Genomic DNA, 72,089 nt, shown 5'->3' on the forward strand with positions numbered 1-72,089 from the left:
ACATAGTTATTGAACTTTAAATAAATTTTTCACCTCAGTCTACTTTTTAGATAACCAAATAGGCATATAATACATAACAAACAATTAATGGAGTTTAAATTGCAGCAAAACATACTGAACTTATCTCCTTTTTGATATAGACTCTGTAAGTAAAAATATATATATACAAGTAAATCAAGCCTGTTCTTACAGAAGAAAATTATTTATTTGTATTAAATATAAAACTTAACTTGTTTACTAATGAGAAAACAGGTAGATGAGTTAAATCACAGAAGATATTACCTACATCTTTTTCTTAAAGGATCTTCTGTATCTATTTATATGTTTATGTATATATGCATATGCATATATGCATCTTCTTATGTATGTATATCTATATTTGTATTTACCTCTTTCTTACCTTTGCCTTTTATTCTTTCTTTCTACCTATCTACCTATTTATCTCCATATCTATCCATTCAGCCAAATTGCTTCAACTAAAGGTTTCATAATGCAATTTCTTCAATTTGATAACAAAAAAAATGGTCTAACTAGTACTTACTCTATAAAGTTTAGTAAAATAAGAACATGATCTCTTCTGAATACTTAACTATATTAATCCAAGGTAGGCAAAACTTTCACCATTTTCAATTTTATTTTATTTTTATCACTTTAAAATCAGACAAGAAATAAAGAATTTTATATACACATTTTAACATAAGGTTGACTTGTTCCATTATGTTAGAATTATTTCCTTCCTACTAGTAAATTTTAATTAAGATGAAGGTAAAAGGTAAATTTAAATTTAAATAAAATAGAAAATTTATATGCTGACATTTTAGTTGCATTGAATTTACAAAAAATAAACAAAAATTATTTACACATAAATATGTTCATTCGTTAATTATAACATTTTAATTCACTTGGTTTACACTGGACTAGCCTTTCATGAGTTAAGTAGATTGCATTGTTTCCTCTCTACATGTGAGAATTAGTGTCAATATTATCTAGAAAGATTATAATCAACACAAATTACACACAAGAACAAGTTTCCCAGTGTCGTATTTCCACTATCAATTACTCCAGCAATATTGTTTAGGTGACCTGTGCTTGCTTCTCTTACATATTCTACATTTTACTTCTATTGTTAGAAATTTGACAAAAAATAGAAGTTCTTAAAAATAGTGTCTTCCTTTATCAAGGAAAAGTGTTCTATTCGCTCTTGGTTAGTGCATCCTCTTGCCCTTTGTTCTGAAATTTTTAAGTTGTTCTAATTCTGAACAAGGCAAAACTAGTCTCTGTAAGAATTTTCATTATTTCCAAATGCCTCTGTAACATATAAATGCTAAATGGTGTGACTTTTTCCATTTATGGGCTGTGAGAAATAAACAGCTGGGATAAACAGCAGGCATTTCAAGATATTTTATTTATTTCGCAGCAGAAGTTTAAGCATATGTCATAATGATGGCATTTACATCATAATATATGTTGCTTCTTGCAGCTCTGCAAACCCATCAGAATCTGCACAAATGACTGTGGAATGGAGGAATAAGAAGAGCCTATCAAACAGACTTCCATCTGCTTTGATTCCAAAAATTCAACTTTTATTACAAACTAAGCAACTGAAAATCAAAGTTCTGAATATGTAATCACTCCTCTTAAATCTTAGTCTCGGTTTTACTTTTGCAGTGATCTCATGTGCTGTGACATAGACATATACATAATCTCTTTTTGTTGTTGTTGTTGTTTTCTTTCCTCAAAATCAGATTCCCTTTTGATTTTCTGGAATTACTCAATAAAATTTATTACAAGAGAAAGAACAGAATATCAATAGAACAAGACCCCGCAAATTTCATAATGAGACCAGCTTTTTGGAAATCCTATTGCGTTAGAAAAGGTAAGGAAGAGATGTTTTAATGATTGAATCTCTCCTTGGTATACTTAGGACAAGTCTTGAAGAAGTGATTATATAAAAAACCTCTGTACAGTATTTTCACAATAAAAAAGTAAAAATTAAAATTAAAAAATTAAAATTTAAAAAAAAATCTTATTTTACACCACAGACAAGAGGGAGCAAAAGGTCATGTATAGTTTAAATCACATTGTTTCAATGAAAGAAGAAGTAGAAAATCTAATGTTCCCAGATGATATTTTCACAGATACTTTGTCATTTCTGTATTCTATTTGGACCCCTAAAAAACTATTCAAGATAATTCTGGGATACTGTGCTAACAGAGTATGAAGGACTAGCTGTATTTCTGAGAATCATTTTACCTTTCTGCAGACAGTTCCCACTTGGAACAAACTCAGCTTTCATTTGTTTCGAAGACACATACAGAAAAATAGCATGCATATCTAGCATGCAGGAGCATAGCTTGGTTAGGTGGGGAATTCTGAGCAGTCTGCTTGGCTGTGAACAAAAGGAGAAGAGTAACCAAATATTTAGGATAGATTTGTAACTGTAGAAGAGCCAAAGTAGAATCTAGTTAGTAAAGGAATTATAGTCACGGAATTGTACAATTTAGATACCTTTGTTATTTCATTTATGACTAGATGATGAAAACACCATTTTTATAACAGAAATTAACAACAGCTTTCATTCCTGATCTGCTGTTCAAGAATGAAAGTGACTCCTGAGATAAAACTAACATTTCACCACATTTTTTTGTTGAATATTAAAAATATTTTAATGGATTTCTGAAACACTTCTTGTCTGTATCGAATTTCTGTTGTCTCCCTATATAATTAACTATAATGAGACTATGCAGAATCTTCAAAACTAGGATAGGTAGAGAAAGAATGTTATGAATTTTACTAATAATTAGTAAGTGATCAAACGAAATAACTAGAAGCAAAATCATTCATAAATACAAAAAGTAATGTGAGTGGGAAAAGGCTCATTAAAATGCCACATTAGCCTGATCTTCAAATCACATTGTAACATTCTGAAAATGAATTCTGCAATATGCTGAATAGGAAATAATTTTATTAAGCAGTGTACACTTTTTTCAAAATAATTTATATCTAAATTTGGCAAAGGCATGTAATTAGTGAGCTAATTTTACTGATTAAACTGTGCATTAAAAGGAATTTTTCTTCTCTAAGCAACATCTGAATATGTTTATAAATTACCGTCAAAAATAATCCATACAGTTATCCTAGGTGTTCATAATGATATGGTATGTAATTACTACTGAAGTACAGCCAAGAATGTGTGTTGGTATTGGACTAGACCCAAACATTTTAACCTCCACTATTATTGAAGCTACTTTTTTTTGGTGTGAGTATGTTAGTTTGGACTCAAGATCATGTGGTCTCATGCAGCTTACTTGCTGAAAGTTGGCGCTTTACCATTGAACCACAATTTCAATCTGGCTGCTTGTTGGTTAACTGAAAGTGGAGTCACTCAGACTTTTCTGATTCAGGCTGTCACTGAACTCAGATGTTAGATCTCAGTCTCTTGAGTCACTAGATGCCACTTGAGTCCAGGGTAGACATTACACTTAAATAGTCTATTATTACTCTGAAAACAGAAACTTTCCAATGTATGGATTTCATGGAAGCCCCAATCTACTCTGTTTTCTGATAAAAACTACAAAGAGTTTTCAAAAAGGAATTATTGATATAGTATGTCTTCTGACTGAAACATAAACTGTAATTTCACGTGGAATATTTGAATTAGTTCTTTTATAAATTGGTTTCCTTGAAGAAATCCTGTCCATCTTGGCCATGATATTCATAACTAGCAGAGTAGAAATTAAGTGCTAATATTTATCGACCTTAATCTAGACTTGCTGTTAAGAATTCTGAAATTCAATGTGCATTGCTTTAGCAGAACCACCTAGGTTATTTTCTTGGATATGATGTGCTTTGGGGAAAGATGGCTACATGCCTATGTTTCTACCCCGTGATGTATGGAAGGAGATGTTCTAGCAAGGACTATATTACTTAGCAGCTTATAGAGGTAAAGTCATATGGTTTATTCACTGCCAAATGACTTAGAAAGGAATGTTCATTCTCCATTTTGGTGGAAAAAGTTATTAACATTTTTGCCATTATATATTAAATATATAATTTAATTTAATAGTTATTTAATTTAAACACACACAAACGGACACATGTATACATATATGGACAAAAATTTGTTGTCTTCAGATAGCTCAGTGGTGGTGAAATTACTTTATATACTTGAGGCGTTGGAATTGGTCCTCAACACTGCAAAAATATAGCAAGCAAGATCAACCAAAATTAAGACAACAAAACCCTGAATTTATTAATGAAAATATATTGAAGTCAATAATTACATCATTAAATACTACTTTTATTTAAGCTACTACTTCAGTTCCAATAACTGTTAAGTATGTATTTATTATTATTTTTCCCTGTGGTATCTTAAGACTTAAGGCAGTGTTTTATTATTTTATTTTTTGTCAATATCATCAATAGTTATACAGAAGGGTTTCAATTCAGAATATGAAAGCACAAGTACAATGCATTTGACCAATGTTACTCTTTTCATAATTCTCCTCATCTCCCAAAATCACTCTATCAAATTTTCCAGTTCTATTTTCACATATACGCCTAAATATTATGACTTTGTTCACCCACTGTTCAATTTCAAAAAATGAGTTAATTCCTGGCTACAAAAACCGTATCTATCAATTAAATATGTTTACACACGTGTTTGGAGGTGCTGGGGTTTGAACACTGGCCCTCATGCTTGCTAAACAGGCACTCAGCCACTTGAGCCACTCTATTGACCTTTTAGTATTGGCTAATAAGATGTCTCATTTTATGTCTAGGCCAGCTGGAATTATGATCTTTGTATTTATGCTATTCCAGGTCAGTTGAGAGGGTGATCACTGGATTTTTTCCCCCTCCAAACAACAAATATGACAAATCTGCATTGTGAATATCAGTAAAAATAGAAGTTTTGTGAAAGTGAATAAAGTATGAGTGTGTATTTGTGTTATGTGTGCATATATGGTTTACTTCATTAAAAGCTTGAAATATTCTTCACACTGGACCAGATATGAGTAGAACACTGAAAGCATACAGGAATGTGCCTTTCAAAGCATTCTGTGATTTAAATCATGGATCATGAATTCTCATACCAATCCTGCTGGGAAAATATTCATGTGTGGACCAAATGGCTACTGAGGAATATGTCAGCATCAATGCTATCACTCTGGTACCTTAGAGTAATTCCTTCATCATAGTTTTTTCATCTTAAGTAGTTACTGGACCCTTCTTTGTTTAGTTCACCTTCAATGACACATTAAGAATATGAGAAGCATCCTATAATAGGGTCTAAGAAACCCAGTTTAGACTATCTTTCAGGTAAAAGTTAGGTACTAGAGTATAAGCTCTAGGATGGCTAAAATTTTTGTCCTGTTTCTTCACTGACTATATCTCCCAAGTCTAGAATATTATTAGAATGCAATAGACAATAACTATATTTTCATTGATTGTATAAGCAAAAATATATAGAATGTTAAAAAGATAATCTAAACTACACTGTTTTTTCTTCTCAGATATTTGATTACTTGAATTTAATTTATAAACTGAAAAAATACATTTATGGGGGGGTGTGTGGTGTGTGTGTGTGTGTGTGTGTGTGTGTGTGTGTGTGTGTGTGTGTGTGTGTGTGTAGGGAGAGACTGAGTAAAGACACATATTCTATCACTCTTTTTCAGCACATTTTATTTTATGCTTTAAGTTCAGTACTTGTAGTTTGTATTCTGCATCTTTCCATTGGAGGCACCATGGTAACATTTCATTTGTCTTCAATCAAACCAATATTTAGTCATCGAACTAGTATTCCTCAATTTTTAGTAGATTTCTATCTACTAATTTTATATACAACCTGAAATTTATAGTCTTGGCAAATAAATTAAAGATATTAAAAGATATATAATATTCTACAAAAGCCATAGGAATAATGGTATAAATGCTATGATTACAGAGGAGAAAGAAAACTTCATAAGTCCTTGGAATTCCATGAGTTTTATTTCTGAGTAAATATGTGTGATTGAGTAGCTACTCAATTTTGGTTAAAATATTAGTGCCAGAGTCAAGTATACTTTAAATTTATTCATAAGATTAACTAAATATATACCTGAAGTACTTCATGGCTTGTGGGAAAATAATTTTGACTATCAGTAACATATTTTATGAGCAAGAATATCAAAGTATCAACAAAAAAATCAATGTCCATGGTTGCCAAGATTTTTTATTGCAGTGTGCATCCAAATAGCATCAGAAGAAATTAACTACATGATAGTCTAAAAAAGATTCTTTAGAAATTTAATGTCATGTCATTTAAAAATTGTCAGTAGCATCATTCCTATAAATTCTCATGATAATATTTATATAAACTAATGTTTTTTGCCCACTAAATGGCTGTTGTGGAATCCATATCAACATGGATGCTGATATTTAGGTCATCTTAGAGCTGAAGGTTCGGCATTTGTTTATCTTTAGTCTTGGATTGTGTCACAATATATTTTTTAGGTAAACAAATCTTCCCATAAGAAAGTTACTTTAGACCTATGTGTTATAATTTATTATTAATATCTAAGTGTTTGGTATGTGATGGAACTAAATTTCTCGTGCTACAGTACAAATTCTTTGATAAAACTCAGATTCTCATTAAGTTTATCTGCTGGAAGCTGAGAGCATGAGTGTTTAATATGATTCCAGGTGATAGTGAAGCTTCTTTAGGTACTACACTTTAAGTAGCAAGACATACAACAGTAAACTAAATACTGGTTTACTAGCAGATCTGATAAAAATCTGTTTGACTTCAGAAAGTTCCTAAGCTAAAAGACAATTAGATATAGTAATCCTAATTTCCCTGGACTGCAAAAGGTTACCAACACATTAAGTACAAAAAAAAGTAGAAATATTACCAAGAGTCCTGAGGTTACCTCCAGAATATGCCATGGTTTTTCAATCTTAAAATAATCTGCTGAAGTTTTCTGTTTGTAATTTGTTTAAATAAACTATCTGCTTAAATGTGTAACAAATATAGAAACAAAGTTATCTCTCTATTGAGTAGTGATGGGTAACAGTGGCCTTTTCCAGATAGAACTGGGTTGTACTGAAGAGCCACACTGCCATCTATTTTAATCCACACCACAAATTAAGAATGGTTTTTCCACTCTGGAATGGTTGAAGAATTTCTCTTAAGATCATGAAATTCAGTGTTAGTGAAAGTATGTGGTACGCTGACCTGGTTGGCCCTGCATTGCCTAAGGCTTTTGCTACTGTCTGAATATTTCTGTTTTTTCAAATAGGTTTCTTGAAGCCCATACCACAAAGTGATCACTAACAGTTAGGGCATTGGAGAGATGTTTTGGAAACATAGACACAGCCCTTGTGAAAGGGATTGGCAACATTAGGAAAGAGGCCTATGGGTCCTAGTTTGTTCTTTCTACCAAGAGAGGACACAGGTAAAAGTATCCATCATGAAAAAAGAATCATCGAATCTGCCAGCTGCTAGATCTTGGGTTTTTCAACCTCTAGAACAATGAAAATGCATTGCTGTTGGGGACATGTCACTCAATTCATACATAATGTAGATGTCTGCATGTTAAAAGAGCAAAATTGAATAGTTGTAATAGAGATATCATGACTCACAGCATAAAATTTGTATGTTCTATAAATTTCATGGAAATATAAAAAGCCCCTGATAAAGTATGTTGTACACACATTTTCTAATAGGATAGGGATTTTATAAATAATTTTTGATTTAGCAAAAGAACATAGGACATGAAATTGAGAATTGTCTGTAAGACCAGCAGCCACATCTCTGTTAAATAAGAAGTACATATCACAGAAAATGCATAGTACTTTTGCATTTATAATCTTATATGGCTTTATTTACAGCCTTGCTTTAATATGTCAACTCTAGATGTTTTGCTAAAAGAGAAAAATTGCTACTATTGAACATACTTTACATATGCTTTTCCTTTCCATCAACCTTGAGGTTTTTTCATTATTTTAAGCATTTCATTGTTGTAGTTTTATAATCTCATTTCCTTTACATACTTTGAGACTTCCAATAGATTATTCCTTCAGTCCATTGATCAAAGCTAATAAAGTTTTATAGTCATAATAAAACAATGCATAACATAAGCTCAATTATTAAAAATAAAAACATATCTATATTCAGAAACAAAATCCACAGTGTATCTGGACTTGCATTTTTCCCTAAAGTAAATGCTAAAGATTCATGAAGGATACTTAAATATATGAAGCATTTAAATAGCTAGTTTAGAGACAGAATTACTTATGCTTAAGAACACTTAATTTTCTCCAGGAGAAATAAATTATTTAGCAGTTGTGCTTACTTCATTTGGCATGTAATGTAAAGACAGAAAAGCAATACAGACTCAGTGAACAATGAAAAAGATCCACATGTAAGGAAGAGATCATATATAGCCAGGATTACAATGGAGATTTAATCGATAAACAATTTGTATAATGAAATTCTTCTGTGAGTTGAGTGATTCAGTTTAAAGTTTCTCACTTTCAGAAACTCTGTGTGTGTGTGTGTGTGTGTGTGTGTGTGTGTGTGTGTGTGTGGTTGAACTCAATATTGATTATTTAGTGTCATTGTTATTTATTCTGCTATGTGAATACTGTACATCATTACCAGTTGAAACTTTATTTTCTTTTGGGAGTTGGTGATCCCAGTTCCTGATCCTGTTTCCTTATTAACTGTGGCATTATGACTCATATATAGTCAGCCATGGAGGTTTCAATACTTCCACCATGCAGCTTCTCAATTACAGTCTAAAGGAAATATCATTGTATGTCAATCTTTTCAGAATTCTAGAATAATATGAAAATTAGTCATCTTGTATTATTTGATTTCTAAGATGCCTATAGGTCTCAAATCATAAGCATTTCCTCATACTGTCATCAATAAAAATGAAATTTGAGCAAGAGATATTGTCATAATTTGGGTCTTCAATGTCGCCCAAATTCTTGTCTGAAAAGTTTAATCTCCATATTGGTGCTACTGGGAGATGATAGAAATTTAAAAGGATGGATCATAAGAAATGGTGGTCGCTGGAGTTGGATCACTGAAGTAGATCATGGGGCTGATGATGCTTCATGCTCCTCTTCCTTTGTATTCACTCGCATGGCAGCTGATTATGCTGTGCTTTCCTGAATGGGGTGATAGTGCTGAACCAAAAAACAAAAAAATTCTCATCAATCACAGGCTGGAAAGTTTCAAAATACTTGCCAAAATAAATCTCTCACCATATGCAGTTTACTCATTTCAAGTATGTTGTAATAAAAATAAGACTACCACACAAATTTTGCATTAAAAGCGGGCATAGACTTGAAAAGTGTACTTTTAAAAAACTGTTCTAATAATGATGACCCTCTTTCAAAATAGCTAACAATGTTCTGGTAATTTGGTCTCTCACATGGTCTAGTCCAACTGGGCTTCAATCCAATAGCTGCATCGTCGTTTCTGTAGAAAAAATTGCCTTGAACTTGAAGATGTTTCTTCAGGTCGTCTTCTATGAAGAAAATGGGTCAAAACAGAGGCCTGCATTTGAACAGATTCAATATGTGGATTCCTGGCTTTTTTGTTTGTTTGTTTGGTTGGTTTTTTTTGGGTACGGTCATGGGGCCTGAGCTCTGAGCCTGGGCGCTGTCCCTCAGCTCTTCAGTTCGAGGCTAGCGCTCTACCACTTGAGCCACAGGGCCACTTCCGGCTTTTTCTGCTTATGTGGTGCTGAGGAATCGAACCCAGGGCCTCATGCATGCAAGGCAAGAGCTCTACCACTGAGCCACCTTCCCAGCCCCTTCCTGACTTTTTTTTAAAGACTGAACACTATAACATTTCAAAGGAAAACATGTCAATTCTGAAAATCATGATTTCCTGCACAGTTAATATATGAGTGAATAACATGTTGTTGTGTGATATATGTGGAATCACAATGTTGAGATTTCCTGTATGTAATCATGGGCCATATCTATCATGATATAAAGTTTTCAATGTGTTTTAATTTAATGCATCATCGGCGACATATATGCTGTGTGTACTACTACCGAGCTCTTTCCTTTGATTCTGGAAACAATTATCTGACTCTCTACTTCTGAGTTTCCCTTATTTGCAGTCAGACATCCAAGTGTGTTTGGTCACCCATTCCAAGATTGTCTACTCTTTCTTATCCTCTTGTCTAGAATGATTCATACCTATCTTTCTGATTACCTCAGGGTATACAGATCATCTGATTCCCCAAACAACGTTGGAATCTATCATTAAAATATTTCTATAATGACTAGAATGTAGACTTACCCTTGAACTAATCGCATTGTTTTCAGGTAACTACTTTTTGGTGTATTCCATAATTTCACTTCAAAGTTAGGGTCTTCTTCCATAATTCCGTGATCAAAGAATGTCAATTTATTTGGAAAATAATGTCAATATTTATTGCTTATAATGAACACTTACATTTTGTCTTTGCAAACCCACTACTTGTTTTCATTCTCAAATAAAATGTTCTTTTTAACATGTTAACAATTTGGGGGTGAACTTACAATATAAAATTTTAGTTATTGTAATTAGTATGTCTACAAGTTTTCTAACCCTTAGTATAATTTATTATTGATGTATCTTTAGAAAACATATTAGTAATTATTATTTAATATATAGATGTAATATTTTTCAGCAATTTCATTAATGCATTTTTATAATAATGAGAAATGAATGGCTATGTTTACTTAAACTAAGTATTCATACATATTTTACTTGTTTTATATAATGATTAGGCATAAAGGACTCAATTTTATATTCTACAGGCAATGCCTTAGCAAAGAATATTTTGGGTTTTAAAATCTTTTTCAAGACTTCTCTATTTTTTAAGGTTCGAAATTCTCAGGAGATTAAATTCGTTAAAATGAAGCTCATCTCCAATTAGCAAGAAGAACATATGTATGCTCTTCATTAAAATCCCCAGGTATCACAAGTAACAGTTCATTTTGGGTTTTAAGATAATTAAAGCCTCATACACATATTCTAATATTCCATCTGGCATTAGAGTGTATTCAACTATAGATCACTTGGGTTAGCAATATTTCTAAAAAGCTTAATAAAAAGATACTAATAGTAGGAACATCTCTACTTTTCTGTATGTAGAGTAATTCACCATTTAACTAAATGTCTTAACCCCCCAAAAGAAAATGTCTCCTATCATCTTCAGTAACTTTGCTAGAATAATAATTATAGGTCTGTAGAAAATTTCAATTTAGACAGGTCTTGAATGGCTGCTTATGTGAAAATGGAAGAACATAATAAATCTTATATATTGATATAAAAAGTCCTACTTTCATCCCCTTACCTTGTTAAATGCTCTTATCATGCACATTCTTAGCCAACATCCCCATATGTGTGTATAATAATTTCATTAAATAAAGTCAAGTATCTCTTTGGTGCCTGATTATTTCTTAAAATATTATATAACTTGTCAGGAGCTAGTGGCTCATTCCTGTAATATAGCCACTCAGGAGGTTGAGATCTGAGGACAGTGGTTTGAAGCCAGCTCAGGAAGGAAAACACAAGTGGCTCCTACCTCCAATTAATCACATGAAAATGCCAGAAGTGGAGGTATGACTCAGTGCTAGAGTAATGGCCTTGAGAACAACAGCCCATGGTCAATGCCCAGACCCTGAGTTAAAGCCCCAGGACTAGGATAACAAATTCAAAGGCATTACATGTCTTCTTCTGTCCCCTTAAAATTAAAAGTTATAATTTTGATTTGGTTCATTTTATAATATGCATTATTAAACACATTGTGAAATATCCCATATAATTAAAATCTCTAAATATAGAAGTAATTGTCTTTGAAGCTGAATTGGAAGTCTTTAATAAGTAGATTAACTTAGTGTAGTGTATTGATATATAGTTATCTAACAATGAACATCTATCAAAACATAAACTAATATGTGAAAAATCCTCCAACAAATATTATTACTGTTGGATGAATCATAATAAACCAATGGCTAATGTCTTTTTCTTTAGAGAAACATGAAGACCTCAATAACACAAGCTATTAAGATAAAGCCATAAAGAAAATAATAGGAAAAAAGTAATGCAAGCTGTTCTTAAGTAAATAATCATAATACTGGATAAATTAATGAGCTAATTACAAAAATTTGTTTCCAACATATATTTTAGGAAGAGCAAACTCAAACCATAGCAAATAGTACTGTCAGATCAAATAGGCATATGAAATTTTGTAAGGTTTTTGAATGGGATTAAAAGCAGTACAGGTCTTGTAGTTATTAAAAATAGTTCTACTGTGTTGCCTTTGTTTAAATAGTGTTTTGAATTAAGCATAGTTAGAGTTATAGATATTACTTCCAACTACAATTAAGAGTTGGCATTGGCCAGTTTCAAAAAACATGTTTGAGCTGCAATTTTTTATTACAAAATATGATTCAAAGTATCACAAGTATTCTATTGAATCCATGTGATATTTAGATATCTAGAAGTAAATAGCATCGTAGAGTTGACAGTGTTACATGAAATGTCAGATATATCAAGATAATCTGAACACATATCTTCTTGAGAAAGTAGAAATGAGGGAAGATGGAAAGAATGAATTGATTCTGATCCCCTGTTGTAGGCTAAAGTAATCTCAATGAACCCCAAGTTAAGGATTCAAGTGTTTCTTTTTCTTGCTTGCTATTGTTTCTAACATATTTTATAAGATAATTTCTTTATTGCTTTGCTTTGTATGTCCCTCCCCCACAGTATAACCCCTGCTTTCACTGTATTTGATGTTGGTATAATTTGTGGAGGGGAGGGGAAAAACAAATTATTTAAACAGGGATACAGGTGGACCCATTGCAACAATGAGATGTACAAGACGTTATGTCGAAAATGAACTTTACATCTTTGGCACCATGGAGGGGGTGGTGGGAGATGGGAAAGGATGGGAAGGGGAAACAAAGGAGGACGCAACAATGCTTGATAAGAAATGTACTCATTACTTTGCTCATGTAATTGTAGCTCCTCTGTATGGTATTTTCACAATTATAAAAAAAAAAAAAAAACGACAAACAAACAAGAAAAAGAGACTATTCATTGTTAAGAGTTCAGGAGACTCAATTCAACAGTGATACTCACAAGACAATATGTTGGAAATGATAAGTACACTGTGGAGAGGGGCGCTAAGGGGGAGGGAAAGTGGGAGAAAAATGTGGGAGGGGGTAACCAGTTCAACAAGAAAGATATTCATTACCTTACTTATGTAACTGTAACTCCTCTGTACATCACCTTGACAATATTTTTTTAAGAGTGCAGGAGAGAGCTTATGGTGTGGTTTATTTGATTTTTTTTCTCAAGTATCAAATGAAACTATCCCTGTTAACATAAAGCTATTTTAAATCATAGAGGTAATGCTACACAACTACTTTTTTTTCTTTATTTTTCCTAGAATGTATTTTGGAACCCAAATTTCCTTGTGAGAGTTAAAAATGCTGTGTTTCATTGCAGCTATTACAGAGGAATATTCAATGGAAACTGAAACATATATTCTTGCATGAGCAAAGTTTATATTTTAATGTGAAATAAAATTTATACCTGCATGCATTTGTGCAGGCCTATCAGCACACATGTTCAGGAAGAGTGTGAGTTTGAAGCCACCTGCACAAAGTGAGACACCAGCTCAAATAAATCGGTAAATAAAATAAAATGAAACAAAATTACATGTACAAGCATCACCAAATGAATGAGATACATGAGCATAAGAAGTGAGATCTCAATACTGATTTTTAAAAGGACATTTTAAAAATGCAGGTAATGACATGCATTTGTTTGTACATGCGTGCATGTGTGTGTGTGCGTGCTCATGCCCATGCATATGTGCGCTTTCTTTGTTTCTCCATTGATCACTAGACATTGTCCAAAAATGTATTATCTAAAATGTTCTCCTTTTGGGAATGATGCCAACCATGATTGATATGCTAATATCTATTTTATCAGCTTCATGTTCGCAGGCTTAGTGGGAAATACTTGTTCTTCCCTCTTTCCCATGTCTCTTAAGTCACCAGGTCCCAGCATTGTTATTTACCCTTATCTTTTGCTGCAAACTTCTTGGGATTGGTAAAAAACGAAAAAAAAACAAACTAGTTCCTTAGCTATTGTTATCTGATTGAAAGCATGGTTTCAAAACATATCTAGTTGACATGGCTTTTCATATATCAAGTCCTTCTTCAGGTATTTGGCCAGGGTGATTGCTGTGATTTTTCATTGCAAAGCGACTGGCTTCCTTTAGAGGAAAAGCACTATTTAAAGGCAAAATATTACAATTAATATTAAAATGAGATTCACTTGTTTAAAAAGAGTATTTTTTGAAAAGGACAGGAATTACAGGAGAAAAGTAGCATGTGGCTCTTTGTATTTTATAGATAGACTTTCTCAAAAGGATGACATGGGTTTTCAATATGTGGAGTTTTTGGGAGAGAAACAAAACAACTGCCTAGGCAAACATAAAATATTAAGAATTCTGAGACATCAGAAAGGCATACTGGAGGAAAGACTTTTCATAAGATAGACATTTTTAAATTTAAACCAGTAGAATTTTGACTTTGCTCTATTTTGTACATTTGGTAACTGATCAAGCATGTATTTGAGTGTAACTACTGTTCTCATAGATTGAGGCAGAAAGAAGGGACTCTGTTTCTTAGCTCACTGATGATGGTGACTCAAGCAATAATAAGAATGACAACACCAAGGCAAATGTTGCCTATGGCTCTGTAAAGAGCATTTAATAGCTCTGTAGATAGCTCATTTAATTTTAATCCTGTCTCTCTTCAATATGGAAATAAGTCCAGATTTTATGAGTACAAAAGAAATGTCAGTGCTTATTGGAATAATTCAAAGATTATACAAAGGAAATTACATTTTATTCATTGTCATTCTTAGAAGCTTTGAAATTGGTCAACGATTGCAATAATACAATCTTTTAGAAAACAACATGAATACATAATCACACTACAACATATTTTGCTAACAAAATCATCATTCATGATTTTGTGGTATGAATATTATTAACAATATTAGAATATAAGGCTACTATAGTTTTATTATTCATATCTTTTTTATCTGCTTAAATCTCTTTACCTATGTGAAAATAATGATAATCATTACATGTAGCTAGCTATTCTTTCAAACAAAAAGGCCTCCTGGTTGTTACATTTGAAAATCAATTCTAAGGGCTGGAAAGAGAATGAACATTTCTCTTGTTATGGTATGTTTTGACATGATATTTTAAATGTTTTAATTTAATGAGGCAGGCTAACAGTGAATTAATATTTTTATAAATATTTTATAAAATCTCATTTCAGGAAGGAATGCCATTTTTCCAAGATATTTTATTACGCTGACATACTGTGATATATTTTGAATGTTCAAATGTACAACAGTTTTGGAAGATGATTATTTTTTTTTATTTAACTTTATTTTATTTGAGAACATACTGTACGGAGGGGTTACAGTTACATGGGCAGGATAATGCATACATTTCTTACCAAGCATTGCAGCCTCCTCCTTTGTTTACCCTTCACCTCCCCCCCACCCAATCATACCCCCCTTCCCCCCCCCCCCCACCGACATTGTAAAGCTGGTTTTGACATGACATTTTGTACTTCTCATTGTTGCAACAGGTCCACCTGAATCCTTAAACGACTTGTTTGTCCCCATCTCCTCCACATGTTATACTGACATCAAATATAGTGAAAGCGGGGGTTACACTATGGGGGAGGGACATACAAAGCAACAAAGAAATAATCTTATAAATGAGTTAGAAACACATGCATGAAAGAAACAAAAACATTAAAATACATATTTGAGGGTTCGTTTTCCTAACATCACATTCTCTGACTTTTTCCGCTTGACTCATACCTATACTAGATATTGCAAAAAAGGGAAACCATGGGACCTATGTTTCTTTGGGCCTGGCTTACTTCACTTAATATAATTTTTTCCAAGCCTTTCCATTTCCTAACAAATGGGGAAATGTCATTCTTTCTGATGGAGGCATAGAATTCCATTGTGTATATATACCACATCTTCTTGATCCATTCATCTACTGAGGGGCATCTGGGTTGGTGGAAGATGATTATTACATAAAATAATAATCATCAGAATTGATGCATGAAATGAAAAGCGACAAAGATTCGATGGTAGATTATATTGGTAAGGTCTGCCTCAGACCATGCAGGCAGGTGCAGACACCTCCCTACCGCTTGGCTAAGTTTCCACCCAGTATCTGTGTTACCTAGGTAACTAGCACAGCTGGAAGCTGTCACCTCCCCCTCCTGCTACATCAAGTCCTGGGCCTCCTCTGGTCACACCTCCCATCTGACCATAGGAGGATCCCAGGCCCTGAAGTCAGATCCAGATCCAGTGTGGCCACCACACCTTTGCCCAACCTGGCCAAACCTCTTCCTGTTCCTAGCCTGGATAAGTCCTGGATTGGGTGTGGTTCTCCTCTTTGGGCCATGCCTCTTCACCATGCAAGGTGGAGGGAAAGTGAGCGGGAAACAGTTTGGTAAATAAATTTCTTTTCCTGCCTGAATACATTGTGGTGTTCTCTTCATTGGTTACCTAATGAAAACTACCTACCTAATACACCTTACAATATTCCTCTTCCTGGAATGAATTTAATTTTTTTTGTATTGCTACAAATTACAAATCACCAAAAGATATTCAACAGGAAATTTCAACTTAAAAATATTGCTGCAACATTTTAGAATTGATGGATTTTCTTATCAGATGATGTAACATGATGTTTTACGGTAGTCATCTTAAATATTGTTAATACAAATACCAAGCTCTGAGTGAAATTAAAAAGATTTTAGGCCAGATGCTGGTGGTTCAGCATGCCTGTAACTCTAGTTACTCAGGAAGTTGAGATCTGAGGATCACAGTTTCAAGCCAGGTCAGACAATAAAGACCATGAGACTCTTATCTACAATTAGCTATCAAAAACAAACAAACAAACACCACCACCAACAACAACAAAACCTTTGTGAAGTGGAAGTGGAAGTTCAAGTGGTAAATTACTAGTCTTGAGCAGTAAAGTTCAGAAACAATGTCCATGTCCTGAGTTCAAGCACTGCACAGGCACTTAAAACACAAAGATTTCCATGACCTTTAACAAAAATAGTTATAAATCTGGTTCTCATCAGCCTAGAGATATAAAGTCACAACTTTCGCTTGATGGCCATTATCTTGTCATGAGTTGTACAGCCTTTTCCATTTTCAGTAGTATGTAGTCAGCATTTATATACACTATTTATTATTCATAATTTATGTTAAACTTACCTTTTATTGTTCATTCAAATTCAATACCTCTGTTTCTCAGTCAGTACACAGAAAATGTCTTTTGGCAGGTGCATAAGCTGTAGAATAGCTATCTCACTCATGCATGCATTTTCAGTGTCTATTTGTTCACTAAACAATACACCAAACTTTTGTTCTAGTAGTGTTATTCATGGTGAAGGAAGGAAAATGCAGAAACAGAACAGTATTATATCCTATACAGCTACTAGTATTGATTTCAAATTAACTAGAAAAATAGTTATAAAATAATTAGAAAAGTTTAGCTTATCATTTAAGAAAATTTTAGTCTACTTTACAGAGGACATATAAAAGTACTTAAATGAAGATTTTTAAATGAAGTTTTAAAAATAATAATTTATTTCCTATATGATTATTCCCTTTCTTTAGATTTTCTACTTTACCATAAATTATGTCTGTATTTACCCTTCCTTGTGGATCAATATATTATATCTTTTCTTTCTTTCTTTCCCTTTTGCTTCCTTCCTTTCTTTCTTTCTTTCTTTCCTTCTTTCTTTCCCTCTTTCTTTCCCTCTTTCTTTCTTTCTTTCCCTTTTGCTTCCTTCCTTTCTTTCTTTCTTTCTTTCCCTCTTTCTTTCTTTCTTTCTTTCTTTCTTTCTTTCTTTCTTTCTTTCTTTCTTTCTTTCTTTCTTTCTTTCTTTCTTTCTTTCTTTCTTTCTTCCTTTTCTCTCTCTCTCTCTCTTTCTCTCTCTCTCTCTCTCTCTCTCTCTTTCCTTCTCTTTCTTTCTGGTATCATCTATCTGTCTGTTTATTTACATATACTCACTAATTCTGTTCTCTTGCAGGTCATTCTGTATAAGCTATGGAAAGACATAATTTCAACTAACTCATAAATTTTCCTAAGCAAATAAATACTAAAAAGTTAACAGCGTTTAGTAAATCTAAAACATTGCAGAATGAATATATACTATCACATCAAGATATGGGTAACTGATAATAAATGGAAAAGTTACTTAGCACTGACAAATTCTAAAATAATAGTAACTTCCTTCATCTACTTTAGCATAACTCCAGATATGTGTACCATATATACTTCAAATTGACCCCCATTAATATAATCAGTTTAGTGAACATTAAAAAAAATAGTTCTTGTGTTAAAACAATTATACTTTTCTGGTACTCATTTGGTTACAAATGTTCTGGCAAGCATAAATATTTTCAGACTACACATGTGAATGCTAGAATCTAATATTATTACACAGATTAGTAATGTTTCCTTTAATTGTTTTAGTTGTCTACAGGTAAAATGTCACTATGGTATTTATTTGCTGCTATAAATACATTACAGCAATGTGTCTTCACTTGCCAAAATTCTAACAATTCTTTTCATTAATGGCTACATCTTATGATTAAAATATCAAACACTACATATGCTGTGTTGTCTCACCAGGAACAGGGCTAACACTTTGACTGATTGGAAGTTTTAGCTACAGATGTTGTTCTGGTCACTAAAGACTGTTGAAAAACTCTTGAAAAAAAAGTGATTCATCTTGTTTGTGCAAAACCTAATATTTGTCGTCTTTAATAGGCCTTAGCAAAATTTAAGAAAGCATTTATTTTGGCTTAACCTTGAAAGTATTCCTAAATTATACAATGTCAAGTGCACATTTTGAAATTAAGAACTCCCTGTGAAACATGTTTGTCATAGAATATAGATTATTTCATTTCTTTTGATGGGCAATTATAGTTATCTGAAAAGTATATTATTATTTACCTTTGATGAGAAACTATAATTTTATAAAATCTATGTCTATGTCTTCAGTTTATGTTTTTATTATGAAACCAATCAGATATTACTGCATGGATAATGGAAGATGCCAAAACTGTGAGGGCATGCTTACTTGGAAATAATCTACCTATTTCACCAAAATGCACTAAAGATAATGAGAGAAAAATAGATAGGATAATATGCCTGATTTACCTCTTACAAATATATCTGCATCAATTAGGTTGCTTAGTCAGAGGCAGGAGAAGAGAGAAATAAGACTATGTTAAAATGACTTATTTCTTAGTGTCTTAATCTTCCTTGAGTATCTAGAAAAGAGAAATTATAGAAGACCAGGCACAGTGTCTCAAGACTGTATCCCAGCAGAGTACAAGACAAAAGAGGATGATCACAAGTTTGAAGCCAGTTTAGATTATATAGCCAGATTTCAAAAGCAAAGAAACTAATAATCTCTGTTTATTTAGTATTTTGAGGAACATCCATAGTGCTTTCTAATTATTGAACAATACCTGGAATTCCCACCAACAGTGTAGGAGCATTCCCTTTTGGCCACATCCCCTCCAACATCTGTTGGTATTAGTTTTCCTTATTATGGCCATTCTAACTGAGGAGGAGTCTCAATGCTGTTTTGACTTGAATTTATTTTATGGCCATAGATGTTGAACATTTCTTATTGTGTCTATTAGCCATTCTTATTTCTTCTTTGGAGAATACTTCAGAGAATTATCTCTTTAACTCTTTAATGTAGTCATTATCTTACTTATGTAACTGTACATGTCTGTACATCACTTTTACAGTAAAATTTTAAAAAGAAGAAATTAATAACCTAAGGGAAAATCATTCTAGATTGAAATTTTTCTGTATTGTTGCTAATTTATGGTAGTTTGACTTACCAATTTTATGTTTTTATCATGATACAAAACCTATATATATGTATATATATGGTAAAGATTAATAATTGAAAAATATTCACTTTAATAATATTCTAGTCAAGTAGTGTTTTGAAGAGAAGACTTTGGTCAACCTACAATTCATCAAGAAACTATTGTCCTTTAATTGGGAGGGTAAACGAGCAATCATCCATGGAATACTCTACTTCCAAAAACTGACATTTAGTAGGTATGGGTATTACTGCATTGTCGGTTTAGGAGATGGTCAGCTCAGCTGGGATGTATCAGATCATAACCCTATCCTAAGTTTAGAACCATCCCCTATATTGACAGATCATATGCCATTCTTGATATTTCTTTCAATTGTATGAAGTCTTTCTCCTAAACTTATTTGGCTTATTTAAAAACATCAGTATTACCATTTTCTAGCAGCATCCACAGAGTTAGATGAGATTTTTTTTCTCTAGTCCCACTTAAGAAGATGCATCATATATTTCAGTTACAATATCTTTAGTGTGTCCTATAGAACCACTGACATTGTCATTAAAAGTTACCATGAAATAATCCTTCTAATTGGTCATCATAATATTAGGCATACTTACTTTGTCCACACTATTAGATCAGTGGACAGAGTAGTCTCTTAATAATATTTCAGTGATATATATCAAATAAAATAGAATTTGTGCATATTCCTAAAATTCTTGTGCTTTTTTGGGGGGGAGGGGCGGGGGGAAAGTTGTGAGCTTGAACTCTGGGCTTGGGCGCTGTCCCTCAGCTCTGAACAGGCAGAAAAATGCTCTGCGATCCTCCTCCCAGGTTAGTTCAATGGGAGGAGATGGCTTTTTCCTCGAGTTTGGAGATGCTGTGATGAGGCTAGGTTCTGGGTAGAGTTGAGGCCTTTCAGCAAACAGTAGCTATTCCGGGGGCTGGTTTGTGAGAAACTCACAGAGCCCAGCCTGGAGCCACTCTCAGGGTTTTTGTTTACTGAATTTCAGTTGATTGTCGAGGCTGCTAAAGGGAGGGGCAGCCTCTGGCTCTGATTACCCTGTGAAGAAAGCCAATCCTGGGGCTGGCACCCAAGCTGGGTGACTTTTCCCTGGGTAGAGCTGAGTCTGGCAGGTCAGGTTAGGCTCCTATGACCTGCTAAATGACTCTAGTTTACTTCCAAGGCCTGAGTTGGAGCTAGCAGCTCCTCCGAGCTTTGTCGGTATCCAAGATGGAGATCTCTGGTACTGGGGAGGAGGGGTGGCCTTCCCTCCTCTGCTCCCTGAGGAGTGAGGACGTCAGGCTTCTACTCACACCAAGTCTTGGTTCCTGGGTCGTCTCTGGTCTGCAAACTACAGGATGAAGATGTCCGCTCTTTGTCAATTCTTGCTGGTGTGGAGTGGAATCCGCTCACCTGCGGCATCTGGTTCTTTCGTCCTGAACTCTCTGTGATTCAGGTATGGCGCTTGTGGTCGCCGCCGCCACTGCTGCCGCTGCCGCAGCAGCTGCTGGCAAGTGCTCAGGGCTGTCTCCTTGCCTGTATTTTCTCTCTCTGGCCTAACTCTCTGTCCTGTGAAGGCACACTTGGTGTGATTCTCTGGCTTAGGACTGTTCACTGGACCTCTAAAACTGCTTTCTATGCGAGAGCTTGTTTAGCCTCCAGCTTCTCCTCTGCCATCTTTTCTGTACCCCTGTCCCTCAGCTCTGCAGCTCAAGGCAAGTGCTCTACCACTTGAGCCACAGTGCCACTTCCGGTTTTCTGGTGGTTTATTGGAGATAAGAGTCTCACTGACTTTCCTGCCCAGGCTGGCTTTGAACCATTATCCTCAGATCTCAGCCTCCTGAATAACTAAGATTACAGGCGTGAGCCACCAGCGCCTGGCTTCCTAAAATTCTTAATACTATTTTTATGATAGACAAGTATGTGAATTTCATACAAAATAATAATTCTACCACTTGTAACAAGAGAAAATAAATGTGACAAAGCTAATATAAGGTAAACTAAAATAAGAATGATAAAGCTAAATGTAATATTATTAAGATAATAAGAAAGTGGATATGAAAGAGCAAAAACATTTTAAAAGGGAAGGAGAAAATAACAAAGAGGAAAGGAGACACCCAGAATCCATTTAACAAATAAAAACCACAACTAACTTTAGATGAAAGAAAAGTGAGTAAAAAAAGGAAAATAAAAATAATAACATATTGGAGAAGGTTCTTTCTGAGTCCCTCTTCAATTAAGATTATTCCTGATAACAGAGAACTCAAATTGACTGCAGCAGAGATTTGTTATAATTCCTTCAGCTGTGGCAAAATGTTGTTGACTTGCCTAGGCTGAGCAGTGATCAGCTTTCACACTGAAGCAGTTAAGTATGTATTTCCTGTACCAAAGTTTATGTGCATATAACAAGCTTCTGATATTGACATCTAGAGCTGCCACCACTCCAAGCAAGTTTTGCTGTGTGTAGGACATGCAGGCACTCACTCCACAAATCCTCAAGCTGTACAGACAATGCTCCACATGTCCAAACTGCAATGTCTCCCCACATGAAGCAAACCAGTGAATAAACTCATTGCTCATTTGATGCTGGAACCATGAAAACTGTATGTTGTGCTGGCTGTGATTTTGATGTTCATGAACTCAAGCTTTGCTGTAAACTCTCTCAATACCAGCTTACCTTTCTTAAGCCATATTTCTCGTTTATTTTTCTTCTTAGACTTGTGTTCCTCCACTCCCTTGACTTCCAGAACTGTCTCTCTTGGCCATCTCTCATGCATTCACTGCTCTATGATGTTTCAGTTTGTTCCAAATCTTGTAGAAGAGTATTAAATACAAATGGAACACTGAAAATAAAATTGAAAAAAAAAAAACAACAAACTTTTGAGGACCTAAAAACTTTGATGACTGGTGGCATTGCTATCGTTTAATAAGTGAGATTAGCATCTTGTTGATTTTTCACATAAAGCCTTATGATTCTGAGTGGAGCACTATAATAACACCATAAACCTTAGATTTCACAATTTGGCCATGTGCATTGTATTGCTGCCAAGATTAAGGATCCATTCCTCAACATCAGCCTAAAGGATAGCTGTGTTATCACAATCTTGAGTATGTAACTTGACAGAGAAAAATGGCATTTAAACCTTTTTCTAAAGGACATAAAAGATAATGATAATGACCATAACACTGGTGAATTTGAAAGTTGTGTCCTGACAAGACATAAAATGTTGTGGTCCTTTTTTCCCCTCCTCCTTTGGTTTATTCCCTTTTGTCATTGTTTTTCATTTCTATACCCTTTGTCTTGTATATAAGGTTATCTGATCTAGGGAGAAGAAGGGGAAGCAAAGAAATGTCATGACAAAGGATGAATCGATTCAGCAGTTATACACTAGACACTAAGTTGGAATTGAACTATGCAACTTGTGGGAGAGAGGGTGGAGAGGGAAAAAAACTGGGAGAAAACAAAGGAAGAGGTGACACTGTTCTAAAACAAATGTACTCATTACTGACTTATGTAACTGTGTAATCCCTCTGCACATCACCTTTACAAGGAAAATAACTTTTTTAAATGTTATAATCACTTAATGAGTATTAAGATGACAAACTTCAAGATAAAGATTCCTTGAACTCTTTCATAACCAAATTATAATCAAGAGGTTGATATGTTTAACTAAGTGGGTGACCCTAGTTCATAACTACAAACATAGCTACTCATTTATCTGAAACATAAGTATCCCAGTTCCAAGCCAACACTAGTAGAAAAAAATCTGTGAGACTCCATGTCTAAACACCTGGGCTGGAGGTTTGGCTCAAATGGTAGAATATAGGTGACATTTGAGGTAAGCAAGCAAGCAAATCAAAATCAAGATCACTGACTTCAAGTCCTAGAAAACAAAAGGGGAGAGAGAGAGAGAGACAACGACAGAGACAGAGACAGGAGACAGAGAGACAGACAGAGACAGAGGCAGAGACAGAGACAGAGAGAATAAGCTACAGGGCATTTTGTCATGTATTAATAAGTATGATACTCATTTACTTATTATAGAAACTTTCTTATGAAGAACATAAAAATATATAGACTTCTCCTAACAGCCATTTTTGCTTCTGCACCTTTGCTTGCTAAAAACTCTGCTAAAACCTTGAGGAGTGGAATGAAAGAGGCAGAAAACTGGACTGCCCTCATCAAAGTAGGCAAGCACCCCTTGAATGAATTTATTAAAAGGCATGGAGTAACATTAATGCTTAATGTAATAGAAATTAGAAGTTATGATTACTAACTGCACATTTTTGCTTCTGTACGAATTGCTTTGTGCTAGATGATTTTATGGTTTTTGTATGATTTTAACTGTGACTGGTTTTAGTTACTCAATAGTGGAATGTCAGCCTGGGAGTCTAAAGTTGCTTAGTAAAAGACTTCAAAAGATTTACAGGCCTGACTAAGGACACAAAGTCCTCAGAATAATCCCCATAGCTGCAATGCCCCTCCAGTAGGCAGGGCAGGAAGGCCCTAGGGAAGACTGCTGCAATGCCCCTCCCGGAGGCCAGGGTAGTAAGGCCCTAGGGAAGAAATGTAATGTTTTGAGAAACCTAAGCAACTCCATTTTTGTTTAACACTCTATCTCAGTTCTGTGACTTGACTCGTGATCCACTTTAGCCCCAATGCTAGAAATTTATGACAGAAAGCCATGCACAATTCTTGGAGCCATAGATAGCATTTGCTTAAAGCAGGTGTTAGCCCCCAAGTGGTGTTGCCCCCCAGCCATCTAGGACTAAGAGTTTCTGACCAACCGGTTCTTCAGAGCCCAACGTGAGACATGCCATGCATTCTGTTGGTCTGGGTGTGACTCCTAACCGTTTTCGGTCAAGCTATGGACCAAGGACATTTTTCTGTAAAGGTCAACCAATCATATTTGCCCAGCTTAGCTTGCTTTAAATGTTAACCAATCATGTAATTTCTTATGTAAAAGTTCCTTAAAGTTGTTTGTTCAATACTATAAAAACTGTGCTGATTCTATGCTCAGGGCCTCTTAGTGTCTGTCACCGGTTACTGTGCGCGCAGAGGACCAAACTCGAGCTTGCAATAACCGGCTCTTTGTTGCTTACATTGATCGTGGTCTCTGGTGGTCTTCTGGGGGTCCCCGAATTCCGGTATAACACTTATTCTAGTTTCTAGTGTAAGTTATTAATATTCACACTACCTAAAATCTTAGATTATTAAAATTACTTCTTTCCTCATCATTATATGCTCCCTGGTTTGCGTGTATAAAGTTACAATATGCCTAAGATTTTGCTGGAGAAAACCATCAAACTCAGTTGGATCTGTAAAGATTTTCCTAGGGGAGCTGTTGACTTTCCCTTGATGCAATTTTCTTTTACTAATTAATTGATATCCTGTGTAATTTGGATTAATTCCCAAGTAACATTGTAAAATGGAACATCATAAAAAGTTAGACATTCAGAAATCTAGACTGTAACTATACAAAAGAAATTTTAAATTACTTTCTACTTTCCAAAAGCCTCTTAATTTATTTTTACCAACAGGCTAACCCTGTAGCAAGAGTACTAACAAATCCATCAAAATATATATTATTCCTTTCACAAAAGTCTTATTAAGTCAGGGAATGGTTCTGAATAAGCCACTCAGGTTATAATATGGATTTATCAAGAAGAAATATGTGTTGTTTAAGGACAGAATATTGTAATGAGACCCTTCAGATGTTCAGGATTGTTTATCTTATTTAAAAGAACTAAAGAGTATAAGTATTTACAAATGGAGATACATTGGTTAATAATGTTGTATGTCTCTGTGGACTATTCACATTGGAAATAATGTCAGTTCTCATGCTGAGTTTAGGAAGTCAGCCTTGGCTTTAAATTTTCACTTAGTACTTCCTACATTTCTATGTTCATGTGTGCAATATCCACAACCTTAAATTCCCTGTAACTGCAATCATGTCAAATCACTTTTAAAAATTGACCCTCTGTGTAAAAGAACAGGAAAACTGGACACTTGAGAAGATTGGAACAATTTATAAGAATTTCATACATATGAGCATACCACTTCAAAATAAGTGTAGAAACAGTGTAACCCCCGCTTTCACTATATTTGATGTCAGTATAACATGTGGAGGAGATGGGGACAAACAAGTCGTTTAAGGATTCAGGTGGACCTGTTGCAACAATGAGAAGTACAAAATGTCATGTCAAAACCAGCTTTACAATTTCGGTGTGGGGGGGGGGAGGGGGGGTATGATTGGGTGGGGGGGAGGGGGGAGGCTGGGAAGGGAGGTGAAGGGTAAACAAAGGAGGAGGCTGCAATGCTTGGTAAGAAATGTATGCATTATCCTGCCCATGTAATGTAACCCCTCTGTACAGTATGTTCTCAAATAAAATAAAATAAAATTAAAAAAAATAATAAGTTTAGAAATAGTGAGTACTTCTCCAGAACTTTATGTGCTAGCTTTGAGTTTATGCCATAAAATAATAGCAAAGGTTGATATACTTGGAATCCTATCACTTGTATAGTTTAATGTCCTTATTAACTAATCTTAATATTAGGTTCCTCATATTTACATGATCCTATAATTTTTAGGAAGCTGTAAGATATTTAAATTGTTTCAGAGACTGCAACAGCTGCAACAGCTACTAAAAACAAATGTTTACGTTAGGCTCAATGAGTTTATAAGACTTTTTGCTAAGTCTTGACCCCCAAATCATTGCTCCTTTAAAGACCTCCTATTGAAAGAATCCTCTGTTAAATGGTTCAAAATCAGCATCATACCAGACCCATACAAGTCTTTTTCTTAGATAATTTATTAAGGTCTGTCAAGAATTAGCCCAGGGCAAAGTTTCATGGCTGTAATTATAACTATTAAAAGGGCAGAGAACAAAGAATGGAGACTACATCTGAAAAAATAACTGGCAAAATAGTAATCTTTGAAGTATGGCTTAAGGGGTAGAGCACCACCAGAATAAGCAAGCAATCAAGCATGATTCTCTGTGTTCAAGACTTGAACAAAACCATCACCACCACTACCACCACCACCACCACCATCAGCAACACAACAACAACAAAGTCCCAAATCCATCTCCACAATTGGTGTAAGCATTATATTTCACACTGATTATAATCAAGATTATTCTGCATTTGGCTGACAGTGTTTGATATCTGGAACCCTTCATTTGGAGAAATGAAAAGACATTGCTATCATAGCATTATTTGAACAAGTATGAGGCAAAAATATGTGCATTGAGAAAATAAAGTTTCCTTGTATAGTAGAAAAGTTTACTTGATCAAAACCTGTACAATACTAAAGGAGAAATGCCATTTCAAAGTCAGGCATTCAGAAAATACTGTGCACACATACAAATTCCATACCTTTGCACATACAAATTCATTTATTTTTATATTCAAAATATTTTCATAAGGTTCAAAATACCTAGCTAAAGGAAGTAGAAGTGGAAGGGAAGACTAGATTAAAGTACCTAGGCAAATTGTTGCATTATGTGAATTCATTTCCATCTGTCTTTAAGAGGAAAACATGATGAAGCATTGCATGGCTGCATTAATAAAATAGTTTGAAAGCAAGCATATATTTTTTGCTTCACTTTTATATATTCACAATAAAATCTGCTAAAATAAATGTTCCATTCAAATCAAATGAAATATCATTTACAGTGGTTTCTTTTGCATTATAACTTAAGAAATCGAGACTTGAAAAGACAAATATACCATTTACAAAGCTCTTTAGAAAAATTTGAAATGAAGTACCATATATCTCAAAGAACTTTCAGTAGAAATGTGTAAGAAAATTCAGTGCCTAAATTGCAGAAGGCAGATATTTCGTTTGGCCTTTGGGCTTCCAGCCTACTAAAGATTAAAAGAATTTTTGGAAAAAAAACTTTATTATAAAAGCATATAAAATTAATAAAATTCAGAAAAAAGTGTCATGATATATGTAAATTTTAGAATGTTTCCATGCATATTGCAGCATAGAAAATAAAAATATCAAGTAAAGATTTCCCATCAGTATGAAAAAAGTGAATATTATTTTTTCTTATTTTGCAAATTAACTTGATTTCTTCCACCCTTATGTAAAACTAGAGTCTTCCAGTGAGAATCTTTATCTGATTTATTATGTGCTTCTTTATGTGTCCCCAGCAAGGTGAAAAATCAGGAAAAACAGATGGAAAACAGCAGGTGCTCTGTTCGTGATGTGAGAAACTCATTCGCAATGATGACACTATTACTGTGCAAGATGAAAACAATGAAATTTAATTTAAGGTGAATAAGAAATAGAAATGCAATAAATCAAAGTAAATGAATAGTTGTAGAATCTGAAGGATATATGCAGTGATAGCATATTTCATACACACCTACTGTCTTAAAAGTAAAACGGGATTTCCCCTTCTCAATAATAATTACATGTGTTGCTTCATTCATAGGCATTTATCTATTATTGTCTTTAAAATGCACGCTTATATATAAAGGACTCTACTTGAAAGGAAATAACAACCTTTAAAAGTTTATGGATGATGACTTTGAAAGAGCTACAGATTCATGTTATGTTTAACCCCCAAAATAGTATTGAAACTCAAATACACACAAAAATAATAATTCCGTTTTTCTGGTCTTTTCACCAAGAGTTTCCAATTTTCACTATGTTGCACATGGATATATATATAAATAATATTTATGTCTTTTCAATCTCAGATTATATGACCACCTATGAGGGCCATCCCATCTTATCTTTCCTTAATGGAAATGAAGAGAACATTTTCTCCTGTCTTCATATCGTGCTTCTCAGGTGTCATGACTCCAAATGCAGATATTCATTTTCTTTCACCTTGCTTATTCCATGTGTATTTGTCGTCCTTTAAATGTAGTTGTCATATCTTCTGCAGACCAAATCTCTTCTAATGCAGAACACACAGAATTACATTAAGCTGTAAAATTAGGGTATATCCTTTGATAAGTATGCAGTCTTTGATAAGTACATAGTTTTATTCTCCATTAAATTGACCCTTTCACTTCAAGTTTTTTTTTTTATGTACAATACTATATAGAAGTTCATCCTTCACATTAACAATTAAGATTTTAATACTTTTACTTTTATATTGTAAAGGTGATGTACAGAAGGGTTACATTTAAATAACTATGGTAGGGCTGGGAAGGTGGCTCAGTGGTAGAGCACTTGCCTTGCATGCATGAGGCCCTGGGTTCTATTCCTCAGCACCACATAAGAAAAAAGAAAAAAGCCAGAAGTGGCGCTGTGGCTCAAGTGGTAGAGCGCTAGCCTTGAGCTGAAGAGCTGAGGGACAGTGCCCAGGCCCAGAGTTTTGGCCCCACGACCGGACCTAAAAAACAAAAACAAAAACAAATAAATAACTAAGGTAATGAGTACATTTCTTTTTGAGCAGTGTAAACTCTCCCTCACTTTTTCCCACTTTATCTCCCCTTTTACTCCCCTCCCTGCCACAAGTTGTAAATTCATTTCCAGCATAATGTCTAGTGAGTATGGCTATTCTACTGGATTTCCCTTTGCCCCACCATTTCTGTGATTCCCATTCCCTTCACCAAATCAGATAATCTTATATAGAAGACAAAGAGTACAGGGCTTTAATCTTAACCTGATATGGCAAATATCTCTATTATACCATGCACATCCATGTAAACAGAGTAGCCATGTTGAATGAAATCAAATCTGACCATAGGGAACGAGGAACGTTCCTGGAAAATACTATTAAAATAGAAAGTTTGCTTCCAACAGAGAGCTTGCAAAATGTCTAAAATACAAATGGAGAAGGATTTGACATAGCTTGGTTATGAAATTTTCTTTCTTTTGTGGTATTGGCAAAAAATTAGACAGAACAGCTGTGCAGATATGATCAAAATAGTTCAATAGAAAAAACTTGTTCAGTAGTAGAGCACTAGCCTTGAGCACAGAGAGGCTCAGGGACAGTGCCCAGGCTCTGAGTTCAAGCACAAGGACTGGCCAAAAAAAAAGAAAAAAAGAAAATGTTCCTAATTATAGGTAGAGCACAGAAGAATATTTATATAGTAAGTTGATGTATTTCTTACCATATCTTCCTGGATATTCAAAGTATAGTTTCTGAACTCAAAGTAGTTATTTTTTACTTTTAAAAATTACTCTATTTTTATTATAAAGGCCTTGTACAAAGGTATTAGGATTACATGAGTCAGGTAAAGAGTACATTTCCTTTTTTGCAATGTCTTCTGTTCCCCTCATTTTTACTCAGTCCCTCCCTCCCTCATCCAAGTGACCTTGTATAGTGCACTTTCATGAGTGTCCAGTGAGCGCCATGGCTGTACTTTTTCACCCTTTTTTCCTTCAGTTCTGTACCCTCCCCCAACCCTCCTGAAGATATATATATATATATATATATATATATATATATATATATATATATATGATATATATAAATATACCATATGTAAGTTAAAGAAACAGAATCATAATAAACTAAAAAAAAAAAAACACTTGTTCAAACCAGAATGAACCATAATGTGAAGATATTTTCGTTTTCGTTATTAAAGTTGGCTATGAACCAAAGTCCTGGCAAGGATATCAGTGAAGAAACCCATCTTCCCCCCACCTCCACCCCCCCCACCCCTCCCCAGCTTGGTTGAAGTATGTAATGATAAGTTATCAACATATAATAAGCATAACTACCTGAAGAAATTTCAATCCTTTAAATTATAGAAGCTGTGCAATTAGCCAAATTTTTGAGACCACTAAATTAGATGTTAGCAATTATTTCTCTGCTTATATAGAGATGACATGTGTCTAGGGTTTTCATTTATGAGAAACGATTACAGATCATATTTTTTAAAACTATTTTCTGTGTATTTCAGTATGTTATTTTATCTATATATTATATGATCTATTTTAGCAACACTATGTTGTAACAGCCATGAGATAAAATATAAAAATAAATATTGCAAAAAACACAAACATGCCAGACACTGGTGGCTCATGCCTGTAATCCTAGCTATCAGGGAGGCTGAGATCTGAGGATGCAGTTTAAAACCAGCCTGGGCAGGAGAGTCCATAAAATTCTTACCTCTAATAAACCACCAGAAAGCTGGAAGTCGTGCTCAAGTGGTAGAGTGCTAACCGTGAGCTGAAGATCTGAGGGGCAGTGCCCAGGCCCCAAGATCAAGCCCCACAACTGACAAAAAAAGGAAAGAAAGAAAGAAAAATACAAACAAATAGAATACTTACCAAGTTCTTTTCATAAGTTAAACACCTTGAATATGTGAATGTATTTTAACATAGGTAAAATACAAATTGTAGTTACTTGTAAAGGATGTCTTAGTGAAAACTGATCTAACATTACCTTGTAATAATTTTGTAGCAATGAATTGGACTAGTAGAAACATTTCACTTTTAGATAGAATAATAAATTATATCCAATGCAATAAGTAATTGTTAAGACACATTATCAATTTAATACTGCTATATCAAATGATTTTCCTATCTAATTCAGATAATAAATTTGTTATTTAAAATTTTTAAAAGCTACATTCATATATTCTTAATTCATATGATTATGAAAAATTAAATAGTAGGAAAAAACCTCTTATAATCTGAGGCCTAAAAAGAGACTGAGTATAATATTGTAGGTGTTAAAATGAAGTACAATTTCTCTTGAACAAAGAGCTTATTGTTTTAATCTTACCTAAGAAATTTAAGCAATGTTACTGAAGGTGGCAGTTACTTAACCACGTCCTTACTGAATCAATTTAGTTTGTTGACATTGATCATGTAATGCCAGCTAATATAAGCAAAAAAGAAAATCTGTTTCATGGCACTCAACCATTTTTTAAAGATGTGAAATATTCAAATAGAGTTTACTGATATAAATGTTAAAAGTCCCTAGCAAATTTTTACTTGAAACTCAGATATGTACAAGCAAATTTCTTATCTCCCTATTGTAATCCTACCTGAATAGAAAAGAACAAAAAAAAGAGAGAACAAACCAAATCTTAAGATTATCATGCTCTCAAATAAATGTGTTCATTATTAGAATTAGTTGTTTCTGTAACATGTTTTGATCACATTTTGGTGTTATTCTTTGCTTGTTAAAAGTAGGAAAGTTAATTGAAACCCACACTAATGAGCAGCCTGACACTTACATTTCAAAATGTTTTTTTGTATTTTTTTTCTTAGATTTATCTAAAATAGGCCTGGTGAGGCACTGAGACATTTACTCTAGCCTACCTGGTACAGCAAGCTTGTAGACCTCTTAGCTTTCAAAAGACTCACTACAGGAAAATACAAAAGTATAATAAGCTCTGACAAGTTCTCACAATCCAATTAAAAGAATAACTTCTATTTAGTTCCATAAATCACAAAAACTTTAACAGAAGAAAATTGACAACTTATATAATATCTGCCTGTTATAAAAATGAGTGATGTACAATGTTTACCTTTTACTTTTTAAAAATCATCCATTTGGTTTTAAAAAGATGAAACAGAGACAAATCTTGACTTGAGGTTATATATTAAAATTTCAAGAAATGAAGTTTAGGTAGAAATGTAGGCTGCAAATACAAATGGTTGTATGAAGTTTGAGGCTTAAATTAAAGTGATTTATTTTGGACAAATTGAGTAAATTTTTGAGGAAATAATATTGAGTAAATAATTTCGGTACTGTCTGTATTGTATTAGAGGATGGATTGCATCAGACCTTTATAGCCTGCCATTCTTTTCAACTGTTCAAATTCTTCTGAAGTTGCTCATAGTCAGTTTTCCTCAATATAGATGAGTAGTTAGTGATTTTATTGTTTTATCTGTAATGGCCCCTAAACATGTGTTTATTGAATCATCTAAGAGGAAAAACAATGACTGGTTTACTCAATTGCTGCCACTTTCTCTTACAGAAATAGACCTTCTGATACTTCCTAAATGCTATATAGAAATTCTGCAACTCTTATATGTATTACATTCTGTGTATAGATTAAATTTCATTAACAGATGATCTTTATCCTATTTTTTCTTCTGATGGAAAGACTTGGATGTGTAAAAATAGATCCCAAGAGGATCTCAATTCAGCCTCATATATCCTTTCTTCCAAAGTACCAAGCTATAATACAGTTGTTTTAAATGTACTATGTGACTTTTTTGTTGTTATTTTTTTTCCTTTGTATGTTCTTCCCTCTATGGTATATGTCCTGCTATCACACTTCTTGACTTTGACACCCTGCATCATGTATATACATTTGTCCAATTTGGGGAGGGGAATAACAAAATGCTGAAACAAGGACACAGGATGACCCATTGCAACAATGATACCCACAAGACAGTATATTGGGATTCAACTTTACAACTTTGAGGGGGTGGTGAGGGAGGTGGGGGAGGGAAGGGATAGTGGGAGAACAACAAAGGAAGGGGTGATAGTGCTTAACAAGATAAGTACTCATTCCCTTATTCATGTAACTGTAACCCCTCTGTATGTATTTATTTATTTACAATAAATAAAATTTTAAAAATAAAAGGAGATATAGGACAAAGCAATTTAAAAGTATGTAGTTAGCATTCTAAGGTTCTCTATCTGCTAATTTATAAATCAAATTTATGTCTATAGAGAGCAGAGAACCTATTTAGTATCTTCATTGCAACAGTATAATATGGAAAGGTTGTCACCCCTATAAATATTAAATTGAATGTCTCTGAAGCAGTGATAGCTAAGTAGAGATTTCAGTAAATTTTTGGATAAAAATAAATTATGAATTTCTAACATCCTAATATTTGTAAATTGTTCATGTGTATAATCAAAGATGATAAAGAAAATGAAAATAGAATTTTGTGTAGTAGTAAACTGTTCTAACGTGACACAATTAAACTTTTCTTTAGAAAATATTACTATATACTGTAATCCTAGGTACTCAGGAGCTTGATATCTGAGGATGATGGTTCAAAGTCCATGAGACTCTTACCTCCAATTAGTCACCAGAAAACTGGAAGTGGCACTGTGGCTCAAGTGGTAGAGCACTAGCCTTGAGATGAAGAGCTGAGGGACAGTGCCCAGGCCCAGAGTTCAAGACCTGTGACCAAAAACAAATTATTATAAAATGTGTAAAATTGTATTCATAAGCTAGGAAAAGAGAGGCCTACGTTTCTTTGTTCAGACTCAGGAAAATATAGCACTTTACTAAGTATGCAGAAAATGCTGAAAATCCCTTCTGACTTTTTCACTTGCATGTTGTATTAAAACACCCAATTAACCAGGTATCGTTATGACAAAGGTGGCATACAATATTCTTTTTCTGGCAGTCTTTCTATCCCTGTGTCCTCTGTCAAGCTTTCCTTTCATCCATTATGCAGAGAATAAAAAAAACAGTGGTATGAGTGATAAACATGAACTTTTGTCACAGTTTCTCTTTATTCTTTAATAAATAGTACCTTAGCATGGTTTTTTGCTTGTAAGAAAGAAGAAAAGTAAACCAGGCAGGAGATGGATATGCATTTATACAAGCTCCTGAGTATATACATTCCTTTTCAGAATATAGGGCAACGTTCAAAACCAGTAAGTACTGATTTCATATTTAAAAAGCATTGCTAAAACTTCCTTACTATCTCTGTGCTCAGTAACAATAACAACAAGATAGAAAAGCATGGAGTTATTATACCAACTAGAATTCTTTCAAATTTTTGATCATTTGAAAGCTTATTTTATTTATTTATTTATTTTGCTTTTCTGAAGTAGCTTGATAGAGAAATAAAAGAAAAACCTTTTTTCTGATATAAGTATACTGTTGTAGGACCTCTTTAGTCAGTAATTATGAAAACAATTTGAGAAGTATCTTAAATCATGTAGATTAAACATGGATAGGAATTTCAAAACACAAAAGATGTCAATTGTGAGATTTTTTATCCTTAATTATTTAAGGATAAATTTAATAAGTATTTATATGCTTATATGCAATATGATATTGCATGTTATGTGAGTTAGTTTATATACTGTTGTATAATGTTCTATCTTGTATCCCTGTTGTGACAAAACACCTGGACAAAACAACTTGCAAGAAGAAACATTTATTTTTAATAAATGTTTATTATCTTGAAATAATTGAACAAAGGGATTGCTATTCAACTAAACAATTTATGAATTATAGTGCATCTTGATCAATGTCAGCCCTATCCCTTCAAATCCAACCTCTTCCTTCAGTTTTCTTAACTTTATTGGATCTACATTAAGTTCTGAGTGGTAATGTGAACAAGTGTATTAACCAAAATATGGTAGATTGGGGGAAAATTCAAGTGGTGTAGTTCCTTACACACATTAATTCTCAGTCCAACAAAATAAACACAAGGAAATAGGTATCCTAAGAATAGGATAGGGGTCAAGAATAAGCAGGGGTTGACAAAGGAAACATTTGTCCTGGCTCATAATTTCAGATAGGATTTAGTTTTTGTTTGCTTGGTCTCATGCACTTAGAATGTCATGGCAAAAGGAGTAGGAGACAGAGGTAAGAAGGAGCCATTGGGAAAGGACCTGCCAGTGAATTATGTCCTCTGAGCAAGTCCCACCTCCCACGCTTAACTTCCTCTTAAAGCCATTATATTATGAATCAGTTGAGGAATTCATCTATTGACTGTTAGAAAATGGATCCAGGGAAGATGGCTCAGTGGTAGAGTGCTTGCCTTGCATGCATGAGGCCCTGGGTTCAATTCCTCAGCACCACATAAGCAGAAAAGCTGGAAGTGGTGCTGTGGCACTAATCTTGACCTGAAGAGTTGAGGGACAGCATCCAGGCCCAGAGTTCAGGCCCCACAACTAGCAAAATCTCGGATCCAATTGATTCTCCAAAGTGCATCAACTGGAGAAAGCAAGCCTGGAATACAAGAGTCTATGGAGGACATTTCATGTTAAAAATGCGTAGGGATACAGGTGGACCCATTGCAACAATGAGATGTACAAGTCGTTATGTCGAAAAATGAACTTTACAACTTTGGTGTGGGGGCACGGGGAGGATTGTGTGAGGGGGTTTGGGGGGAGAATGGGAAGGGATGGGAAGGGGAAACGAAGGAGGAGGCTACAATGCTTGATAAAAAATGTACTCATTATCTTGCCCATGTAATTGCAACCCTTCTGCACAGTATTTTCACAATAAAAAAAATAAAATAAAAAGAAAACAATCGACACACAAAAAAATAAAAATAAAAACAGCCTTCTTCTGGTTCACAGTAGGTCATGTCCATATCATATTGAAAAATACATTTTATCCATCTCTAAGGGTCCTCATAGTTTTACTATTTTTACTTTCCCTCTAAAGTCTAACTTCAAGTACCCTCTGGAACTTGACGGGAAACTCTCAGGTATGAATAGTTGTAAAAAACAAAAAAGAATTACGTGTTTCCAACACACACACAATAGGAAAGAATAAACATTTCTATTCCAAAAGTGGTTAGTACACAAAGGAGAACTGGGACCAAACTAAGACCAAATAGAAACAGAGAGAATATTAAATCATATAGCTCCATATTTGATGTCCAGGGCATGTGGTGGCTTCTATAAGCTCCAATGGTTTGGGGTCACACACTTTTATGGATTTCCAGGTGTACTTCTCTATCTGCCTAGGACATTCCTCAGCAGAATTTCATATCTACACTATCTTGTGGTCTGCAACCTGATAGTTCCACACATCATCTTTTCTTGGCAGCATCAGAAAGACTGACCCTGTTGCATAGTACCTTGCTGGCCAGCCATTCTGAAACCTGCATTGAAAGCACTATGGACCTTTAACTCTTGCTTTCTTCATGTCCTCACATCGTTTCCCTCCTGCTGAAATAGTATCCTGGAGGCTGAGCATGTTGAAGAAACCATTTTCTTGGGTCTGTTTGGGAAGAATACCAGGGAATTTCTTTCCTCAAGGGAAAGTCTTTCAGATGTGTGGATCCTTTTATAATCTTGAGCCTGAGTGGAATCAGGCCAATTCCTGTGATGCCTATATTTCTAGGGCAAAAAGTCTGAATTTTCTGGTGGCTCCAATCTCTTTAACACTTTTCTGCTGGGACAGTGGCTCAGTGGTAGAGCGCTTGTCTTGCATGATCGAGGCCCTGGGTTCGATTCCTCAGCACCACATAAGCAAAAAGTAAAAAGTCCGGAAGTGGCTCTGTGGCTCAAGTGGTAGAGCGCTAGCCTTGAGCTGAAGAGCTGAGGGACAGCGCCGAGGCCCAGAGTTCAGGCCCCACGACTTGAACCCCCAACCAAAAAAAGAAAAATTGCAAATGTGAGCAATTGAACACTTTTCTGTGGTTTTTCATCATGCTCTAGAGTAATATTTTTATTAATGAGACTTATCTAATACTTTTTTATTGTTTTCTCTTGGCAGTCCACATATTAGCAGACTGATACTTTGAATAATAGAAAATAAGTTGATATAGAAGAATCTATTTTGAATGGAATTTTGCAATGGCAGATGATAGAATGATGTGTCTGTCTTTTACAATCCAAGAAACTTAGTTTTAGATGTTTTCAGGTTAAGAAAGTTTAACTTGCCAGGCGCTGGCTGTTTGCGCCTGTGGTCCTAGCTACTCAGGAGGCTGAGATCTGAGGATAACAGTTCAAAGCTAGCCGGGGCAGAAAAGTCCATGAGACTCTTATTTCCAATTAACGACTAGAAAACCAGAAGTGGCACTGTGGGCTCAAGTGGTAGAGCACTTGCCTTGAGCTGAAGAGCACAGGGATAGCACCCAAGCTCAGAGTTTAAAAAAAGGAAAAAGAAAAAGAAAGTTTAACTTAAAGCTAGCCTGTGAATGTAGTCTTGATACTTACAAATGGTATCTAAGTACATAAATAAAAATTTATATCAATTCTATGATATTTACCATGCAGGACAAGGAAGAATTTCTCTGTACAAACCCATATACTCAAATCTGAATTTGGTTCCTAAAAGCTCAGTGTGAACTCTGAACTCTCTCCTGGAGGATTTACACAAATAATTCTTACTACAAACTAAATCTGTGCAAAAATTGCATTTGTGAAATTGCTTCTTCATCTTCCAGCAAAAAGCCAAATCAAGGTCATATTTGTCATCTGATCTTTATATCTTGACCAAGGAAACACAATGAAAAAATGTTGTATGAGGTAGTTCTGTGAAATTACAAAGCATGCATTACAAAAAGAATCACAGGCATTGAGTTTAACCTTAAAACCTCTTTGATATTAACTTTTCTGATTATCTCATTTCTTCCCTTTATGTGAGCTCAATTTAAATCAGTGACTTCCAAATATGAATATTGTGTACTTGTATAAAGGCAAAAGGAATATTTCAGTAAATGATATAGTTAATTTCCATGGTGACTTAATTTTTCTAAGCCAACACAATGTGAAACTTTTTCTAAAAAGAATCCTTGTATTTGTGATGCAAAGAAAATTTACTGAATTAATTCAATTTGAATAGTCACAATTTGGCTTAATATTTAAATTTAATAACTTCAACATATACCTTAAGACGTAATAAAATGACATTTAAAAGAAAATTCTATGCCTTTCATCTAATAATTAAATTTATTTGTAATGATATATTCATGGCATGATGAAAATGGTGATGATGATGATGATGATGATGATGATGATGATGATGATGATGAAGGCTCTGCTTCTTCAAGAAGACACTGGGCGCTCTCACACTTCTCAGCCAGCTTGCAGTACAGAAGTGGCAGACACTCTCCAGAACCACATAGGAAAGGGAGATCGAGGAGTAGGGACAGATAAACGGAGAGAGGAAGGTTGAAAATTTCTGTGAAAATAATATTAAGAAACCTGATTGGATGAGTGGGATTGGCAGAGATGTGGAGGAGAGATGAAAGAAGTGACCTTGATCAAGATGCATTCTTCTCAAAAATCGACGTTGTATTTAGACTCCTGTGTACCACGACATAACAGAAATCCAAAACCTACTGAATGTAAGGATTAAAAATTAAGTTTTTGCAATATTTTGCGGATACTAATAACATCGAAATAAAGAAGTCATTTAAAAACAACAAGAAATGGTTGTCCAGAGAGAATAAGGTACACAAAGGATCACAGGGACAAACTGATCCAGGTGGTAGATGGACATTTCCACCTGTGTTGAATAATTCTGAGGAATCTTGGAGGTTATACATGCTACTTTAATTACTGCACTAGCATAGTATGACTGCATACTGGCAGGTGATAAACAAAGAATGCACAGAATACATAAGAAATCACATGGAATTGTCAGAAATTGAAGAGAAAATAGGAGCCAAATACTTGATCCAAGATAGCCTCACACTTCATGTCCTTTTTCCATTATAAGAAGAGTAATTTTCACAAGAAAATACTGCATGTCTATTCTTAAATTACAATTATTTTAGATAATACTTATAATCATCGTAAAATTTTATTAAGCCTAATATCAAATATTTAACGATATTCATCACATTGTGCTTAATAATCATTTTAAATATTATATACCTTTACTCATATAGTATATATGAAGATACACATATATACTTAGTTGTGAGTTAAGTAGATCTGTCTGAGATTTACTCTAAAATTATTCCATTAGGACTTAAGCTATGACACTACATTGGATGGCGCTTCAAAGTTCTACACCTATTGATAATCAGTGTTAAATCCAGGTGGCTCCACACCACAGGCTGACATTCAGTACTTTTTTATTTTTATTCTGCTGTTTTAAAGAGGTGCAAGCACTACATAGAAATCGCTGAGCCAAACCATATCAAGTTCTTCAAAGAACAGATGTTCAGTATCCATGTTTTGCCCAAGAGCAACAAGCACGTCATTTCCTGAGCGCACACACTGAGACAAAAATAAAGATGTAAAAGCTAGGTTTCTCTGCTAGCATTTTCTTTTCCAAAGGGTGGTAGAAATTTGCCATGTCCTTAAGCAGAAAATGTGAACACCTCTTATTTATGTTTGAGTAAAATAACCGATCATGGTTTGTATTATACCGAAGTAAATTTCATAAATGTCCTCAATTCAGCCTCATTATAAGGCTAGTGTATTTTACATCTTCCCAATTCTAAATATTGAACAGCCAGAAAGAATAAGGTAGATGGGGCTGGGAAGGTGGCTCAGTGGTAGAGCATTTGCCTTGCATGCATGATGCCCTGTTTTCGATTCCTCAGCACCACATAAACAAAAATAAAAAAGCCGGAAGTGGAGCTGAGGCTCAAGTGGTTGAGCGCTAGCGCTGAGCTAAAGAGCTGAGGGACAGAGACCAGGCCCAGAGTTTAGGCCCCATGACCAGACGCCCTCCCCCCAAAACAAAGAATAACATAGATCTCAAATGCCATTTTGTCATTCCATGTCTCTCAAGAGTCCTGGTAGGGAGTTCCGGGAAGATGGTGGAGGAGAAGCTGGAGGCTAAACAAGCTCTCACATAGAAAGCAGTTTTAGAGTTCCAGTGAACAGTCCTAAGCCAGAGAATCATACCAAGTGTGCTTCACAGGTCAGAGAGTTAGGCCAGAGAGGGAAAATCCAGGCAAGGAGACAGCTCTGAGCTCTTGCCAGTAGCTGCCACTGCCGCGGCGCCAGCAGTGATGGCGGCGGCTGCAGATGCCATACCTGAATCACAGAGAGTCCGGGACAAAGGAGCCAGACACAGCGGGGTGAGCGGATTCTACTCAACACCAGCAAGAACCGACAAGGAGCAGACATCTTCATCCTGCAGTTCACAGACCAGAGACGACCCAAGAACCAAGACTCAGCGTGAGTAGAAGCCTGACGTCCTAACTCCTTCGCAGGGAGCAGAGGAGGGAAGGCCACCCCTCCCCCCCCCAGTACTGAAGATCTCCATCTTGGATACCGACAAAGCTCGGCGGAGCTGCTAGCTCCAACTCAGGCCTTGGAAGTAAACTAGAGTCATTTAGCAGGTCACAAGAACTTAATGGAATGACCGGCCAGACTCGGCTCTACCCAGGGAAAAGTCACCCAGCTCGGGTGCCAGCCCTAGGAGTGGCTTTCTTTACTGGGTAATCAGAGCCAGAGGCTGTCCCTCCCTTTAGCAGCCTAGACAATCAACTGAAATTCAGTAAACAGAAACCCTGAGAATGGCTCCAGGCTGGACTCTGTGAGTTTCTCACAAACAAGCCTCCGAGAAAAGCTACTGTTTGTTGAAAGGCCTCAACTAAACCCAGAACCAAGCCTCATCACAGCATCTCCCTCTTTTGTGATACTCAAAGCAGATCTGCCTCCCATTGAACTAGCCTGGGAGGAGGATTGCAAAATCCGGGGTAAAGCAGAGCATTTTTCTGCCTGTTCGAACAAACTGACTTAAGAAACGAACCAAGCCACAGGACCACAAGCAGACAAGAGACTCCAAAAAGAGGCTGGTTATGGTCACAAGGGAGATTCAGGATTTTTCCCACCCCTTCCAAAAAAATCAAAGAACTTTTTTTCTTCTTCTTCTTCTTCTTCTTCTTCTTCTTCTTCTTCTTCTTCTTCTTCTTCTTCTTCTTCTTCTTCTTCTTCTTCTTCTTCTTCTTCTTCTTCTTCTTCTTCTTCTTCTTCTTCTTCTTCTTCTTCTTCTTCTTCTTCTTCTTCTTCTTCTTCTTCTTCTTCTTCTTCTTCTTCTTCTTCTTCTTCTTTTCTTCTTCTTCTTCTTCTTCCTCCTCCTCCTCCTCCTCCTCCTCCTCCTCCTCCTCCTCCTCCTCCTCCTCCTCCTCCTCCTCCTCCTCCTCCTCCTCCTCCTCCTCCTCCTCCTCCTCCTTCTTCTTCTTCTTCTTCTTCTTCTTCTTCTTCCTTCTTCTTCTTCGTCTTCTTCGTCTTCTTCGTCTTCGTCTTCTTCGTATTCTTCGTCTTCTTCGTCTTCTTCTTCTTCTTCTTCCCTTTTATAAAAAATTTTTTTTCTTTTCTAAAACTTTTTTTAATCTTTAATTTTTGCTTTTTTTGAAAAAAAAATTGTTTTCCAGTAACTTTTCTTTTCTCTTATAATTTTTATTTTAGGGATACATGTGTGTGTGTGCGTTTTTCATTCTTTTTTGTTTTCTTTCTCTTTATTTTAAATTATCTTTTTGTTTTTTGTTGAGCTCTACTGAACTTCTGATTTTTTTTCTTCCTTTCTTATCCTTTTCACCTTTTCCTCTCTTTCATTCTTCTTTATGTGACTTAATTGTTGTCTTGCACATCCTCAGATAAACGAATAGTTGACTATTAGACCCTATCCCCCATTGTGTACACACTTAATCCACAAATTTATTACCCAATTCAAAACCTCTCAGACTTAAATTCCTTAATAGAAGTACTACCTCTTTATACCTATATAATATTTTAAGCATTTTTATTTTTAAGTTTTTCACATCTCCTTTATATCCCTCTCCTTCTCTCATTATATTCACGTTCTTCTGTACATAGATTGTTTTCGATTCTGCATAATATTATCAATTATTACTTTTCTATTGTTTCTGGTCTCTTTTCTTTTCTTTTCCCTTTCCCTTTTTTTTTTGTCTCTCTCTCTACTTTCATCCTATCCAATCTATTTCCTTCTTTGAGATTAAGACTTAGTTAAGTTAACTCTCCCTGTGCCTTCCCACATCACTCTATTTCTATTTTTTACCCTCATCTATCCCTAACCCCAATAATTTCTGGTTTTCCAAATTCTTCTTTGCAGTTCATAGCCCATTAACATATAGTTGTTTGATGTTGAATAGATGTATCTGTTGAACTAGATTGTATCTGGAGACTATTGACTGTGCAAATTCAGACTTTATTTGATGCTTGCCTTAAGGTAGTGTTCTAACACAAAACTGGTGCTATTTTCATTACAAATGGGCAGAGTAAGGCAGAAAAACACAAGAAAATGGCAAGTCTGGGTTTCTCAACTCCCACTCTTGATAATCAGGGGACAGAGGCATAATGAATAATCCAGAGGAGAGTTCCCAAATAGCTCTACAAACACTGCTGGCAAACATGGTAAATGAAAAGATTGAAAACATACAAAGGACTCTGGATGAGCGTGATAGGGAGAGAGAGGAGGCAAACAAAAGGTTTATGCAGGAATATCATGAGCGTGAGGAAGCTACTCAAAAACTGATAGAGGATTTGTGTGAGCAGCTTGAGAATACTCAAATAGAAAGGCACGAATGAAGTGAACAGGCTGAGAACACTCAAAGAGAACTACAGGAATGGCATGAATGGGAACGGGAGGAAGCCAAGGAAAGAGTAATACAGGAAATGAGAGACCAGGAAGAGAATAGACAAAGATCACTAAAGGCATTCATGGGATCCATTAACAAAGAGCTGAAGGAAGTCAGGGAGACCATAAAGGGAATGCTGAATGGAACCCAACAGAACGAATGGGAGTCCAAGGAAACCATAACCAATCAACTAAGGGATTTGAGAATAAACACTAAACACCAAATTAAGGAAGTAAAAAAGTTCATACAAGATCTAAAACAAAGTTTCAACAAAGAATTTGAAGACATCAAAGCTGACCAATTAGAAAGAAAAGAAATAAAAAACAACGTAGAAAGTCTTGACAGCAGATTAGACCATGCAGAAGATTGACTCTCGAGGATTGAAGACAGCCTAGATATTATAGAGAAAGAACATAAAACCATCCAAGACAAGTCCAAGAAATATGATAGATCCACCCAACACTTGGAAGACACCATCAGAAGGCCTAATCTAAGGATAATGAGTGTAGAGGAGCACCTAGAAACAGAAGTTAATGGTCTAGGAAATTTGTTTAACAGGATCCTAGCAGAGAACTTCCCAAACATACAAAAAGATAGGCCTATAAAGATACCAGAAGCTTTTAGAACTCCAAATAGACCAGACCAGAATAGGACATCCCACCGTCACATTATAATCCACACAGGATCAACTCAGACCAAGGAAAAGATCCTTAAAGCTGTCAAGGAGAAAAGATTAATCACCTATAAAGGGAAACCAATTAGAATCACATCAGATTCCTCAGCAGAGACAATCAAAGCAAGAAGAGCCTGGAATGATGTATGCCATGCCCTAAAAACAAACAACTATCAACCAAGATTACTGTACCCAGCTAAACTCTCCTTCATAACTGAAGGCCAAATAAAAACCTTCCATAGCAAAGAAAAATTGAAACAATACATCTCCACCAAACCAACCCTACAAAAAATTCTTAAAGATGTCCTACACATAGAAAACCAACAAGACCACAATAAAGGCCAAGAAACTGCACCCAAACTGAGAATTCAAGAACCATAGGAAGAACCCAGTTTTCGCAGCCCCCAAGAAGATGGATAACATGGCAGGAACTCCCAAATACCTCTCAGTCCTATCTATCAACATTAACGGAATTAACTCTCCAATTAAGCAACATAGACTGTCTAGTTGGATTAAAAAACAAGATCCTTCTATCTGCTGCCTTCAGGAGTCACACCTTGCCCGTAAAAACAAACACATTTTGAATGTTAAAGGCTGGAGCAAAATCTACCAAGCAAACGGCCCCGATATACAGGCGGGAGTTGCAATCCTAATATCAGATAAAATATACTTCAAATTAAAATTCATGAGAAGAGATAAAGAAGGTCGCTACATACTAATAAAGAGATCTCTCCTTTTGGAGGATATTACAATTCTAAATATCTATTTGCCAAACAATGGGGCACCCAAATTTATCCAAGAAACACTACTTTCCCTCAAATCCCACATAGATCCAAAGACACTAATTGTTGGGGATTTTAAAATACCACTCTCCCCACTAGGTAGATCAACTCGGCAAAAACTCAACAGAGAAACCGCAGATCTCAACAACTGCATAGATCAACTAGATTTAACAGACATCTACCGAATATTTCACCCAGAAGCATCACAATACAGGTTTTTCTCACCAGCACATGGAACATTTTCTAAAATAGAACACATTTTAGGCCACAAAGCAAACTTGTCTAAATTCAGAAACATTGAAGTTATACCTTGCATTCTCTCTGACCAAAAGGGAATAAAATTAGAACTCAACACCAAAAGCCACCAAAGAAAGTCCGGTAACATATGAAGGCTGAACAACACACTGCTGAATCACGAGTGGGTAGTGGTAGAGATTAGAAAGGAAATTCAAACGTTCGTGCTATTCAAAAAAATGAACACACACACACACAAAAAAAATGAACACAGAAATTACCAGCTCCTCTGGGACACAGCAAAGGCAATACTCAGAGGCAAGTTTATAGCTCTGAGCTCCTACATCAACAAATTGGAGAGATCTGAAACCAGCAATTTAATGAAACATCTACACCTCCTTGAAAAAGAGCAGAAAGAAAAACCCCAATCCAGTAGACAGAAAGAAATAATTAAAATTAAATCAGAATTGAATGAATTAGAATCCAAAAAAAAACTATAGAAAGAATCAAAAAACAAAGAGTTGGTTCTTCGAAAAAATTAACAAAATTGACAGACCCTTAGCAAATCTTATCAGAAAAAGAAGAGAACACACCAAAATAAATAAACTCAGAGATGAGAATGGAAACATCACCACGGAAATAACCAAGATTCAGAACATTATAACGGAATACTTCTCAAAACTGTATGCTAATAAGATTGAGAACTTGACAGAAATGGACCTTTTCCTAGCAAATATTGACAAGCCGAAACTAACCCAAGATGAGTTAAACTATCTTAACAGGCCCATATCAAGCATTGAAATAGAAACAGCAATAAGAGACCTCCCAGCTAAGAAACGTCCAGGACCAGACAGTTTTACAGCGGAATTTTACAAAGCCTTCAAAGCAGAGCTCACACCAATACTCCTCCAACTCTTCAATGAAATTGAATGAGAAATTTCACTACCGAACACATTCTATGAAGCCATCATAACCCTCATCCCAAAACCAGGCAGGGACTCATCAAAGAAAGAGAAATATAGACCCATTTCTTTGATGAACATTGATGCAAAACTTCTCAACAAAATTTTGGCTAATCGACTTCAACAATTCATCCAAAAAATCATACACCATGAACAAACAGGATTCATTTCAGGGATGCAAAGCTGGTTCAATATATGCAAATCAATTAACATTATTCATCACATCAACAGGAGCAAGAATAAGAACCGCATGGTTATCTCAATAGATGCAGAAAAAGCATTTGACAAGATCCAACACCCCTTTATGATAAAGGTTTTGGAAAAATTAGGAATCCATGGAACATCCCTCAACACAATAAAGGCTGTATATGACAAACCTACAGCCAGCATTATACTTAATCTTGAAAAACTAAAGCCATTTCCTCTTAACAAAGGAACAAGACAAGGATGTCCACTCTCTCCACTTCTCTTCAATCTAGTATTAGAATGCCTAGCTACAGCAATAAGACAAGATGCAAACATTAAGGGGATCCACATATGGAAAGAAGAAATAAAACTCTCCCTCTTTGCAGATGACATGATCTTGTATTTAAAGAATCCCATAGACTCCACTCTCAAATTACTCAAGCTGATTCAAAACTTTGGCAAAGTAGCAGGGTATAAAATTAACCCCCCAAAATCAATGGCTTTTCTGTATTCCAACAAAGAGAAAAGTGTGGCTGAAGTTAGGAAAGCAACTCCATTTGTAATAGGCCCTCAAAAAATAAAATACCTAGGAATTTACTTAACCAAAGAAATGAAGGACCTCTATGATGAAAACTTTAAAATCTTGAAAAAGGAAATCAAAACAGAACTTAGAAAATGGCAAACCTCCCATGCTCCTGGATTGGAAAGATTAACATCGTGAAAATGGCAATACTTCCCAAGGCTATCTACAAATTCAACGTAATAGCTATCAAAATTCCAACCTCATTATTCAAGGAAATAGAAGAGGCAATCCAAAAGTTCATATGGAACAATAAAAGTCCCAGAATAACAAAAACGCTCCTCAACGGAAAGAAAACTGCTGGAGGAATATCAATACCAAATTTCAAACTCTACTATAAAGCCATAGTAATCAAAACACCTTGGTACTGGCGTAAGAACAGATCTCAGGACCAATGGAATAGAATTGAAAACCCAGAAAAGAACCTACAGACCTAGAGCCATCTAATCTTCGATAAAGGAGCTAAAAAAATAGAATGGAAGACAGACAGCCTCTTCAGTAAATTGTGCTGGCAAAATTGGTTAACTACTTGTAGAAAACTAAAGCTACATCCTTAAATATCACCCTGCACCAGAATCAACTCCAAATGGATCAAACCTCAGAGTCAAAGCAGACACTCTGAAAACATTACAGGATGGAATAGGAGAAACCCTAGGTCTCCTTGGTGCAGGTCGAAATATTCTTAATAGAGACCCAGAAACACAACAAATCAAAGAAAGGTTGGACAAATGGGATTGCATGAAGTTGCAGAGATTCTGCATGGCAAAGGGAATAGCTAGCAAGATTAATAGAAACCCACGGATTGGGAGAAGATCTTCACTAGCCATACAACAGACAAGGGTCTCATATCTAAAATATACTCGGAACTCAAAAAATTAAATCCCCCAACAATAAATCCTCAAAGAAACAACTGCCCAATAAATAAGTGGGCTAAAGACTTAAAGAGAAACTTCTCTGAAGAAGATGGAAGGCCAATAGACACATGAAGAAATGCTCAACCTCCCTAGCCATAAAAGAAATGCAAATCAAAACAACATTCTCACTCCAGTTAGAATGGCTAAAGTCAAGAACTCTAACAACAACAGATGCTGGAGGGTATGTGGACAGAAGGGAACCTTACTTCATTGTTGGTGGGAATGTAAACTTGTTCAACCACTTTGGAAAGCAGTATGGAGGTTCCTCAAAAGACTTCACATAGAGCTCCCCTATGACCCAGCAATCCCACTTTTGGGCATTAACCCAAATGTTTACAAACAAGACCACACTAAAGCTACCAGCACAACTATGTTTATTGCAGCATTATTTACCATAGCTAAGATATGGAACCCACCCAAATGCCCCTCAGTAGATGAATGGATCAAGAAAATATGGTATATATACACAATGGAATTCTATGCCTCCATAGAAGAATGACATTGCCACATTTGTTAGGAAATGGAAAGACTTGGAAAAAATTATATTAAGCGAAGTAAGCTAAGCCCAAATAAACATAGGTCCCATGGTTTCCCTTATTTGCAATATCTACTATATGTATGAGTCAAGCAGAAAAGGTCAGATAATGTGATGTGAGGAAAATGAACCCTTAGATATGTATTTTAATGTTTTTTTTCTTTCGTGCATTTGTTTCTAACGCATTTATAAGATTATTTCTTTGTTGCTTTGTATGTCCCTCCCCCACAGTATAACTCCTGCTTTCACTATAATTGTTATCGGTATAATTTGTGGAGGAGATGGGGGAAAACAAGTCGTTTAAGGATAGAGGTGGACCTCTTGTAACAATGAGAAGTACAAGTTGTCATGTCGAAAAGGAACTTTACAACTTTGGTGGGGGGGGGGAGGATTGGGTGGGATTGCGGGGGGGAGGCTGGGAAGGCATGTGAAGCATCAACAAAGGAGGAGGTTGCAATGCTTGATAAGAAATGTACTCATTATCTTGCCCATGTAATTGTAACCCCTCTGTACAGTGTGTTCAGAAAAAAATCTAAAAAAAATAATTTGTTCCACTCCCCAAATTATACCAACAACGAGTACAGTGAAAACAGGGGTTATACTGTGAGTGAGGGACATACAAAGCAACAAAAATATCATATGGTACCTCATAAATGCGTTAGAAACAGTACCAAGCAAGAAAAAAAGACACTTGTTCCTTATCTTGTGGTTCATTTCATTAAAGTATATAACCATATTTCAGATATTTTCAATGAATAGGTATCCATTTACTACTCTTCTTCTTCTTGCTATTTGTCCCTTATTTGTGCCATTTTAAAACATTACTTTCTGATTACCCAGTTTCTAGAGTTCACTACATGGTCAACCTAAACCTAACACAAAGTTTAATTCCATTTTCATATGCCTTGGGAGAGTAACTTTTAATCCATTTTCTTACTTTGACATAATTTTTGACTAATTTTTGCCATTTATATCTATATCAATGTGGTTAAGACTTTGATTTTTAAGAGCTACCTAATAAAAATTAAAGCACTGCATATTAACACATAATAATATATTCATTTCATGCTGTTAATTGATTTTGAATGTTTTAAATTAACTCAAAAAAAAAGAAATGAAAATACAAGGACTTGGTTATGCTGTAAATCCTGAAAATTTCTCTGCGAATTCTATTATCCAGTTGTCTTACAGGAAGAGGTAATTTTATCTGTGGAGAGAGACGGGGGATGGAGATGGGGATTTTGGTTATTGAAAAAAGAGGGAAAATTTTTTTCCAAGCCTTTCCATTTCCTAACAAATGGGGCAATGTTATTCTTTCTGATGGAGGCACAGAATATATATATATCACATTTTCTTGATCCATTCATCTACTAAGAGGCATCTGGGTTGGTTCCATATCTTAGCTATAGTAAATAGTGCTGCAATAAATATAGTTATGCTGGTAGCTTTAGTGTGGTCTTGTTTGTAAACATTTGGGTTAATGCCCAAAAGTGGGATTGCTGGGTCATAGGGGAGCTCTATGTGGAGTCTTTTGAGGAACCTCCATACTACTTTCCAAAGTGGTTGAACAAGTTTACACTCCCACCAACAATGAAGTAAGGTTCCCTTCTGTCCACATTCCCTCCTGCATCTGTTGTTTTTAGAGTTCTTGATTTTAGCCATTCTAACTGGAGTGAGGTGGTATTTCAATGTTGTTTTGATTTGCATTTCTTTTATGGCTAGGGAGGTTGAGCATTTCTTCATGTGTCTAATGGCCATCCTTATTTCCTCTTCAGAGAAGTTTCTCTTTAAGTCTTTAGCCCACCTATTTATTGGGCAGTTGTTTATTTGAGGATTTGTTGTTGGGGGATTTATTTTTTTGAGTGCCAGGTATATTTTAGATATGAAACCCTTGTCTGTTGTATGTCTAGTGAAGATCTTCTCCCATTCCGTGGGCTTTCTATTGATCTAAGCCAGGCCCAAAGAAGCATAGGTCCCATGGTTTCCCTTATTTGCAATATCTAGTATATGTCTGAGTCAAGCAGAAAAGGTCAGACAAGGTAATGTTAGGGAAATGAACCCTAAGATATGTATTCAAATGTTTTTTTTTTCTTTCATGCGATTGTTTCTAACACATTTATAAGATGATTTCTTTGTTGCTTTGTATGTCCCTCCCCCACAGTATAACCCCTGCTTTCACTATATTTGATGTGAGTATAATTTGTGGAGGGGAAGGGGAAAACAAATCGTTTAAATAGGGATACAGGTGGACCCATTGCAACAATGAGATGCACAAGTCATGTCGAAAAATGAACTTTGCAACTTTGGTGGGGGGGGGTGGTTAGTGGGGAGGATTGTGTGGGGAGGCGGGGGGAGGATGGGAAGGGATGGGAAGGGGAAACACAGGAGGAGGCTACAATGCTTGATAAGAAATGTACTCATTATATTGCCCGTGTAATTGTAACCCCTCTGTACAATATTTTCACAATAAAAATTAAAAAAAGAAAAAAAGAGGGAATAATGAATTAATTATATAACAATTTTTTTCATAGTCCATGAATTGGCTACACATTTCTGAATTTGATGAAGATTTTGGATTTTCTACTCAACCTGTGACAGTACCATGTAAGGACTTTCTATGGAACTCACTGAAACAACTGCTATTGGTGACCATTTATGCCTGGTGCTGGTAGGTTGTGCCTGTAATCCTATCTACCAGGAAGCAGCGATATAAGGATTGTGGTTCAAAGCCAGCCTAGGCAACAAAGATGAGACACTTATCACCAATTAACCAGTTAATGACTGCAAATGAAACTGTGATTCAAAGTGGTAAAGTGGTAGCCTTGAGCTAAAAATGCTTAGGGACTGCCCTCAGGCCCTGAGTTCTAGCCCTACACCAAACCAGAAAAAAAGAAAATTACACTGGAGAGAGAATGGATGAGAGAAAGTAATGGAATGCTGAATAGCATCGAAGTACATTAAGTATATGAAAATTTCATGTTACAGTCCACTAAAATGTACAAACATTAAAACCCAGTTATCTCAATATATTGCTTAAAACAAGTATTTATTCCTTCAGTTGTGGTATAATGATTGTAATATGTCATCAGAATCAAAAAGAAACCTTAGTTTATGTTTCTCATCTCATCCAATGTATGTCTTCCTCTTGCTCCCTAAAAGTCACCAACCATAATCACACATAGGTTTCTTCAAAATTAAATGATTAGGAAGCTGGAGAGCAAATATTCACCTTTTTGACAAGGGTTGAAGGAAATTCGTTTTCATTGTTGAATTGCACCCATTACCTAAAACTAGAAAGATTAATAGTTTTTGTTTGTTTAATCTTTAAACTTCAATAATTTCTCCTTTGAGCAATGCCACTTGTATTTTCTAGTAATTTGTTTCACATTTACAAGGAGATTGAGCCAACCGAACCTCATGAAAAATTGTTAGCACGATTTTGGAAAAGAAGAGGTCAATTCAGAGATGTCTCTCTTTAAATCGTTAGCCCCTTTTTTACGGGGCAGCTGCCGTGTTGAGGATTTGTTTTTGGAGGATTTAATTTTTTGAATTCTAAGTGTATATTAGATATGAGGCCCTTGTCCATTGTATGGCTAGTGAAGATCGTTTCCAAATTTGTGGGATTTCTATTGCTCTTGCTAGCTATGTCCTTTGTGGTGCAGAAGCTCTGCAGTGTCATGCAATCCCATTTGTTGAACCATTCTTTGATTTGTTATGTTTCTGGGTCTTTATTAAGAAAATTTCTGCAAAGGAGGAGGCTGCAATGCTTGATAAGAAATGTACTCATTATCTTGCCCATGTAATTTTAACCCCTCTGTACAGTATGTTCACAATAAATAAAAAAAAGAAAAGAAAATTTCCGCCTGTGCCAAGATGGGTGGGAAGACCTGAGGCTACTTTATAATTATTAATACATAAGTTTTTAATACATATTAATACATAATCTGTACATGTAAGACAGATTACATTTTGTGTGTGTTGTCTTGATCCAGATATTTGGTATATGGCCAAATATGCAAAGGAAGACAAACAATATAATAATATTCAGCTTTGAACATAGAAATTATTCTCACTTTTCCTCTCCCAGGTGTGTCAATCAGATTAAAAACCATCATTACAGAATTAATTCATGAAGCCAGATACTTGTCAGATGATTGTCAGCTCTTTTCCTTCATTCATATCTTCAATAGAGTCTCAAAGGAATCTCTGCAATATATATGGTAAACTCAAAGACAAAGAAAAATCTACATGTGTTGGTTCTATTTTCAAGTGAAGTCATTCATTGAGTATATAATTCAAAAACAATTTTTTTCTTCATGGATCTCAGGAAAACTAATTTTTATGCCATTTTTGTTTATTTTGTTATTGCTTATTTGCAAGCAAAGGCATTTAAACTCAGGGCCTCATAATTGCTTGGCTTGCATACTTGTTGGGCTAGCATCTAGAAACTTATGGAATGAATGGAGATCAAAGTAAAGATGTTGATGTCATGAAAAAGCAAGTGACACCACTAGATATCACTCCCTAGGTAATTTGGACATGAATATAAACCATCTGTACTTGGTTCTTCTTTGGTGTTATGGAGAAGAGTTATTTTTTTGTTTGGTGATATTTAAAGCTTGATGGATCTCATAGCAATGCCATAAACAATATGAAAGTCCAAATTTTCTTTCACATCTGATTTTTAAAATAGTTTCCACTATCACTATTTAGAATGATTTTTCCCTTGACATATCATATTGTGGCCATTTATATTTATAGCTTTCTATTTGCCTGAGGAGTCTGGAAAACTCCTGAGAGGTGTCATCAGAGCCATGTGGCAGAAAAAAAAATGTGTCCTTTTGTTCTATAATTTCTACACTCTTCTGCCTTGAGCTTCATTTGAAATATTAATGTTCAAATAAGGATAAAAATCAGAGGAAAATCTCGGAGAATGTTAGAATCATTTCCTATTATTGTAGCTAAGTATGGAATAAGTGGAAGTTTGAGTTGATACTAAGTTTGCTTGGTTCATTAAGGAAAGGCCTAAGCCAACACATAGGGCTGAGAAGACAATGTTTTTTCCAGCACTGGTAATTTGAGAAATACAGACAACAAGAATGCATATTTTCAATTATAAGTACCTGGAAGTATGAAATACATAGTATGTATCACTCTGACTTTTTTTTCCTTCTTTTTTTGGCATAGTTGGAAGTTGGATTTTCATGAAGAAGTTATACTACAGTGTCTATATTCAAGAAAAATAAACATTGACTGAGGTATAAATATGGAGAAATGTATCAGAAAGAGTCTTTCTAGATGAGATATGTGGAGCAAATAACTTCTACTTCTAAGAGAACATTATAGGTAAAAGAATAATGTATTTAATAGTGTTCTTTCTAGATTGCACATTTAAATTTATTAGGCTCAGATATCCATCATTTCTTTTTTGGTACTGTTGGACTTTGAATAGTGCCCTTACATGTGACAGACAGGTGGATCCTATACCACTTGAGCCTCAGTATTTTTTATTTAGTTATTCTACAATTCATAGCTCAAATTTTTGCTGGAACATATTCTGTCTGAGATCCTTCTAACATTGTTTTTTGTGCTTAGTTGCTCTTAGTTTTGCCTCATTCAGTGTATCTGTTAAAGTGGAGTCTCATCAACAACATCTTTGAACAATTATCCTTAATTATCTACCTATTGAATATATGGAATTATGGGCTAGAGATACCTCATTTGGCCCTTAAGTTGTGAAGAGTCTTTTAGAATTGTACATCAATGCTCTTTTATCTTGCAATTTAATTTTAAAAACTTGGAAGATTATAACAAAAAGATGTTTTAGGAGAAGATAAGACAAAACTTTTGTCTTTATAAGTTGCAATACATGATTCTTTGTAAAAAAAAAAATAGGACTTATAGAGCTAGAAGAATAGACTTTCAAAAGTTGAAACTGGGGATAAAATTAAGTAAAAAAAAATCTTAAAAGCAAAAAAAAAGTGTTTCAGTAAAACACATTGCTGTTTTGCTCAAAATTTCCCAGAAAACATGTCTGGCTCTCAAGAACAGATGGTCATACAAAAGTAGATGTACGTGTTCTGATGAATGAGACCTTGAGTTTACACCTCAGTACTTCCAAGCAAAAAAAAAAAAAAAAAAGGAAATAGATCACCTCAGGGCTAGGAAATATCTCATTTCCTTATCAGGGTCTTCAGTATAATGCTATATAATAACATCTACAGCAGAAACAGCTTATACATTGCACTCTTTGTTGTGGGGCTTGAACTCCGAGTTGTCCCTGTGTCCCTGCACTCTTCAGCTCAAGGCTAGCACTCTACCTACCACTCAAGCAACATCGTCACTTCCAGTATTCTGGTGGTTTATTTGAGGTAACAGTCCCAGCTACTTTCCTGCCTGGGCTGGCTTTGAACTGTGATCCTAAGATTTCAACCTCCTGAGTAGCTAAGATTACAGGTGTGAGCCACAAGCATCTGGTGCACTCTTCTTTATATCTGCTTCTTGTTCTTTATAAATGTATTCTATTTTTCATTCAGGTTCTGACTTAGCAAATACATTTTTTGTGAACCTTTGTTTTAAATTGTATAAAGTGTATCATTTATAGTAAACTTGAAACCAACTCTTTTGCCTCAGAACCTCTTTTTTAAACAAAGGATAAATAATTTAGGTGAAGGTTGTAAAATTTATGAAAAGTCCATATGTCAAAAGCATTAGGCTGATGCTTATTATAATAATGTCTTGACTTTCATTATTTTATGGCAGAGCTATAGAATACCTATAGAGGGCTACACACAAAGTTTACATTAATAATAACTGTGTTTATTAAATCAATCCACACAACAAAATAATGTATTTGTAGTATTAATGATCCTAGACTGTAAGTTGGTATATAAATAAACTTTATTCTTTAAAATCGTGGATGAAACACAGAATCAGTTTAAACAAGAGAACATTCTCAAGTTCTATTTTTCTCAAAACTACAAGTATCTTCATAGAGATAGTTTTGAGGACTATCTCTGAGTAAGACATCTCTTCTTACGGGGCAGAGCCAGCTGAAATTTCCATTGCTACCACTGGGAAAATAAGGCGAAAAATAATGAATCCTACACATGTGCATTTTGATATTCCCTTAGAGAATGAAAATTTAATTATACTGATCTAATTATGACCAGATCTACTTCGTCTGATTTGATTACAACAGAATCTAGATTTTGTGTAAGGTTAGTGCTGAATCGAGACTACTTTAATTTCTGCCAACACTAGTTTGCTTGCTCTTTTCATGACCAAAATTTCCTAGCTTATAGCTACAACAACAACAATAACGCACACACATTTAGATGTCCAGTGTGTTTATGTGTGTAATTCATCTCACAAATAAAACCAGAACATATCATTTAAAAACTTACAAGAATGACTAGAATGAGCAGGAATTGTATTGGTTTTGATAAGGACAAAATAAGGGCTTATAAGTGTTACAAATGGAATAGCTATTAGAAAGGTAACTTAGTTGGGTGCCTGTAACTTATTCCTGTACTGCTAGCTACTCATAAGGTTGATATCTCAGGCTCATATTTCAGTCAGAAAGGGCAGAAAAGTCAATGGGACTTTTATCTCCAATTATCTCCAATTAACCACCTGAAAAGCCAGACATGGAGTTGTGGCTGAAAGTGGTAGGGTACTAGCCTTGTACACAAAAGGGACAGCACCCAGGACTTGGAGAAAGAGAGAGAAAGAGACAGAGACAGAGGGAGACAGAGACAGAGAGACAGTCAGAGGCAGAGATAAAGACAGAGACAGAGAAACAGAAAGACAGAAACACAATTGACTTCTAGTAATATCTGCATAGCCATGTCATTCTTAGTCCAAGAATATTACCCCATTTGGGAAAATGTTATATTGTTATGAGGAACAAGTGTTGGCAGATTGGGAAAGATAAATGCCATGGCTTGCAAGCCAGGCATAATTTTTTCAGATCCTTATACTTTATTGTTAACCTGGGGATATAGCAATTTATGTAGCTGTTCACAACTCGGGATTTCTTGAGGTTGTATCTACTTTCTTATGTGAGAACCAGGAAACACTATCTTCACACTGTAAATTTTCTCTAGGAAACAATTGCTAGATTTATTGTAAAAGGAATGACATAAATCCCTAGCAGATTTAACAGTTGAGGTTTTAGGGAAGGGGCAAAGACAGTCTATAGCACCGAGAGAATATGACTTGTTGGCTCAAATGACTGTAACTTCATATGAGAAACCTAAGGCACTTTCTAGCATAGTGATTTACAAATCACAGGAAGGGAGGATTTTTTTAATGAAGTGTTTTTTAGCTAATCAAAATGTTCTTGCCTAACAGCTATTTGATTAGAACTATGAGATAGTAACTTAGAGCCAACAGATGTTAAAATTATTCTCTGATATTTTAAGAAATTTCTCAAAAATAATAAAAGACAAGAAGCAGACAAAGTTGTCATACAACGTGGTAATGTAGCCACCAATTGTTTAAAATTTGTTAGTGGTACTAGAGGTGCTGGTTATGTTGATTCGGATTCTCGATATTCTCAGCTGTAGGTTTCTACTTGCTCTTTCCACTCAAGTCTTTGTGTATCTATGAGTTTGGACCCAGTGCCAACTCTTTCTATGAGTCAACACAAATGATTGGGGATGACACTTGCTTAGTCAATGGGGAGGGAGAATTTGGAGCTTGGAAATATAAAATAACATTTCCTACTGATCTACTTAGATGAAGTTTGTCTTTAGGTCCTCTCCAGGGATGAGTCCCAGTGAATCAGTTGGGGATTGCTAGAAGCCCTTTTTTCGCCATCTGCTATATATGCTTTATTATAAATTAGCATACATGATTCTTTGTGAAAGAAGGACTTATGGGGCTAGAAGAATAAACTGTCAAAAATTTGAAACTGGGGATAAAATTAAGTAAAAAATTTAAAAAGCAAGATAACATGTTACAAGTATTGACTATTTTATGAAAGTAGAGATACCTGTATTTCAAAGTCGAGTAATTTCAACCAAAAAATTTCACTATGATCTTGCATTGTATGCCAAGAAAATCATTGGCAGTATATAGGACTAAACTGCTATGACCCCAGGAAATAAATATATGACATGTGACATATAATGAATGGTTATTCAGTTTCATGTTGTTGGCCTGTGACATTCACTCATATGCCTATTAGATCTTCCTAGAAGTGAGGATTTAAACATCTCCTTTAGGGAAGAGTGACTAGGACCAGGTGCAGATAACTATGGACAAGTTCAATTTAGCATAGATTATTTCTTACAGAGAAATGCTGAAAAGTCACCCCAAACTATTTTTGTATATATTTTGATGTAAACCTTTGCCTGCAATGCAGAGCTAGATGAAGGGACAGAAGGAAAGAGGAAGAAAAGGAAGGGGAAGGGGAGGGGGACTAAGATGAGGGGAAGGAGGAGGAAAGGAAAAATAAACTCAAGATAATAAAGAAAATATTATATTCATTTCTACTCAAGTCTTCAGATAGGGAAGCCAATTTATGTTAAAGGTATTCTTTTTTTTTTTTTTTTTGGATCCGGTCGTGGGCCTGAACTCTGGACCTGGGCGCTGTCCCTCAGCTCTTCAGCTCAAAGCTAGTGCTCTACCACTTGAGCCACAACGCCACTTCCGGCTTTTTTTCTGCTTATGTGGTGCTGAGGAATCGAACCCAGGGCCTAATGCATGCAAGGCAAGCACTCTACCACTGAGCCACCTTCCCAGCCCCTAAAGGTATTCTTTTTCAAGTCATTCACAATGAAAACTCATTAAGGAGCATTCATAGTGAACATAGAAAGTAGCAGTCTGTTAGAATAAAGGGGCTTATTTTTATGCTATGATTTAAATTTGTCTTAAGTTGAGCTTCATTGTTCCAGTGATATATTTAGATCTAAAATAAATAGAAAATCAAAGGTGGCATTAGATCCATTTTTCTTATATAAAATGCATGAAGTACTATTTATAGGAAAGTAAAACAATAATTTATTTATTTATTGGTCCGGTCGTGGGGCCTGAACTCTGGGCCTGGGCACTGTCCCTCAGCTCTTCAGCTCAGGGCTAGCACTCTACCACTTGAGCCACAGCACCACTTCTGGCTTTTTTCTTATTTGGTGCTGAGGAATCGAACGCAGGGCCTCAGGCATGCAAGGCAAGCGCTCTACCACTGAGCCACCTTCCCAGCCCCAATAATTTACTTTTAATGTTGGGTAAGAAACACACTTCACAAAGGGATTTGGCAGCACAATGTAATGCATCCCTTACATTTGGCCTCTGAGAAGTAGATCTGTCTCATGGTAGATGTCTGGAACAGGAAGCTGGATTGTAAGCCACCTAACTGGACCCCTATGAATTTGTTTGATTCTAAGTTCTCTCTCTTGTAGATATTATGTTTTATGTTAATCATGGTATCTTATTTTCAGTAGTTGTAGATGTCAAGCACACTATTTGAAACTGTGAGTCAAATTGTACCAAGAATATAAAGAATAAAGCTAAAAAAAATTCTAAATGGAAAAAAGAGGAAGTAGACAATATATATTCTCAAACTGAGGTGAATCATGGAGGGATTTATTTTTGTGACACAGAATCATATTCTAATAGTCTGTTCTAAAAATTTCTCTCCTGCTGAAACAATTCAATTTGGAGAGATTTTTACTATTTAGTGTTTGGGGAAGAGCATACACCAGGGAGACAGCTTTGAACAGACTTTCTCTTATGTAAGTAGTAGCAAGAAAGAGCCAGTCTCTTGTTGGTTACAGTATTCTCAGAGTCAGGAGAACCTTGGGGAAATTATACATTGCTTATGCTCAAAGGAGAAATTTCATGTGAACTTTTGAACTGCAATGTAATAAAGTCTTTTTTAATTCATAATTCTAATAGAAATATTTGTAGAGCAAAGACTTTTCAAAGTAAATACCAGTTCTCATGATTTGCTTGCCAGTATAAATTTTCAGGCATATATGTAAATGTGACATTCAAAGATATTTTTTGCCAAAGTAGGAAAATTTTTCTATATAATACAACAAAGAATTATTCACATTTCTTTGCTAGCAGTATTGCATTATATGGTCTCAATTTTTAAAATGCATTGATTCAGTCACAATAAAAAATTAAATTGTTACTTTTTCTTTTTTTATTATTTTATTTTTATTGTTAAGGTGCTGTACAGAGGGATTACAGTTACATAAGTAAGGTAGTGAATATATTTCTTGTCAAAATTGTTTCCCCCACTCTCATTTTCTTCCCACTTTCTGTTATTTTTAACAAATAAAATATCTACTGTTTATGATAGTTGTCTAATACACAAATAATAACTGTAATAATATTTTAGAGGAAAGCAATTGCAAAAATGGGATCTTTAGGAGATTTTTAAGGAAACTCAAATTGAGCAGACATCTGGAAAGAGCTAATTAATTTTCATTCAAAAAACTTTTCCTTTAATATGAAAACCAATTTTCTTTTTTTTTTTTAAATTTTATTTGAGAACATACTGTACAGAGGGGTTACAATTACATGGGCAGTATAATGCAGACATTTCTTACCAAGCATTGCAGCCTCCTCCTTTGTTTACCCTTCTCCTCCCTTCCCAGCCTCCCCCCTCCCCCCCCACCCAATCCTTTCCCCCCTTCCCCCCCACATCGACATTGTAAAGCTCGTTTTTGACATGACATTTTGTACTTCTCATTGTTGCAACAGGTCCACCTGAATCCTTAAATGACTTGTTTGTCCCCATCTCCTCCACAAGTTATACTGACATCAAATATAGTGAAAGCGGGGGTTACACTGTGGGGGAGGGACATACAAAGCAACAAAGAAATAATCTTATAAATGCGTTAGAAACACATGCATGAAAGAAAAAAAAACATTAAAATACATATTTAAGGGATCGTTTTCCTAACATCACATTATCTGACCTTTTCCGCTTGACTCATACATATACTAGATATTGCATATAAGGGAAACCATGGGACCTATGTTTCTTTGGGCCTGGCTTACTTCACTTAATATAATTTTTTCCAAGCCTTTCCATTTCCTAACACATGGGGAAATGTCATTCTTTGATGGAGGCATAGAATTCCAGCTTTCATTGCAGGGATGCAAAGCTGGTTCAATATACGCAAATCAATTAATGTTATTCATCACATCAACAGGAGCAAGAATAAGAACCACATGGTTATCTCAATAGACGCAGAAAAAGCATTCGACAAGATCCAACACCTCTTCATGATGAAGGTTTTGGAAAAATTAGGAATCCATGGAACATTTCTCAATACAATAAAGGCTGTATATGACAAACCTACAGCCAGCATTATACTCAATGGTGAAAAACTAAAGCCATTTCCTCTTAACTCAGGAACAAGACAAGGATGCCCACTCTCTCCACTTCTCTTCAATCTAGTATTAGAATGCCTAGCTACAGCAATAATACAAGATGCAGACATAAAGGGGATCCAAATAGGGAAAGAAGAAATAAAACTCTCCCTCTTTGCAGATGACATGATCTTGTATTTAAAGAATCCCATAGACTCCACTCCCAAATTACTCAAGCTGATTCAAAACTTTGGCAAAGTAGCAGGTTATAAAATTAACCCCCAAAAATCAATGGCTTTTCTGTATGCCAACAATGAGAAAAGTGTGGCTGAAATTAGGAAAGCAACTCCATTTGTAATAGCCCCACAAAAAATAAAATACCTAGGAATTAACTTAACTAAAGAAGTGAAGGACCTCTATGATGAAAACTTTAAAATCTTGAAAAAGGAAATCAACACAGAACTTAAAAAATGGCAAAACCTCCCATGCTCCTGGATTGGAAAGATTAACATTGTGAAAATGGCAATACTTCCCAAGGCTATCTACAAATTCAATGCAATACCTATCAAAATTCCACCCTCATTCTTCAAGGAAATAGAAGAGGCAATCCAAAAATTCATATGGAACAATAAAAGACCCCAAATAGGAAAAACGCTCCTCAACGGAAAGAACACTGCTGGAGGAATATCAATACCAAATTTCAAACTCTACTATAAAGCCATAGTAATCAAAACAGCGTGGTATTGGCATAAGAACAGACCTCAGGACCAATGGAATAGAATTGAAAACCCAGAAATGAACCTACAGACCTATAGCCATCTAATCTTCGATAAGGGAGCTAAAACAATACAATGGAAGAAAGACAGCCTCTTCAGTAAATGGTGCTGGCAAAATCAGTTAACTACATGTAGAAAACTAAAGCTAGATCCTTATATATCACCCTGCACCAGAATCAACTCCAAATGGATCAAAACCTTGAACTCAAAACAGACACTCTGAAAACATTACAGGATGGAATAGGAGAAACCCTAGGTCTCCTTGGCTCAGGCCGAAATTTTTTGAATAGAGACGGGGAAACACAACAAATCAAAGAAAGGTTGGACAAATGGGATTGCATAAAGTTGCAGAGCTTCTGCAGGGCAAATGACATAGCTAGCAAGATCAATAGAAAGCCCACGGATTGGGAGAAGATCTTTACTAGCCATACAACGGACAAGGGTCTCATACCTAAAATATACTTGGAACTCAAAAAATTAAACCCCCCAACAACAAATCCTCAAAGAAACAACTGCCCAATAAATAAGTGGGCAAAAGACTTAAAGAGAAACTTCTCTGAAGAAGAAAGAAGGATGGCCAATAGACACATGAAGAAATGTTCAACATCCCTAGCCATAAAAGAAATGCAAATCAAAACAACATTGAGATATCACCTCACTCCAGTTAGAACGGCAAAAATCAAGAACTCTAACAACAAAAGATGCTGGAGGGGATGTGGACAGAAAGGAACCTTACTTCATTGTTGGTGGGAATGTAAACTTGTTCAACCACTTTGGAAAGTAGTATGGAGGTTCCTCAAAAGACTACACATAGAACTCCCCTATGACCCAGCAATCCCACTTTTGGGCATTTACCCAAATGTTTACAAACAAGACCACACTAAAGCTACCAGCACAACTATGTTTATTGCAGCATTATTTACCATAGCTAAGATATGGAACCAACCCCGATGCCCCTCAGTAGATGAATGGATCAAGAAAATGTGGCATATATACACAATGGAATTCTATGCCTCCATCAGAAAACCAATTTTCTTAAGAACTTTTAATGTTTGAAAACTTAAGCTTCATAACTTATGAATCAGGTGGGGAACTTGATAATTAATATTGTTTGGTTATAATCAGTTGGTAAGAATTCACATAATAATTATTAGATAACTCCTCAAGCTTAGAGGATTTTTGTGACTGCTCTCTTAAGAAAATCCTTTGTTAATAAAGTTTGTATACATAATATTCCCATTGAAGACCTCGATTTTATTGCATGGATGTGAAATTCACATCTGGAGATTAGAAAAGATTATGGGATGATAACTTCAGTATGATACAGGGTGGTTTTTGTTAGTTTGTTTTTTTATTTTTAATTTTATTTACCTGTGAACTCATTTATTCATTTATTTTCAATTTTTGGTGGGCATTTGAAGAGTTTTCTCCTTGAGAAAGCTAAAACATTAAAGAGATTATTCCCATGGAAGAGTAAGAAGAAAATCAAGAAAAATGATCTTATAATCTGCACCTTTATCATATTTTCATTTTGAAGATTTCTGTATAAATGTCAGTTCTGGTGACAATTATATGCACAATAAAATACTTCACAAAAGGATAGAATTATGCACATATTCTTCTACTCTCTTTAATCCCATTTACATTTCTTTTCAGAAACTAATTTCTAAATAGCAAAAGAAAGGAATAATGAATCATACTGTGCCTAATTTACAAAGAATATTTTAAGTGTTTCTTCTGGGCCTGGGCGCTGTCCCTCAGCTCTTCAGCTGAAGGCGAGAGCTCTGCCGATGAGTCACAGCACCCCTTCTGGTTTTCTAGTGGTTTATTGGAGATAGAGTCTCACGGACTTTTTTGCCTGGACTGGTTTTGAGCTGTGGTTCTCAGATCTCAGCCTCCTGAGTAGGTAGGATTACAGACGTGAGCCAAAGGCACCCAGCTTGTTTTAAGTGTTTCTAAAAGTGGAAAATTCCATAGTTCCTACAAGCCCTGTATATTCCAAACTGAAAATTCCAAATTACCTTTATAAATAAAGGCTTCAAATCAGATCTTATCATTTTTTTAAACATAAGTGTTTATGTTCTTGCTTAGTGCCTTATCTACAAAACCTAGACAGAATAAAAATTCAAATAGAAACAAAAATTTGTGAGAAGTGTCTGTGTGTATGTGTGTGTGTGAATGGAAAGTAATACCTAATGTTTTAGTAATTCACAGTGTTTATGTTCTTGCTTAGTGCCTTATCTACAAAACCTAGACAGAATAAAAATTCAAATAGAAACAAAAATTTGTGAGAAGTGTCTGTGTGTATGTGTGTGTGTGAATGGAAAGTAATACCTAATGCTTTAGTAATTCACAGGATTTCTCCCAATCCTAACATGTTAACAAATCTGAGATTTTAAATTAAAAAAAATATTTTCCATAAAAATATTTTAATAATGATTGCAAATCTCTAGATATTTGTTGATTAATCACCTTTTATAGGTGGTATTGCATGAGTTTTGAATGGCCACAATGAATTCACACTCAGTATTGCTTCAAAATAATATAATAGGAGTTGGTAGGGATGGAGAAAATAAGACTTGGCTACAAGATCAATCAGATTATGTTGTTATATATACTCATGTGAAGTATCATGGGGCAAGTTATTTGAAAAATTAAGATATTATTTAACAAAATGAATGCTAGGTAGCTGACACCTTTCTGTTTGGAGTATGGGTCCTTGTGGGATTCTATCTGAATAATAACCAGCAAAGTGCCAGGCTAGATATATATGTCAGTGCTTATGTCAAGGGTAAATTAAACATGAGTCAGATGTTTTTGTCTTCCATGGTCAGTGTGAAGATAAAGCTGCCTTAAAGGAACGCATTTCAGGTACCTGAAATAAGTAGGATATTCTTGAATTCCAGAGAAAATCAGAACAGAGATAATAACTGAAAATATGTTTCTGGCAAAACTTACAACTGAGAGATATTTAGTAAATATTTCCTGTGTAAATAGATTGCCTAATAAATTTGATAATAAATTATTGTATATAAAATCTTATTTATATATATATATATATTGATCAAGATTACATATGGCATTATTATTTTGGATATAATATTTATTTTACATGGTATTAAACTAATTAGTTTTATAATCTGATTGCTCTATATTTTCTTAATACATATCAGTTACATTGGAAGAATATGATGAAAGAGATCTCTTTAAGGAATAAAGCCTGGAGAACCACATTCAGTTCACAAGTTCAGAATACAGAATGTTTTCCAATAAAACACGTAACAAGTCAGTGACATCAGCATGTCTCAATCTCACATGATGATGAGGAACAGACACAAGAAAGTACAAGCAGCCAGGTGCCCATGGATCACTCCTATAATCCTAAATCAGGAGGCTGAGATCTGAGTATCCTGGTTTGAAACCAGCATAGGCAGAAAAGTGATTGAGGCTCTTATCTTCTGTTAGCAAGCAAAAAGCTGAAAACGGATGTGTGATCAATGATACAGCACTAGACTTTAACTAAAGAGCTCACCGACAGTGTCCAGTCCCTGAGATCAAACCCCAATATCAACATTAACAAAATAGTAGAAGTAAATGAAAATATGATTGAAATAACTTTAAGTAAAATGTAAAAAGTATGCTTTTATTTTTTATGTTCTGGAGATTATAAGAATATTTTATATTCCATGTATCATGATTCTACCATGTAAATACAAATATTATAAACACTTTTTTCAATTAAATTGTATCTTTCAGACAAATCAAATGGTAATTGGCAAAGACATTCCTGTTAAAACAGAACAAACAATTTATGTCTGGACATTTTGACCTTCACTACTTAGGAAACTGGGATTAGGCAGATTGTGGCTCAAGGCCAGCCTAAGTATTCTTGTGAGTGAATGAAACATCTTGGATGATTGTGCATGCCTTTAACCTCAGCTAGGCAGGAGGCTAAGATTGTAAAAAGACATTTTATACAATTGGGAGTCAACAAGTTTGAATTCCATAAGGAAGGCTAAAAGATTGGAAATTTAGGTAAGATTTATTTCTGGTAGTTTTCAATAATAAAAAAAACTATAGAACAGGCTGAGAAGTCAAGATTTCAGAAGATCGTGTATGTTCCAGTTGTAAGGAGAATTCCTTCTACTGAAAAAAACAATTATACCTATCTCAATTTTTAAGGTTTCTAAATGATTGCATAAGGCCTACCTAGGTAGGGAAATGGAATCATCTTACAAGTCTCTACAGTTATTAATTATAATCTAGAAAATTACCTTCACAGAACCATCTAGACAAAACAATTAGGCTCTGGAGTTTTCAAGTGATGCATATATTTAGAAATCACACAAAACAACTGGCCTAAAAGTAGACAATAAATAAATAAAATAAATAAATAAATAAAATAAATTACACAGTGGATAAGAATAGTTACATTACACAAAGCTCCTATTCTCAGCAACACAAGAGCTTTAATTATGAAGCAGATAGTCTTGAGGTAATGAACACACAAGGATTACTTTGTGAACTAGGTTTAAGCATATACTGTTTTTTCTTTATTGATTTACAATCACAATTTCTGTAACCAATTTGTGTATCTTGTTCCACGGCCTTAACAAAATCTGTGTTCTCAACTTAGGGTAGCATGTCTCATATTTGTAACCCACTAGCATGGAGCATATTGTTTAGATATCAATAAATGCCAAGTTTTTTAAAATTTATTGTAAAGATGAAGTAGAGAGGGGTTTATAGTTGCATAAGTCAAGTAATGAATACATTTCTTTTTGAACAGTGTAATCCCCTTCCTCATTTTCTCCCAGTTGTTTTTCCTTCCTGGCTCCCCTCCCCACAAGTTGTATAGTTCAACATAGTGAATATCACTGCTGGAGTAGTTCCCCATTTGTCCCACCATTTTTGTTCTTCCTGTTCCCTCCCCAGATCAGATAAAAGGTACAGAAATCAAGAAACAACAAAAAGGATAAAACAGAAAAGAAAAAAAAAAAGAACAATCAGTACAAAAAAAAACAAGAAAAACTCATTTCCATTTCTTGAGTTCATTTCTATAAGCATCATTTTGTACGAACATATGCACATAGCTATTGAGCCTTTGTGATCCTCTCATAAGAATATCCTCCTTTGGATACTACAAAGTAAACAAGACAAGAAACAAAGGACCTCTACTCATCTGGTCAAATAATTACTAAATGATCCCATGCTGCTGACCACATATGTCATATATATGTGCACATCTGAGGGAAACCAGGAGGAGGACACAGAAACAGAGGGAAACAGGGCAAAACATACAACAGCGTGACCCATCAGCTGCACTGGTTGTTCATCAAAACAAATTAAGCAACTAAAGGGCAGTGATGGGAGGAAGGGAATGAAAGAGTAATAGGGAACAGCTAGCACTAAGCAAAAGGAAAGAAATGTGCATATCACCCAATGTGAAAGAAATAACTGTATTGTCAAAGTTCATAGAACTCATAAATTTTATAGACCACGATAGACAATTTGTCCCATGAAGATTAGAATGTATTTGTGACTTTAACTAAGTATCACTATCTCATGATACTGTCAGATTTGTGAAATTTATGTAATCACTTAATCACAATTTTAAAAATTGCTATAAAAAGAATATTCTTCTTTGGTCTCACTGTGTGAATATCTAAAGTCCAGTTGAATTTATCATGTCCAAGTATTCATTGGGTTTATATACACATATATATGCATATATATAGGCACATTATAATTATTACAAATGAGGGAGATCATATAACCTATGTTTCTCTAGGTCTGACTTACTTCACTTAATATATTTTTTCTAAATCTTTCCATTCCTTACAAATGTCATTCTTTCTGGTGACGGTGTAGAATTTCTTTGGGTATATATACCACATTATCTTGATCCATTTGTCTACTGAAGGGCATCTGGTTTGGTCATGGTTGTGCTGGTAGCTATAGTGTGTGCCAAGTTTTTGTTACACTGAAACAAAGTATTTTGCTGAAAACATGTCAGTGAATTAGTTTATTTCTTACTGAGTCAATGATATAAATAAACTATTTGAAAAGTAATGAGTCCTGTGCTCAAAGCTATCATGTGATGACTTAGCAAAAGGATATCACACATCCATATATTAAGACCATAGGGTAAAGGCAGTACTGAAAACAACTATGTATCAGTCTAAAATCTAAAACTTCCATATTTTAGTATGATATTGACTTTTGTAAAAAGAGCAAAGCTGATTTATAAATACTACTGTATACATTGTTGTATATGTGTGTATAGTTATACACATAACTGTATACATAATGTACACTATGTATATGATTTGATAGATATAATTAAAGTACATATTTAGACAAACAACATTATGTCAAGCTTATCTCAGTAAACCAAACTCTGTTATGTTTCTTAGTATTAAACTCTCAGGATACACTCTCTCCAGGTTGTTACAGTGAGCATGACATGGGAACATACGTGTGCTTCAGGAAAGAAAGTAGATTTGGTGTATTTCTAGTATCCAGGGTGAATACTGCAGAAAGTCTCTGAACCAAAATCATTAAGAAATATTTCACAAGAACATGTTAAAGCTATGGAAACACCTTACACTATTTCCTTTGTGGTTAGCTGAGGTTTGAGCAATTAGGAGAATTATGTTTAAAGTACCAAAGGTAACAGTGGAGTCACGCATGCTGTTGTGTTTTGGTTTCTCTTATTTTTTAAAAAGAATTTTATTATGTTTAAGTCTTTGTACAAGAATTTCATTCAACAAAGCAGTTTTTGAATACAGTCCTTCTGGATTAGTGTCATTCCTTTCCACATTCTCACCCACCACTCCCCACCCACCCTTTCCCTCACTTTTCTTAATTTTGTAGGATATGTATTGATTATTTTTTTTCACATATCAAAGCAGTGTGTATGTCTACAATACATCTTGATCTGCGTTATGATTAAAACATTTACACCCAACTTTGATCCACCCCTTACGTTACTTTTTAAACTTTGTGGTATATAGAATGAATTTTATACTGTACCTCTCCTCACACACACACACAGACACACCCATCCCTACATTTCTCTACCTTTCTACTCTTGGCCATACTCCCTTGTGCAAGTACTCATTTCCCAGGACTTACCTTATTGGGCTTTGACTTTCTTTCTTCTATCAAATTCTTAGCAATTTTGAAAATCCAAAAAGCACTTTAACTAATTACCAGCAAATAAGTTTGAGAGGGATTATAGTGATGCTCACATTTCAATTCCTATCCTGACTGTTATATTGAAAAAGTGATGTACATGTAATTATCAATTATTTTGGTTATACACTCTTTTCATCATTATCTTTCTATTTATATCTATCTGAAACTTTCTCCTAACTTTCGATTATGAAACATTGAACTGCATTTTGTGTAGGAAGATGCCACCTACTGGTTACATTAAAAGTTAATGCCAAGCTGGGCGCTGGTGGTTCACGCCTGTAATCCTAGCTACTCAGGAGGCTGAGATCTGAGGATCGAGGTTCAAAGCCAGCCCGGGCAGGAGAGACCGTGAGACTCCTATCTCCAATAAACCACCAGAAAACCGGAAGTGGTGCCGTAGCTCAAGTGGTAGAGCGCTCCCCTTGAGCTGAAGAGCTGAGGGACAGCGCCCAGGCCCAGAGTTCAGGCCCCAAGACCGGACTCCCCCTCCCCCCCCGCAAAAAAAATCATGTAGTTTCAAAAATGGAAAATGAAGAGAAAAATATGTAAGATACTAGAGCAATGTTGGTGGGTTCCGATAATTACTTTTGATAGTTCAAAAACTCTTATTTCAACAAATCATTTGAGGAGCTGGGAAGGTGGCTCAGTGGTAGAGTGCTTGTTTTGCATGCATGAGTCCCTGGGTTCAATTCATCAGCACCACATAAGCAGAAAAAGCTGGAAGTGTTGCTTTGGCTCAAGTGGTAGGGCATTAGCCTTGAGCTGAAGAGCTGAAGGACAGCACCCAGGCACAGAGTTCAGGCCCCACAAACAGCAAAAACAAAAATTAATTAATTAATTAACTCAGTTGAGCACTTAATTTTTGCTAATATAACACTTCTATATATATATATATATATATATATATATATATATATATATATATATATATATACAAACTGCGAGGTTATACTATGTAAAAGCAAATGCACCCCATTATTACAAACAAAGAGGGAATACATCACCAGTTACAATCTACACATTAACTGCATATGCACCTTAATGAAATCAGATTATAGAAGAAGCACACAATGTTATGCACCATTGGCATATTTTCCCACGGAGAGGTATTCAGACAAAGAAATCTAAAAATCACAAAGTAATGTATTTCACCTGGTGCTTGTGACTCACACCTGTAATCCTAGATACTCAGGAACCTCAGATTTTAGGATCAGGATTCAAAGCCAGCAGGGACAGGAAAATCAGGGAATTTTTTTTTCATTTTTATTGTGAAAATACTGTACAGAGGGGTTACAATTACATGGGCAAGATAATGAGGACATTTCTTATCAAGCATTGTAGCCTCCTCCTTTGTTTCTCCTTCCCCTCCCATCCACCCTCCACTCCCTCACCCAATCCTCCTCCCCCTCCACCAAAGTTGTAAAGTTCGTTTTCGACATAATGACTTGTACATCTCGTTGTTGCAATGAGTCCACCTCTATCCTTATTTAAACGATTTGTTTTTTTCCCTTCCCCTCCACAAATTATAACAACATCAAATACAGTGAAAGCAGGGATCATACCATGGGGGAGGGACATACAAAGCCACAAAGAAATAATCTTTTGGGGGGGTTAAGAAGATAAATCTTTATTTTAAATACATGGTTTTTTTTGTTGTTATGAAAATACTGTACAGAGGGGTTACAATTACATAGGCAAGATAATGAGTACATTTCTTATCAATCGCATGAAAGAAAAAAAACATTTGAGTACACATCTTAGGGTTCATTTCCCTAACATCAACTTATCTGACCTTTTCTGCTTAACTCAGACATATACTAATTATTGTAAATAAGGGAAACCATAGTACCTATGTTTCTTTGCTCCTGGCTTACTTCACTTAATATAATTTTTTCCAAGTCTTTCCATTTCCTAACAAATGGGGCAATGTCATTCTTTCTGATGGAGGCATAGAATTCCATTGTGTATATATACCACATTTTCTTGAACCATTCATCTGGGTTGGTTGGGGCATCTGGGTTGGTTCAAATCAGGGAATTTTAACTCCCTTCAACTGTCAAAAAATGGGAAGTGGAGCTGTGGCTCAGAGTGGCAGAAAGCTAGCCTTGAGCAAATAGAACTCAGGGGCGCGGCCCAGACCCTGAGTTAAATCCTTATGACTGACCAAAGAAAAAAATTAGCTAATATATCTTAAATATATAGTTTTGGCAAAAGACACTGGGGGAACTGGTAAGAAGGGATAAAAATGCTTATTTGTGTATGCAGAATTTACCAGTCAGAAGTTTCAAGGGCATATACAAGTGCATAATTATAACTCAAATAAATGATCAAATGGGAAATGTTGACATTCATATATAGAGAGGGTCCTAATTTTATCTATATCTTCTAAAGCAAAGGGCAAGACAGCTTTGAATTTGCATCTGCCTGAGCCTTCTACAGAAGTCAAAATTTCTATACTCATATTTGATTCATTTAGGTTTCTATTATGTCATCTCCAAAAATAGTCTTCACTTACAAACCTACTTAAATAACCACTAGTCACGACCTTATTCCAGCTCTAATTTTCTCCTTAATTCACTTATCACTTCTTGACATTTTATTGTCAATGCTATTTGCCTGAGGCTATTAATCTTAAATAATGTTCTCAAGTTCATGGAAGCAGGGCAGATGGATTAGATAACAGATATTGAGATCACAAAAGCCAGTGCTGTAATATAAAAATAGATTGCTATTTACTCCCCACTGTAAAATTATTTTTATATCAATATATTTTTCTATTTTAATGAGTCAATAGCATAAAAATAGACTATAAGAAACATATAATTCTGTTTCTGCTTTTGTCTTTTCTTTATCTGACTTTTAATTTATTTATTTTGGTAGCCATTGACCACAAAAGATTCACTTGCATATTCTTGATTAGAAAGTTGATTAGAAAGTATTAAATTCTAAGCCTAGCCAGAATCAGTACCTCACATCTGCAATCCTATCTACAGAGGAGGCTGAAACATGAGGATCACTATTGGAGACAACCCTGGCCATGATGTCCATGAGACTGATCTGTAGGTAAACTCCACAATGTTGTGACTCAAGTGGTAGGAGCTAGTGTTCAGCAAAACACCTCAGAAATAGCACCCAGGCCCTGAGTTCAAGTCCCAGTACCATCATCTGTGTGTGCATGCATGCGCCGCACACCCACACGTAAAATATCTGAAGGCTACAGCTTATTCAAGTTCTGAAGAGAAGCATGAATATTTACAGCAGGTGATCATTGTGATTATTTTGATGTTATATAAGTTTTTGACATTAGCTAATCCTAAAAACAAAAAATAAATGAAAACAGGAAGCTATCATGATCTGTGATTCTGCCGATCATAAAAGTTATACAATGTCTGATTTTCTTCTATGTCAGAATTGCATTTGTTCCTTCTCTTTAGCAATTAATTTTTCATAAGAAGCTATATATATATATATATATATATATATGTATGCATGAGTATATGTTATGTATGAATGTATATCTATATCTACATCTGTATCTATCTATCTATCTATATATTCCTTTTTGGCACATTACTGCCTACCTAGAGAGTTTTCAATGAAATGTAATGTTGGACTAATATTCTTTTACTATGAGACTCTACACAGGAGAAATATAACAAGTATCTCATATTTTCAAGTATAGCACCCAACAGCTAAACGGGGACAGAGAAGTGAACTGAGGACGTTTGTGTGTGCTGGATATTGTAGATGTAACTCAATTGAATTATCAGCCAAGACATAAA

At 35.1% G+C, this 72,089-nt stretch overlaps 1 long non-coding RNA gene across 1 annotated transcript; it reads right to left on the bottom strand.

The window, feature by feature from the left end:
* Nucleotides 1–17,322: 17,322 nt before the first annotated feature.
* LOC122114256 lies at nucleotides 17,323–30,100 on the bottom strand. Its single transcript, XR_006148548.1, has 3 exons — nucleotides 30,020–30,100; nucleotides 24,589–24,591; nucleotides 17,323–17,333 (listed from the first exon to the last, which is right to left on the bottom strand). It is a non-coding gene; the product is annotated as an uncharacterized LOC122114256 (long non-coding RNA).
* Nucleotides 30,101–72,089: the final 41,989 nt, after the last annotated feature.

Source organism: Dipodomys spectabilis, unplaced genomic scaffold, assembly GCF_019054845.1.
Source record: "Dipodomys spectabilis isolate Male_0828 unplaced genomic scaffold, ASM1905484v1 ptg000003l, whole genome shotgun sequence".
Classification (NCBI taxonomy): Eukaryota; Metazoa; Chordata; class Mammalia; order Rodentia; family Heteromyidae; genus Dipodomys; species Dipodomys spectabilis.